The sequence below is a fragment of the Chiloscyllium plagiosum genome, unplaced genomic scaffold, assembly GCF_037043375.1.
Source record: "Chiloscyllium plagiosum isolate Xiang-an unplaced genomic scaffold, Cpla_swu_hap1 HiC_scaffold_30, whole genome shotgun sequence".
In the NCBI taxonomy this organism is placed as follows: Eukaryota; Metazoa; Chordata; class Chondrichthyes; order Orectolobiformes; family Hemiscylliidae; genus Chiloscyllium; species Chiloscyllium plagiosum.
The window spans coordinates 36,604,306-36,676,394 of record NW_028270168.1 but is presented as its reverse complement, the minus strand read 5'-3'; the positions used below and the strand labels follow the sequence as shown (position 1 = coordinate 36,676,394).

Genomic DNA, 72,089 nt, shown 5'->3' with positions numbered 1-72,089 from the left:
AAAAAGAGAAAAAAAATAAAAAAAAATAAACAGGAGTGTGACCAGCCCTTGGAGGAGAGAGACACTCCGAAAAAAAATAAAAAAAAATAAAATAAAATAAAATAAAAGAGGACATACTGGCCACCCGGGTGTTTTCCTATCTTCCTGGTGGTAAGAAGAAAATAAAAAGGCTTCATTGCCTGCCCCTCTTCCGCGGATACGTTAGGGCCCGGGTGTCCTTGAAGAAGGAGCACACGGTGTCCACCAACACCCTGGAGTTGTTCAGGGAGAGGTGGGCGCCGCAGGGAGTGGAGTGCATCATTTCTCCCTCCAACTCTATTTTGATTTAGTCCCTACCCTCCCCTTCACTGTTTTGATCACACAGCACTGCCCTTTGATGTGAAGGGCAGTGTTTGTCACTGGCCACCCGGGTGTTTTCTTATCTTCCTGGTGGTGGAAATTGAATAAAGATTCGTGCACTTTGTGTCTTTCACTGTGTCTCACACAAAAAAAAATTGAAAGGCTTCATCTGAGCAACATCACAAAACTTCCACAGTACTTGCCTTAGCCAAGATGTTACAATCCTATCTGAAGCAAGATTTAAACCCACAACTTTATATCTAAAAGGTTTCAGTGTAATCTCTGAGGGTGGCACAGTGGTTAGCACTGCTGCCTCAGCGTCAGGGACCTGGGATCGATTCCAACCTCGGGTGACTGCCTGTGTGGAGTTTGCACATTCTCCCTGTGTCTGCGGCGTTTTCTCCAGGTGCTCCAGTTTCCTCCTACAGTTCAAAGATGTGCAGGTCAGGTGAATTGGCCAGGCTAAATTGTCCATAGTGTTAGGAGCACTAGTCAGAGGGAGTTGGGTCTGGGTGGGTTATTGTTCGGAGGGTCAGTGTGGAGTTGTTGGGCCAAAGGGCCTGTTTCCACACTGTAGGAAACTAATCATTGCTAACAGAAATCACTAACACTGTGACATGCAGGGAGCCAATTTCAACTCACTGCACTATTATCCCATTATCCAATCTCATGATCAGGAGTTGAGTATGTGTGAGTGAGTTAGTGGGAGGTAACTCATCAGAAGCAGAACAGGAAATCAACTGGGGAATGGTGGCCAAGATACTTTCATAATTTGCTGGAGGGAACTGTAGCAAACTGAACCTCCAACCTCATGACCATCAGGTACAAATACCTTGCTGAATATAAAATCTCACAACATGGTGGTAGAGGGGAAATCACAATATCAAATTCACTGCACAAACCGTTATTTGTATGAAGCCAATAATCTCTTTTCAATTGGAATTGTAAAATTTCTAGAAAATGTAATGACATTTATCGGTTTCTATAAATTAAATCACTTGCACAGACTTGGTGGCTGTTTTTGTCCTGTCTTATTCTATAATTGCTTATAATATATTATCTCTAAAATACTTAGCAGAAAGGTGTTTCTTCAGGTCTTTATTGATATGAAATGCCAAAGATTTGTATTAATGAGTCGTGAGTTATGTAGAATTATTACTGGATGGTAACATTGCAGACGACATAAGAGGGGATTAAAGGGCAAAACTGGAGTTCATAATGACAACACTACTAAGATTAATTTACTATACTCCAAGCATAGACCTCTGCATATTTTCTTTATACAGCAAATTTAAGATCTCAATTTACTTCATTCATTTTCCTTAACTGGAAATGTTACAGGGTAATGTATATCACAAAATTATTGGAGGTTTACGAAATAAACAATTAAAATATGGTTAAGCAAAGCTGGAAAGTATCTTATGGTTGATGCAAGCTTACTCTGCACCAAATTAAACCAAGACTCTCTATTTTATCTCTGTATGCAAATTAAAGCTATACCATAGCACTGGAAATTATAATTTTAAATCATAGCTGTTTCTGCAAAGAGTTGTCCTTTGTGTTAAAATCTGTGGTTTGAGTTAACATATAATTTAAATCGAAAGGCATTACGTGTAAATGCCACATCTCTGCAGTGTATACTATGGTTGGTAGAAAGTGATGCTTAACTGGTGTGTCATGTTTCACAAAGGGAGCTAGTATGGAAAATTGTAAGCAGCCTTGTTCCTAATTTATGCCAATGATGTGTTGGACACCATCCTGTCTGCAATTTTCTTGCATTATGCACTGTTCTCAGTATTGAGGAAATTTTTGTCACGGCCAAAGGGCATAAACAGAAATCTCAAAGAAAACTGCTTTCCCTTATAATTTTTTTCTTTAAAATTCAGTAGCTTTTAAAAATGAATGACCTAGCTCGACTCAGTTTCTGAGGCTGATCACATGATCATATTTCCAGAAATTTCTGAATCTCTGGCATTATATAGACATCGAGCTAGACATGCACAAAGGACTTGGAGATGGGCTGTCGATATCCAGTCAGCTGTGGACAGACAGAAAACATCAGGACCCATTATACTAAACTGAACACTAATGTTTTTCCAGTTGTATCATTATCTGGTAATAGAAGCCCTGATGGGGGAGATAAAGCTGCATTGTTAGCTTAATGACCTTCCAATTAGCTCACCACGATGGGCCACAGCACCTGAAACACCTGCCTTTATCACAAATCAAAACTTGTTAAATTGTTTAAAGATACAATTCTGGGATTCCACGTCAGTTGCTGGTTGACCTCCAGAGGGAGAGTGGGATTCCAGACTGAGTTGGCAGACACTTTGTCTCTGATTTTGTCTGTCATTTGCTGCCTGCAAAAAGAAAAATAATTATTGGGCCTGGCTCACCAAGAAGACCATTATTGGTCACTGTACCTTGGCAATCTGTAAGTGACAGGAGCTGTTTTTTAATATCACTGGATTATCAAAAGCCATAGTTTGTAACTTGTCTCTGCTCCTGACCTTAATTTGCTGAATAGATAAGTGGTGGATGAAATTATGAAGTAATTCTCACATATTTTTGAATGTTTTGTAATACACCTTGTCTTTTTAAAAAAGCTTTTCGTTGTGATACTATTTCAAAAGTTGGAATCTGAAAACAAGGGTTTGAGGAAAACCTTTCAGTGAAGATGCAAGGTAAAAGGGAAAGGAGTCTGAAAAATAATATCTTGCTGTCTTGGATATAAAAGGGGAAATGGACTATAATTCCAGTGTGGTCCTGGAAAAGCACAGCAGATCAGGCAGCATCAGAGGAAAATCGAAGTTTCAGGCAAAAGCCCTTCATCAGGAATGAGGCTAGTGGACTCGGGGGTGGAGAGATAAATGGGAGGGGAGTGGGGCTGGGGGAAAGGTAGCTGAGAGGTAGATACAGTAAAGGTGATGGGGAGGGTGGAGTGGATAGATGGGAAGGAAGATGGACAGGTCATGAGGATGGTGCTGAGCTGAAAGGTTGGAACTGGAGTAAAGGGGGGGGGAAGAGGAAATGAGGAAACTGGTGAAATCCACATTAATGCCATAGGATTGGAGGGTCCTGAGGAGGAAGATGAGGTGTTCTTCCTCCAGGTGTCGGGTGGTAAAGGAGTAGCAATGGAGAAGGCCCAGGACCTGCATGTCCTTGCCAGAGTGGGAGGGGGAGTTAGTGTTTGTCCACGGGGCAGTGGGTTGATTGGTGTAAGTGTCCCAGAGATGTTCTCTGAAGCACTCTGCGAGTAGGCATCCTGTCTCCCCAATGTAGAGGAGACTGCATCGGGAGGAACTGATACAGTAAATGATACGTGTGGAAGTGCAAGTGAAACTTTGGATGTGGGAGGCTCCTTTGGGGGCCTTGGAAGGCGGTGGGGAGGGTCGGGTCGGGTGTGGGGGCAGGTTTTGCAATTCCTGCGGCAGCCAGGGTAGGTGTCAGAAGGGGAGGGTGGGTTGTTAGGGGGCATGGACAAAACGAGGTAGTTGCAGAAGGAACGGTATTTACGGAAAGCAGATAGGGGTGGGGAGGGAAATATATCCCTGGTGGTGGGGTCGGTTTGTAGGTGGCAGAAATGGCAGAGGATGATGCGATGTATACAGAGGTTGGTGGGGTGGAAGATGAGGACCAGAGGGGTTCTGTCCCTGTTGCAATTGGAGGGGTGGGGTTTGAGGGTGGAGGTCAGGGATGTGGATAAGATGCGTTGGAGGGCATCACTGACCACGTGGGAGGGGAAATTGTGGTCTTTAAAGAAGGAGGCGGCCATCTGGTGTGTTCTGTGGTGGAACTGGTCCTCCTGAGAACAGATGTGGCAAAGGTGCATATAATTTAAGGTAAGCCTATTCCCCTTTTGATCATGTCATTTGGTAGATAATGTCTGTTTCAAATGACCCTTAAACCGAATGTACTGAATCATACCATAGGGAAAAAAAAAGTAGTCCATCTCAAGGATCAAAATCTCACTCTCAGATTATTGTATAACTACAACATGGAATTGATAAACTCCAAAGGCTGCATTTTCACTCACCAGGGCTATCAAATGGAAAACAATAATAAGCTGCACTTTTTGGTATCAGGTACATTCCATGTTGTGAAAATGCAGGCTGGGACCTAATTCCAGGTCCCCCAGCCTCATTCTCAAGGTTTCCATTTTTTAAACAGTGCCATTTAAAATTGTATAAGTTGGTTTGTATCATTGGGGTCTGCACTCCCAACTTGCCTTGCTGCTTTGCCAGGATAGGCATGGTCTAGCCAACTCTCACTTCCCAGTATTCATGCGTTGGATCAGTGTTGACAGGGCTTACAATTTATGACTCCCTATGGCAACCGTCGTAGAGGCTGTTGTATTAATGTTGACAGATTATTTAGATTGACTTGAGTTTAGGCCTTGTCTGCAGCGTTATTTATTGTTGAAAAGCCCGAGGCCTAACACCAGTTGCAAGACAGGCACAAAATCCTCAGACAATAAACTTGAGTTGATGTTTAAAGCAAAGAGAGAGAGGAGCAAAGTGCGTAGATGAGACAGTAGCAGAAGAGGTGCCCATAGACACTCCGTACCATGGATTGAGATAGCAGCCAAGGTTGATCCAAAGCTCCAGGATGCAGTGTTCAGCAATCTTGTCCACACCAAACAGTCAGGATTGGCCTTTGATTTGATTTGATTTACTATTGTCACATATACCTAGGTACAGTGAAAAGTGTTGTTTTGCGTGCAATACAGGCAGATTGAGAGCACCATCAGATGCAGGTTACTCCTGAACATAGAAGGGAATGAGCCCAGGAAAGTATTGACTCTTCAAAATAACAGATTCACAGCAGTACTATGGCTCTATCATCATATAATATGTTTTGTTTAATATGCATCATCTAATGACTAGGGGTTGATGAGATTGCTTACAGATGATATTAGCCCTTTATCTTTCTCTTTTTTATTGTTCTAAACAGGAGAAAAAAAATCATATAATGACCAGAAAAGAGAGGTAGAGTACCATATTCCAGAGGGTGATGCCAATTTAATACCAAGCATTAGAAATCCTGTACAAGGAGGTGGAGAGGCTGGTTCAGCCCATCATGAAGTATCGGAGTCTGAGGGGTTACCTTATAGAAGTTTATAAGATCATGAGGGGCATTTGATAGGATAAATAGACCAGGTCTGTTCCTTGGGATGGGTTAGTCCAGAAATATAGGCATAGGGTTAAGGTGAGAGGAGAAATATTTAAGAGGGACCAATGGGGTAACTTTTTCATGTAGATGGTGCTGCGTTTATGGAATGAGTACCAGAAGGTGTGGTGGAGGTTGGTACAATTACAGCATTTAAAAGGCGTCTGGATGAGTATATGAACAGGAAGGGTTTAGCAGGATATGGGCCAAATGCTGGCAAATCGGATTAATTTAGGATATCTGTTCAGCATGGACGAGTTGGACTGAAGGGTCTGTTTCCGTGCTGTACATCTCTCTGTCTCTATGACATCAAAACAGCTTTTCTTTACATTAAATAAATCAAAGACAGTAGTGGGAGACTGTGTGTATTGAGTCGGAAGAGATAGGAGAGGTCTTGAATGAGTACTTTTCTTCAGTATTTACGAATGAGAGGAACCGTATTGTTGAAGAGGAGAGTGTGAAACAGACTGGTAAGCTAGAGGAGATACATGTTAGGAAGGAAGATGTGTTGTTCATTTTGAACAACTTGAGGATAGACAAGTCCCCCGGGCCTGATGGGATATATCCTAGGATTATGTGGGAAGCAAGAGAGGAAATTGCAGTACCGTTGGCAATGATCTTTTCGTCTTCACTGTCAACGGGGGTGGTACCAGGGGACTGGAGAGTGGCGAATGTTGTGCCCCTGTTCAAAAAAGGGAATAGGGATAACCCTGGGAATTACAGGCCAGTTAGTCTTACTTCAGTGGTAGGTAAAGTAACGGAAAGGGTACTGAGGGATAGGATTTATGAGTATCTGGAAAGACACTGCTTGATTAGGGACAGCCAGCACGGATTTGTGAAGGGTAGGTCTTGCCTTACAAGTCTGATTGAATTCTTTGAGGAGGTGACCAAGCATGTGGATGAGGGTAGAGCAGTGGATGTAGTATACATGGATTTTAGTAAGGCATTTGATAAGGTTCCCCATGGTAGGCTTATGCGGAAAGTCAGGAGGCATGGCATAGAGGGAAATTTGGCCAATTGGATAGAAAACTGGCTAACCGGTTAAAGTCAGAGAGTGGTGGTAGATGGTAAATATTCAGCCTGGAGCCCAGTTACAAGTGGAGTTCCGCAGGGATCAGTTCTGGGTCCTCTGCTGTTCGTAATTTTTATTAATGACTTGGATGAGGGAGTCGAAGGGTGGGTCAGTAAATTTGCAGATGATACAAAGATTGGTGGAGTTGTGGATAGTGAGGAGGGCTCTTGTCGGCTGCAAAGGGACTTGGATATGATGCAGAGCTGGGCTGAGGAGTAGCAGATGGAGTTCAACCCTGCCAAGTGTGAGGTTGTCCATTTTGGAAAGACAAATAAGAAAGCGGAATACAGGGTTAATGGTAGGGTTCTTAGTGAGGTGGAGGAACAGGGGGATCTTGGGGTCTATGTTCATAGGTCTTTGAAAGTTGCCACTCAGGTGGATAGAGCTTGTAAGAAGGCCTATGGTGTATTAGCGTTCATTAGCAGAGGGATTGAATTCAAGAGTCATGAAGTGATGTTGCAACTGTACAGGACTTTGGTTAGGCAACATTTGGAGTACTGTGTGCAGTTCTGGTCGCCTCACTTTAGGAAAGATGTGGAAGCTTTGGAGAGGGTGCAGAGAAGATTTACCAGGATGTTGCCTGGAATGGAGAATAGGTTGTACGAGGATAGGTTGAGAGTGCTAGGCCTTTTCTCATTGGAACGGCGAAGGATGAGGGGTGACTTGATAGAGCTTTATAAGATGATCAGAGGAATAGATAGAGTAGACAGTCAGAAACTTTTTCCCCGGGTACAACAGTGTGTTACAAGGGGACATAAATTTAAGGTGAAGGGTGGAAGGTATAGGGGAGATGTCAGGGGTAGGTTCTTTACCCAGAGAGTGGTGGGGGCATGGAATGCGCTGCCTGTGGGAATGGTAGAGTCAGAATCTTTGGTGACCTTTAAACGGCAATTGGATAGGTACATGGATGGGTGCTTAAGCTAGGACAAATGTTCGGCACAACATCGTGGGCCGAAGGGCCTGTTCTGTGCTGTATTGTTCTATGTTAAATATAGTTTAAGTAATGTATCCATGACAATGCTCAGTGAGTCTTATGCTTTGACACCTAGCAGAAACCTGGGGGACACGGTGGGTCTGTAGTTATGTGACTGAGTAATCCAGAACCTCAGGCTAATGGTCTGAGCATATGTTTAAATTACCCCATTTCTGTTAGAATTAAATTCAATGAATAATTTTGTACGAGAAAATTGTTAATGATAATCATGAAACCATTGAACCAATCTGATGGAGCTCTTGTGGCACAGAGGTAGTGTTCCTAACTTTGGGTCAGACTGCTTGGGTATGAGTCCCACCTGCTCTTATTGCTGTGCTTAAAAAGGCTGATGCACAATATAGGCCACATGTCCTTATGTGTATGTCCAAAAGCCAAAAAGACCTTAAAACTGTAGGTCTTTTCAAAAGTGGGCCCAAACAGACCTGTCGACATACTCTCCATAGAATCCCTACAGTGCGGATAGAGGCCGTTCAGCCGATCAAATCTGCACCAACCCTCCCAAGCACATCCCACCCAATCCCCATCACTCCTTATTTAACATGTTTAATCCACCTAACCTGCACATCTTTAGACTGTTGGAGGAAAGTAGAGCAACTAGCAGAAACCCGTGCAGACACCGGGAAAACATTCAAACTACACAGTTTCCCAAGCCTAGGTCCCTGTGCTGTAAGGCCATAGTGTTAACCATGGTGCCGCTTCGCTTGAGCTCTTTGGGAAAACTTTTCTTTTCTTGACCTAGAATCAAAAGTTTTATTCCAAAAGCCCCAACAGTGTGTTTACAGGTCTGTTTAGAACCATTCGGACCCTACGAAAAAGAAGTTAATTTGACCTCAACAGGCCTAAGTGATTAGTGTAGTAACAAATAGACAGAGAATAGCAACTGCAAAGATAATGGGAAAAGAAAGGTTTACAGATACCATCAACTTTCTGATAACTGTAATGTGAATTAGTTTCCCAGCAGCCTGGGGTACAATGACTTAAATTAAATGAATATTTTAGTTTTGGTTGTGAGATGACGAGTAAAAGATCTTAGAGGGCAAGGTAAGTGTATCCAAATACTGAAAATATCTTTCAGCTAAAAAATTATCGTTCCCGATGTTTTTGGGTAAAAGATTCCCAACCTGAATCAAAAACCCATCTGGTTCACTAGCATCCTTTTAGGAAAGGAAATCCATTGTCCATACCTGGTCTGGCTGATATGTGACTCCAGATCGACAGCAATTTTGCTGACTCCTAACTGGCCTCCGAAATGACCCAGCAAGCCACTCAGATCAAAGGCAATTAGGGATGGGTTTGCCTGTGATGCCCACATCCCATGAAGGAATAAATAAAACAATTAAAATAGTAAGAAGCCTCTCCCCCAATGTATACATCTGTTACAGTAGATGCACACTGCTTAAAAGTTCTGGGCATACCAAGATTGAATAATCATGGACTTTTGGAAGCTCAGATTCCTGTTTACCACAGGCAAGATTCACCAAGAGGAGTGTAAAACCAAATTTATCCTGTGTACTTACTGCACTGTCACTACCTCTTCATTGTTAAGAATACTGCCTCTGTTATTCACATTTCCAGTTTCTGGAACAGCTGGAGGTAAATAACCCAAGGCTACAGTAACAATAACAAAAAGCCAAACCTTCTGCAGCAATTTAGGAGCAGTCATTTATCTCTTTTTAAGTTATCATTACGTGTAATTCAGCATTCAGGATTTCAAATCCCTTCCAAATTGTTGACAGAATCAACAGAATTTGTTGTACTCAACTTTTCCTGTCTCTGGCAGATAGGTTTGTGTAAAGTATGGCAGAAATGGGTACTGCAGATGCTGGAGATTAGTCAAGAGTGTGGTGCTGGAAAATCACAGCAGGTCAGGCAGCATCCGAGGAGCAGGAGAGTTGGCGTTTCGGGCAAAAGTCCTTCATCAGAAATGAGTGAAGTAAGTCTGGTGGAAAAGTCCACCATTGTCTTAGTGAATGAAATAACTTTCGTGTATAATGAGTCTTTCATATTCTTAGGTTGGCCAAAGTGCTCCACAACCATGTAAAGGATTTTTGAAGGATCATCATTGTTGAAATCTGAGCCAATTTGCTGACAATGATGTCCCACACAAAGAAATGAAATTAATGACCAGATAACCTGCTTTGACTGATGTTAGTTGTTAAATTAATGCTGATCAGGACACACTGCTGATCTTCCTCAAATATGGCCATGGGACCATTTACACCCACTTAAGTAGATCAAGCTTCAAGCTAATGTCTTGTCCAAAAGAGCGTACCTAAGCATTGAAGTATCTAGTTAAATTGGCTCGAGAATCAAATCTCTAAGTAGGCCTTGAGTCTACAGGTGATTGAGTCCAGGAAGCTATTGCTGACACCAAATAAGATGAACACAATGTTTGATGGAAGCTCTAAAAGATTTCATTAAAATTCAAATATTTTGTGAAATATAAGAATTCTTTGAAAGAGTCATTCCCACACTTCTTTATTATCGAATGGATTGGTGATGGAACATACCCTCCAATATCAAAATCACTGTTCTCTAATAATACAAAACTACAACATGAAAGGAGTGTTAACTAATAGCTTTCAGAAGAAAGGTATTTGCTTGCAGGTGTCAGTGAGATGGGTACACCTGATTGTTGTGTAGAGTCTATCCACACTGTGAGATATTGTGTTATGGACTATCTTTATTAATTCACTCACCAGCTCATATTATTCATTAATATCGGGTTCCTGTTCATTCATTTATAACCCTTTGCTTATCTGTTAATTACAACAACATGGTTTCATTCATACATTCGTAAAATCGTGGTTCTGTGGTATTCAATTTTTAAAACAACCCTTTCAAAACCATTACTGCATTTCCACACCTTACCAGCCCTTGCTACAAGTAGTGTTTATCTCTGAACAAGTGCAGCATACAGAACAATACCATCCTCACCAAGTCTCCACAAAAATTTATAATATTAATCAGCCCTTGCCAACCATCTCCTGAATGGACCTGAATAGATTAAGTACCTGTTAAATATCTTTTAACTGGGTCATTATCCCTTTAAGAAACTAACTGACAAAACAGCATTTCCATGAAATTACATGAACGAATGAAACTCATACCGCCAAATAGTAAATAAATCTCTCAACCCAGCTGCAGTATTCAGTTTAATAGCCTTTACAATTTTTAATTGATTTGGAGCATATAGGCCTAGCATTTTTACTAATATTTACTAACTTAAAAGACAAAAGGACTAATACCTCCTAATTATGCAAGCAGACTTGACAGACCCAATCTGAAACGTTGATTTTCCTGCTCCTTGGATGCTGCCTGACCTGCTGTGCAATTCCAGCACCACTGTAATCTTGAATCTAATCTCCAGCACTGCAGTCCTCACTTTCACCTATCCCATCAGAAGAGGCAGCCAGCAGTGAGCACATGTCTCCTGTCTCCCAGGACAGAAGCACTTCAAACCTTTGTGTACCACAGATTTAAAAAAAAAATGTAGCACCATAGTAATGGAATTTTAATACATGTAAGAACAGTACTTTGGGATTTTATTGCCACCTCAAACTTGTGCTGTGATTGCTGAATAGAAAAGCTGAAAATGTGTTGCTGGAAAAGCGCAGCAGGTCAGGCAGAATCCAAGGAGCAGGAGAATCGACGTTTCGGGCATGAGCCCTTCTTCAGGAAATGTCATGCCTGAAACGTCGATTCTCCTGCTCCTTGGATGCTGCCTGACCTGCTGCACTTTTCCAGCAACACATTTTCAGCTCTGATCTCCAGCATCTGCAGTCCTCACTTTCTTCTTGTTGAATAGAAGAGGCTATCTTCATCATGCACTGATTTTGGTCGTTATTTGAACATGATCCCACACATACCATCCGTTATCAAAATCATTATTCTCTAATCATGCAAATGAAAGCAGTGTTAAATAATACCTTTTCAGAACGAAGGTATTTGCTTGCAGGTATCCGTGAGATGAGTACACATGATAATTGTGAAGAGTCTATCCACATACTCCCACTTTCTAGATAAGACAGCCAACCCTCTCTAGGTTCACATGAGACTTTGTTCCGGAGTTCATGCTTAGAACAAGCCTGTCTCAAGTCACAACTCATTCACTTATGCTTGATGATGGCATCTCCCAAACAGTAACGCCCTTGGCAGTCACTCACGTTACCCATCCAGAAAGCTGATCCTGCTAAGCACTCTCTCTCAATATTTTGTGTAACCTTAAATGGTTTTATAGATACTCATGTTTTGAGCCAGAGTATCATTGCTCCAATCAAACAAGGCTGTATCTCAAGCGATTTAATTCATTTCTGCAGTGTGAGTGTCACTGACAAGACCAATATTTATTGCCCTCTGTTGGGGAGGGGTGGTGAGCTGCCTTCTCAAGCAATTGCAGACCATGTAATGTAGGTGCACCCACTGTGGAATAAGGAAAGGAGTTCAATCCAAAAACAATGCAGGGTCAACAAAAGAAACCTCCAAAATCAGATGGTGTGTGATCTGGGGGGGAGGTGGGGGAGCTTGGAGGTAATGAGTTCCCAAGCAGTTGCTGTTCTTTTCCTTGTAGGTGGTAGAAGTTGTAAGTTTTTAGAGGATGGTGTCAAAGGACCCTTTGTGAGGTTGATGTACTGGTCTTGAGGAGGCACACTTCTGTCATTGTACATCCATTGTAGAAGGAGTGTGTTGAATATGTAAGTAATGCCAATCAAATGGACGGCATTGTCCTGGATGCTGGTCAGCTGCTTGGATGTTGTTGGAGTTGCACCCATCCATGCAAGTAGAAAGCATTCCATCAAGGGAGAGTCAGGAAGTGACTTACTCTTGCCTCAGAAACCCTAAAATCTGAGCTGCTTTTGGACCCACAGTACAATCCTGTTCAGTTTCTGCTTGGTTGGTGCTCTCAGGGTGTGGATAGTAGGGGATTCAGTGATGGTAATGTCATTGACTGAGAAGGAGAAATGGATAGATCCTCTTTCATTAGAAGTACTTATTGCTTGATCCTTGTGCAGTGTGACTGTCACTTCTGAAGGTGGAATTTGTGTGGTTCAGCTATACCCTTGACTCGATCCTAAATTCCAGGGATTGTCATTTAACCAACAACGGGAGACTTCTGACTGTTTGAAACTCCACACAAACTCCTGAACGTTTGCCTCCACCATCCCTCCACATTTTACTGTGACAGTCGCTTTCCTTTATTGGTCAGAGTATTGAGAATAGGAGTTGGGAGGTCATGTTACGACAATATGGGATATTGATTAGGCCACTTTTGGAACATTGCGTGCAATTCTGGTCTCCTTCCCATTGGAAGGATGTTGTGAAACTTGAAAGGGTTCAGAAAAGATTTACAAGCATGTTGCCAGGATTGGAGGATTTGAGCTAGAGGGAGAGGCTGAATAGGCTGGGGCTGTTTTCCATGGAGTGTCAGAGGCTGAGGGGTGTCTTATTAAGGTTTATTAAATCATGAGGGGTGTGAATAAAGTAAATAGACAAGGTCTTTTCCCTGGGGTGGGGGAGTCCAGAAATAGAGGGCATAGGTTTAGAATGAGACAGAAAAGATTTAAGAGACCTAAGGGGCAACGTTTTCAGAGTTTGGTGTGTGTATGGAATGAGCTGCCAGAGGAAGTGATGGAACCTAGTACAATTACAATATTTAATAGGATCTGGATGGGTATATGAATAGGAAGGGTTTACAGGGAAATGGCCAAGTGCTGGGCCATGGGATTAGATTAACATAGGGTATCTGGTCAGCATGGACGGGTTGGACCAAAGGATCTATTTCCATGCTGTACATCTCTACAACCAAGACTCTATTCCCAAGCCTTTAAGATTAACTTTGTCTGTGCTTTGTAATGTAATTTTCCTCTTCATTTGAGTTTGTATCTGGAGTTATGAATAAAATTATGCAGATGAGTTCCATTCCCAATTGATTTGCAGAGAGGCTTAAAAGCAATGTACATCAAAGGAGAATGCATAACCATGAATGGAAACTAATAGCATCTGGCCCAGTGGTTGCTGTTGCCCAAGTAGATGCAATGCCTTTCACACAGATGAAGACAATGGCTATGTAAAAAGGATCAAAACAATTGATGCCATGCAAAATTGCATGATCTGACCTGAAAGAGCTTTTCCACGCCAGTGTTCAAATTTATATGAAGAAGGTTTTTTTTTACTTTCATACTTCTTGCTGTCAACAACTATTTCGTTAAAAATCTGGATATTTAATGCAAAAAAGTTATATCAGATATTTGTTTGTCACAGATTGCACAGGTTGAAAGCCTGGGCAGGAAAGGGCTAATTTTACAAATGGATCTCCAGTACAGAGGATCCCACACTAGGGATAAAAATCCACTGGCATGGACCTTGCAAGTTTTTACCTTTAAAATTTAATGAACCTGACACTCTGGCCCATCCCCACCCTCTTTCCACCTACGTTCCCCTACTGTGAAAGCCAACCACCTCCCTCCACTATCTAGGCTTGACCGCCAGCATTCCACTCCCACTCCCTCCCCCCAACACCCCTTCACCTCACCCCCTCCCCTTCCATCCCCTACTCTGTCGCCCACTCAGCCCCACCTAATCTAAATCCACTGTCATTGACCTAGTCCACTTGTCACATTGTATTCTGGTAACCTACCCACCTTATACATTACCCAACTGTCAAACTACCACTGCCTACTTGGCACCTAGCTTGCTACTTATTTTGCACAGTATCCACTTCGCACCCTACTGATCCAGCACCCTACCCACACATCACACTAACCTCACCCTTACCTGATATACTTATCACTTCATGGCAGCTGCCAAAGGTGCTGAACCTTTAAATCCTGTATGACTCTATGACTGCTACATGAAAAGGGGCATGGTTGCCTTCTTCCAATTATTCTGTACTACAAAGGACCCTGCCAGAGTGGAAATACAATGTCAAATGTCAGAAGGAGCCTTTATCAGAATCCCCTGTCACAAATGTTGCATTCTTCTGAACAGAACAGCAACATGCTTGTGATTGCCACTCCTTGGAAAATCCAACCCCATTCTTTCTTGGAGCTGAGGTAATCTGTGTTACAAATATGTTTCAAATGCTATTAGTAAAAAAAAAACCATAAAGTTTACAATAACAAATAAACGCTGCTTATGGTATATTTTAGTTGTATTATCACTTGTACACCTTACGCGTTCCTGAACTATAAATCAGCTACTGAATAACTGGACTGTCACGTAGTTTCATGTTGGATGACAAGCCCCAAACCTGACTGCATCAAAACTGTCTACAGTAAATGGTTGATAAAGCGCAGACACCTAATACTGATGCGGGCATGGTGCTTTTTTAGAGAGAATGATTGTGATTTAATGATCAGAAAAATAATTGAGTAGCAGTGTGTTTAAAAACAAAATTTGACTACAGAACAGTGGTCATATTTTAATTCTGATCCATTTTGAAATATCCTGGAAGTGTGAAAGTTGCTAAAAGGCATTTTTAAACAGCAGACGTGCAATTAACAGATGTCCACTTTATAAGCCCTTTGTTGTCCTGGGAGAAGATTCTTAATGTATTTAGAAAAAATATGAGATTTATTTTGTGGAGACTCAACTATAGAAAGCTAAAGCATATTTTATCATATGGAACTGCATTACCTTCAATTTACCACCAATGCATAAATTGTTGAGATTTAGAGTCCAGCAGATGCATGTACATGGTGGAGCAGAGGAACAGAGGGCAAATGAACTTATTATGTTCAAATTGTGAACTTAATATCAAAGTCTACATAGCTGCTAACAGATGTAAGAAATGTCAATGAAATCTGGAGACCATGCTCTAAGCCCCAGAATCAGAAGACTGTGTTCCTACTAAAAATTTGAGCACTTGATTCCTGGTGAAAGGCTCTTGCCCGAAACGCGATTCTCCTGCTCCTGGAATGCTGCCTGACCTGTGCTTTTCCAGCACCATACTCTCGATTCAGATCAACAATCCAGTTCAATGCTGAGGGAGTGCAGCATTGTCCAAGTGCTATTTTGAAATGAGAACTTAAATGAGAATCCTGTCTGCTGTCTTCAGCTAGAAAATGTAAAAATGCTCAATGCTCATATCAAAGAAGGACAGGGTGCTCTCCAAGCATGTTGGCCAATGTTTGTTCCTCAACCATGATCACAAAAACATGATTAGACCAGTATGGCATTCCTGTTTTGGGGAATTTGCTGTGGTACACAAATAGGCTGCTGGGCTTTGTACACTACCACAGTGATTTATATTTAAAGAGCTTAATTGTGCAGATGCTGAGAATATCCTGAAGTTGTGAAAGGCACGATACAGTTTTATAAGTCTTTTGTTTAGTGATGTGCCTTTGTGAAGTATATAATACGGTGCCATGAGCTTGAGAAGAAAGAAATGTCCAGCTTGAGTTTGCAGTGAAGCGGTCACTGACAGTATGTTACATGACAGTATGTATGTTTTCTCTGTTGCTATCGGCTGAGGCCAATAGCTGCATTTCTGTTTCCAGCTAGGCAGAAAAACAATTATAGTTTCCAGATCTTGCTTAGCTGGTACTTTTAAAAAGCTTGCCTGGAAGAGAGTCAAGTGTAATTCTGGATATAGGTGTAGGCATTGCTCTTTTCCAAATAAAAATGTAAATATTTGGAAAGTAAGGAGAAAAGGAGTTCTCACTTTCTAAATATTTAAACGGAGGGTGATTTGGGTTTGCAAATGCTCCTATGCATTTACCAGATATTGAGCACTCTCCAAACCAGGCTTGGTATTGCACTATTTACAGTGCATGCAATATGTAATCAGCACGCTGTAAGATTACCACTTCAAGGAGGGTGGGGTCACAGTCTACCTTGCTCCAGAGACCCCAACATTGGACTCTCATGACTATTTGGTAAAGTTTCTTCACATTGATGTTAAAGTTTGAACATTAAGGCACCTTTTAAGTTTTGGGTAGTGTTGAAAGTGGGCAAAAGTGAGGACTGCAGCTGCTGGAGATTAGAGTCAAGAATGTGGTGCTGGAAAAGCACAGCAGGTCAGGCAGCATCCAAGGAGCAGGAGAATCGGTATTTCAGGCAAAAGCCCTTCATCAGAAATGATGAAGGCCCTCAATCCTGATGAAGGGCTTTTGCCTGAAATGTAGATTCTCCTACTCCTCAGATGCTACCTGACCTGCTATGCTTTTCCAGCACCACACTCTCAACTCCAAGTTGAAAGTGCTTAACCCTTTTTACTGATATTCAGAAATGATCCAAAACTGAATGAAAACAGCGCTCGAACTCCTAATTAAGACCCAAGAACCAAGTAAACCAAAATGGAAGCAATGAGCTCCACATGTCTCATGTAAATATCAAGCACACAAACTGAGATGTTTTAATGTCATAGCATTAGGAGAACTGAAGTGCCCACAGAGCACAGCAGTATGACTGCACAGTTAACAACAGGATTTAAAAATATATTTAACAGAATGATGGGGAATATTGTCAATTAATGGGCTTCTACCCTTGTTGAAGAAATTCACCAAAAGTACGACAGCATCTTCCCAACCCACAACCACTTCCATCTAGAAGGACATGGGCAGCAGATACATGGGAACACCAGTGTCTGCCTGTTCCCCTCCAAACCACTCTCCATTCTGACTTATAAATACATCATCGTACCTTCACTAGGTCTGGGTCAAAATTCTAGAATTCCCTCCCTAAGGACGTTGTAAGTCAATGCACATCAGGTGGACTGCAATGGTTTAAGAAGGCAGCTCACTACCACCTTCTCCAGGGCAAGTAGAGATGAGTCATAAATGCTGGCCAGCCAGCGAAGCCCTCTAGTGAATAAAAAATCATGCTCATTCAGTAAATACTTTATGAAAACAAGACTGTATGCCAAAAAGATTAAAAACATGCAGGACCTTGATAAGGAATGATGCTTTGCACTTTATCATGGTGACAAAAGGGAACAAGGTCTAGATTTTTAAAAAACTTCAAAATTGCAATTTATAGTAGATTCTAGGAAATCCAATATGTCTGTCCTATGCCATCAAAAATACCTTCACATTCAACCAGATGTATTTTTCTATTTCCTGATTCCTCATACAACATCTTTGAAGGCCCAATGCCTGAAACACAAGTATTACAAAAGTGCAGTATGGACAAGTACAGGCACGAAGATGAGTCCATTACTTCTGTTTACTTATTTGACCCACCCAAATCCCTGCCTTGAAGTTCACATAGTTACAGCATTGCTTTCCAAAGTTTGGCTTTTGTTATTATACTCTGCAGACCAGCACCCAATTCTTCTGTGACAAGTAATTGATAACTTAAATGTAATTAAACACACCCAGATGCAGAATCCTTACAGCGAAGGGACGTGATGCAAACTGAACTAGGTAACAGGGCTGTAATGTATGTTTATATTACGCTCAGCTGCTGAGACTCCACATTCTGAAACTTCCTCACTGAACTTGCATAGTTTTCTAACTATTTCACCTCCTCTGAGATGATTAATAAAACTATTTTTGACCAAGCATTTGGTCTTTATCCTAACAACTCTTTACAGAAATCAGTATGAAGTTTTGCATTGTACTGATCCTAACATCATTGCTTTTCTTTGATAGGATGTGGATGTCATTGTCCAGGCCAGCATTTGTTATCCATCTGTAATCATTCTTGAACAGAATGGTCTGATAGGCTACTTCAGATGGCAGTAAAAAGTACTATTATTGTAGGGCTGGTCACTTGTAGGTAAGGTAAAGGTCATTAGGGAACCAGATGGGTTTTTACAACAATCAGTGACAGTTTTGCAGGCAGCATTACTTACATTGTCCATCAATTTCAGATTTAAATTCCCCAGCCATTATTATAGTTTTGAACCCATGTGTCCAGAGCATTCAAGTGTACTTTTGGATTACTGGTCCAATGACATTGCCGCTATGCTGTTATCTCCTTATTATTTAGAAACATAAGAAAATAGGAGTGGGCCATTCAACCCCTCAAGTCTATTCCACCATTCCATGAGATCATGGATAGATGAGAGGTGCAGGAGTAGGCCATTCTGCCCTTCGAGCCTGCACCACCATTCAATATGATCATGGCTGATCATCCTTAATCAGTAACCCACCTGCCTTATCTCCATAACCCTTGATTCCACTATCCTTGAGAGCTCTATCCAACTCTTTCTTAAATAAATCCAGAGAGTGGGCCTCCACTGCCCTCTGGGGCAGAGCATTCCACACAGCCACCACTCTCTGGGTGGAGAAGTTTCTCCTCATCTCTGTCCTAAATAGTCTACCCCATATTTTTAAGCTGTGTCCTCTGGTTCGGCACTCACCCATCAGAGGAAACATGTTTCCTGCTGCCAAAGTATCCAATCCATTAATAATCTTATGTCTCAATCAGATCCCCTCTCAGTCTTCTAAACTCAACGGTATACGAGCCCTGTCTCTCCAGTCTTTCAGTTTAAAGTAATCCCGCCATTTCAGGAATTGAGCTCGTGAACTCAACATCCAGAATGCTGCACTCCCTCAATATCCAGAATGTCTTTCCTCAAATTTGGAGACCAGAACTGCACACAGTACTCCAGGTGTGGTCTCACCAGGGCCCTGTACAGCTGCAGAAGAACCTACTTTGCTTCTATACTCAATCCCTCTTGTCATGAAGGCCAGCATGCTATTAGCCTTCTTCACTACCTGCTGTACCTGCATGCTTACCTTCATTGATTGATGTACAAGAACACCCAGATCTCTTTGTACTGCCCCTTTACCTAAATTGATTTCATTTAGGTAGTAATCTGCCTTCCTGTTCTTGCCACCAAAGTGGATAATCATACATTTATTCACATTAAACTACATCTGCCATGCATCTGACCACTCACCTAACTTGTCCAGGTCACCCTATAATCTCCGAACATCCTCATCACATTTCACCCTGGCACCCGGCTTAGTATCATCAGCAAATTTGCTAAGGTTATTGCTAATGCCATCTTCTATATCATTAACATATATTGTAAAAAGCTGCGGTCCCGGTACTGATCCCTGCAGTACCCCACTGGTCACTGCCTGCCATTCTGAAATGGAGCCGTTTATCACTACTCTGTTTCCTATCAGCCAATCAACTTTTAATCCAAGTTAGTACTTTGCCCCCAATACCATGCACCCTAATTTTGCTCATCAACCTCCTATGTGGGACTTTATCAAAAGCTTTCTGAAAGTTCAGGTACACTACATCTACTGGATCTCTCTCATCCATCTTCAGAGTTACATCCTCAAAAATTCCAGAAGATTAGTCAAGCATGATTTCCCCTTCATAGATCCATGCTGACTCTGACCTATCCTGTTACTACTATCCAGATGTGTTGTAATTTCATCACTTATAATAGACTCCAGCATCTTTCCCACCACTGAGGTCAGACTAACTGGTCTATAATTTCCTGTTTTCTCTCTCCCACCTTTCTTAAAAAGTGGTACAACATTAGCCACCCTCCAATCCGCAGGAACTGATCCCGAATCTATCAAAGTCTGGAAAATAATCACCAACGCATCCATGATTTCTCGAGTCACCTCCTTCAGTACCCTGGGATGTAGACCATCAGGCCCTGGGAACTTATCAACCTTCAGACCTAACGGTCTCTCCAACATCAATTCCTGGCAAGTATAAATTCCCTTCAGTTCAAGTCCTTCAGCCACTGTTATCTCAGGGAGATTGCTTGTGTCTTCCCCAGTGAACACAGATCTGAAGTACCAATTCAATTCTTCTGCCATTTCTTTGTTCCCCGTAATATATTCCCCTGTTTCTGTCTTCAAGGGCCCAATTTTAGTCTTAACCATTTTTTTGCCTTTCCCATACCTTTTTTTTTAAAAAAAAAACTTTTACTATCCTCCTTTATATTATTGGCCAGTTTCCCTTTGTACCTCATTTTTTCTTTGCATATTTCCTTCTTAGTAATCCTCTGTTGTTCTTTAAAAGCTTCCCAGTCCTCCGTTTTCCCACTTATCTTTGCTATGTTATACTTATTCTCTTTTAACTTCCCCCATCAGCCACGGCCACCCATGCCGCCTCCTAGGATCGATCTTCCTTTTAGGAATGAACTGATCCTGCAACTTCTGCATTATACACAGAAATATCTGCCATTGTTCCTCCACTGTCATCCCTGTTAAGGTATTGCACCATTGAACTTTGTCCAGCTCCTCCCTCATAGCTCCATAGTTCCCTTTTATTCAATAGAAATATTGTCCCTTCCGATTTTACCCTCACCCTCTCAAATTGCAGATTGAAGCTTATTGTATTATGGTCACTACTTCCCAATGGCTCCTTCACTTCGAGGTCTCTCACCAATTCTGGTTCGTTACACAATACCAGATCCAGAATTGCCTTCTCCCTGGTCGGCTCCCGCACCAGCTGTTCTAAGAATCCATCTCGGAGGCACTCCACAAAGTCTCTTTCTTGAGGTCCAATACCATCCTGATTCTCCCAGTCTACCTGCATGTTGAAATCCCCCATAACAACTGTAGTAACATCTTTGCGACAGGCCAATTTCAGCTCCTGATTTAACTTACATCTGACATCCAGACTACTGTTTGGGGGCCTGTAGATAACTCCCAAGAGGGTCTTTTTACCCTTAGTATTTCTCAGCTCTATCCACACTGACTCTACATCCCCTGATTCTAGGTCCCCCCCCGCACAAGGGACAGAATATCATCCCTTACCAACATGGCCACTCCACCCCCTCTGCCCGTCAGTCTGTCCTTACGATAGCATGTGTAGCCTTGAATATTCATTTCCCAGGCCATGTCCACTTGAAGCCACGTCTGTTATCCCCACAATATCGTATCTGCCAATTTCCAAAAGAGCCTCAAGTTCATCCATCTTATTTCTAATGCTTCGTGCATTCATGTATAGTATTTTTAGTTTGTTACTGCCCTCACCCTTCCCATCAACTCCTATTTCACTCAACCTTATAGCATGATCCCTTTGAGTTTTCTGCCTCATTGATAGTTGTCTTTCTTGACTTCCCTTGTTCTAACTTGCCCTCCAATTTCCTTCTTAAACATCCAGTTTGTCCCCTCCCCCCTGCTACTTAGTTTAAACGTAGCTGTGTTGCAGTAGCAAACCTGCCTGCCAGAATGCTGGTCCCTAACCTATTAAGGTGCAAACCGTCTCTCTTGAAGAATTTATGCTTACCACAAAACATGCCCCAGTGGTCCAAGAATTTAAATCCTTGCTTTCTGCACCAGTTCCCCATCCACATGTTCAAGTCCATTATCTCCCTGTTTCTGGCCTCACCAGTCCGAGGAACTGGAAGCAAACCGGAGATAACCACCTTGGACGTCCTGCTTTTCAGCCTAGTTCTCCGAAGTCCCGCTGTAGTATGTTCCTCCTCTTCTTCCCGACGTCATTTGTGCCGACATGTACCACCACCTCTGGCTCTTCACCTTCGTCCTTGAGGATTTCCTGCACTCTGTCTGTGATGTCTTTAACCCTGGCACCAGGAAGGCAACACACTATCCTTAAGTCCCGTCTGCTGCCACAAAAACCCCGGTCAGTTCCTCTCACTATGGAGTCCCCTATTACCACGGCTCTGTGCGATGTCCGACTCTTCCGCTCTGTCTCCACACCAATTTTTGATTGACAGACCTGGCCGCCTCACGGACTGGCAGTGTCATCTGTTTCTACTGTTTCCAAAGATTGAACTTGTTCCTGACAGGTACTTCCCCCGGGGTCTCTTGCATCTGTCTCCTCTCTGCCTTCCTCATCGTCTGTTCTCTTCTGCTCTCTTCTGGTACGATTGGTACATTTCCCTTAATACATTTGATTTCTTTTTATTAATTAAAGGTTTAAATTTAACAACTGATCCAGCATCCACAGCCTTTTATGGAAGGGAATTCCAGACATTTATAACCCCTTGTGTAGAAGTGCTTCCTAACATCTCTCCTGAACAATCTGGTCTTATTTCTCAGACTATACTCCTTAGTTCTAGAATCCCCAACCAGTGGAAATAGTTTATCTAATATTTTGTTTCCTGTCCATATCTACATGGAATCCCTACAGTGTGGAAACAGGCCACTCCTTCAAAGAGCAACCCATCCAGACCCACTCCCTACCCTATCACCCTGCATTTCCCATGATTAATCCACCTAGCCTGCACATCCCTGGACACTATGGGCAATTTAGCACAGCCAATCCATCAAACCTGCACATCTTTGGACTGTGAAAGGAAACCAGAGCACCACACAGACACCGGGAGAATGTGTAAACTCCACACAGTCACCCGAGGATAGAATCAAACGTGGGTCCGTGGTTCTGTGAGGCATGCCACCTTGAAGACTTTGATCACATCACCCCTTTAACTCTCTATATTCTCAACAAAACAGGTTTAATTTGTATAATCTTTCTGCATAACTTAACACCTGAAGTCCAGGTCTCATTCTTGTAAATCTATGCTGTATTCCCTCCAATGCCATTACATCCTCCCTAAGGTGTAGTACCCAGATCTGCTCATAGTACTCCCAGGGAGGTGTAAGCAAGGCATTGTCTAACTGCAGCAGAACGTCTGCATCCTCATACATCAGCCCTCTAAATTTAAAGACCAGCATTCTGTTAACTTTCATAATTATTTTCTGCACCTGTCTGTGGCATTTTGAAGATCTCTGCACCTGGATTTCCAAGTGTCTTTGACTGTGTCTCTTGTATTTCACTTCACATCATCTAGAAAGTACCCTTCATCGGTCTAAAGTGGATAACTTCACACTTGCTTATTTTATTGCAACCTAACACCTAAATTCTTCAACACAAATGCAAATTTAGTGGAAACGCAAATGTTGAGAATGCTGGGAATCTCAAATTGCTGGAAATGCTCAGCAGGTCAGACAGCATCTGTGGACAGAGAAACAGGTCAAATGTTTCAGATTGATCAGTATTCTTCAGGTCTGCTGAAAGGTCATGAGACAGAATTGAGCGTAATTTTTATTGTCAATAATAGTTCAATTTCAAGAAAACTAGAAAATAAGTCCTGCAAAGCTATATTATGGCCCAGAGGTCTCCAGATAGACAGACGTCACAACACACTGGATTTCAGCCAATTGAAACATGCCACACCCCTTGTGGTCCACGACAAAGGGAGACAAGTAAGAATTTAAAACAAGGCTCCACCTGCTTTGATTTGGTTATCTCTAATGCATGCAATTTAACATTAATGTCAACAATTATTATCAGGAAAGGAGGTGTGCATTTCGCAAGTCTCCTGCTTAGTTTTCACTTGGTTTATGCCAAACAGGAAGTTCAAATTTGATCATTTCAAATTTCATGGGGTAGTCACTCTGTCACCACTGAGTTGTACACAGTTTGTCTGCTGAGCTTCCTGCATGAAAACTGTGCCTACACTTGATACATGCAGAGATTGTGAAAGGTCCCATAGGTGTAAGCTTGTTTGTTCAGTCTGTGCTAAATCCTTATCCTGATCCTGAAATTAATGAATACACTTTGTACTCTCAGTACAGTATCTGGATTTTTTCCCTTTCATTCAGTCTCTTAGGATTGAGGGTGATATATTTCCACTCCAGGTTAATAGGCTCTGCACTGACTGACCAATCCAATGTGTGAACCGTAGACTCTGCTACACGTGCGGAAAGTAATATTTTTAGGGTTCGGGTTGATTTGTGTACTCCTGTCTATTCCTGATGAAGTCTCTTGATGTGTCCAGTGCCTGCCCAAATGAATCTTTTCCATTTTCAATAACCACAATCTAGGGTCTCATATCCCCAATTTGTTTGCATTTTCTTCACATTAATCCCAAGCATTTCCACTTCTGGGAATCTCTACTGTAGCCATGTTCTGTTTAGAGCAGTTGCTGCAGGGATCTGGTTTCAGGAATATAAATAGCATGTCCTGCCCAGAGTAGCAGGTTTTGACTGATGGATGCTTGAGAGAGGATGCTGCCATTTGACAGAGTCTTCTGCTATTGAGTTTGGGGGATCTTGTGAAGGCACTGTTGGTGGTACATCTCCAGCACTTTGAGTTATTTAGGATAGGTTGACCACATCTCTGAAGCATTTATGTACATACCACCATCAAGTCTTGGCAAACCATGATCTTACCTCTTCAGTTTAAGATCCTGGCTCTCAAAACTATTTTCATCAGTCAATTAAAAACTGTTTGGAACATTGGCAGATATACACAAAGTTCATCTTCATAGTCAAGTGGAATCTCCTAAAGTGGTCCACATTTTCAAGGATTTGGATGGAAAACTAGGATGTAACAGGTATGGATGGTGCATTTGGATGTTGCCACGACACAGCCTGATTTTTTTCAGTCCATTCTAATTAGTGGGTACGGGTCTTATCTGCTACAAAACGTGTTTCATTAACACAAATTCACTACAATGCAATTGACGAATTGGGAATGCTGTTTCTAAAGTGCAAACTTTTAAGCTGTGTGTTGTCTGTAACGTAATTACATCGCCAACACTTTAAGTGCTGTTTCTAAAGTGTGATTTTTCTATAGGACAGGGATACACAAGAACACAACCATCGCGTTACAGAAGAACTGACTGTATGCTTTTAGAACATCAGAGCCATGCCGATGGAATTCATTATCAGAGAAAGTGGTCTTGAGCAAAACATTTTGTGTTTTCAAGAAAGAAAGACAGACAGACATAGCGAGAGGACAGGATTAGAGTATTGAGCTTGACGATTAACCATGATCATATTGAATGGTGAAGCAGGCTCAAAACATCAAATGGCTTACATTTGCTTCTATATTTCTATGTAACTCCACCCACACCTTCAAAATTTTAATGTGAGAAAACAATTTAACAATGCCCTGGTTACATTTTGGAAATTTTCTATTGAAAGGTAACCTGTCATTCTTCAATCTGTCCTATCTGTGACTCCACTTCCACACCAATCAGGATGATTCTTGAAGTGGCCAAGAAGCTTGTTCAGTTGCATCACACGAGGGCCGTAAGAGACACTAGCTTTGCTAGCAGTAGTCATATCCTGAGAATAAATTTTAAAAAGCAAAGGCTGTCGTCTGTTCAATTTACACATTTTGTTTCAATTGGGAGTTGCAGTACTGCAGAGACACACTTCCAATAGAGTGGCTGGTGATTCAAGAAGAGGTTGCTATTGTTCGTACTGATGCTGGTTTCTATTCGTTCACTTCAAAAGGTCAGGGTAGAGCAATGTATACAGTTGTATAAAGATCTTTTAGTGGTCATATACCAATCAAACCTTGGTGAAATGGAATCTGTTTCAGTTGATAGTCATCGAGATGTACAGCACAGAAACAGACTCTTTGGTCTAACTCGTCCATGCCAACCAAATATCCTAACTGATCTCTTCCCATTTGCCAGCACTCGGCCCGTTTCCCCCTAAACCCTTCCTATTCATACACCTATCCAAATATCTTTTAAATGTTGTAATTGTACCAACCTCCACCACATCTTATGGCAGCTCATTCCATACACGCACCACCCTCTGAATAAAAAACTTGCCACTGAGCTTCTACTTAAATCTTTTTGCTCTCACCTTAACCTGTGCACTCTAGTTTTGGACTTCCCTACTCTGGCTTTTCACCCTATCCATGCCCCTCATGATTTTATAAACCTCTGTAAGGTCACTCCTTAGTCTCCAACACTCCAAGGAGAACAGCCCCAGCCTATTCCGCCTCTTCCAATAGCTTAAACCCTGAAACCCCGGCAACATTCTGGTAAATCTTTTCTGAAGCCTTTCAAGTTGCACAACATCTTTCCTATAGCAGGGAGACCAAAATTGAATGCAGTATTCCAAAAGTGGACTAATCAAGGACCTGTACAGCTGCAACATGACCTCCCAACTCCTATATTCAATGCACTGATCAATAAAGGTAGATGTAACAAATGCCGCTTTCACTATCCTATCCACCTGCAACTCCACCTTCAAGGAACCTGCACTTCAAGGTCTCTTTGCTTGACAACACTCTCCAAGACCACTAAATGTTTAAGCCCTGCCCTGATTTGCCTTTCCAAAATGCAGCACCTCACATTTATCTAAATTAAATTCCATCTGCCACTCCTCGGCCCATTGGCCCTTCTGATCAAGATGTCGTTGTACTCTGAGGTATGATGAATACTCCTGAGTGGTTTGAATGTGGTCTGATTGCCAAACATGTGCAATCATACCTCCCTGAACCATGGGAATTCAACCAGCGGAGGAAATGTGAGGAAACTTTTATTTTCGCCTACATGAAGACATGAGTACCAGCCACTGCATAGATGGTATTTGTCAACTGGCAGATGCCTGTATGGAGAGAAGCATGAGCGATTCTATCTCACCAGCAAATCCTTGAAAGGAATCTGAAGTGAAGAACTTAATTGCCGTTGTTCCTTTGAAAGCCCACATGGGCCACTTAGAAAGAAATCTTTTTGTTTTCTGGGAGGCTGCAAAAACTAGTCTTGAAAGTCTGAGCCTCTTGAAGCACTGTGATCAGTCACGTCCAGGATGTTAATCCTGTGCCTGTAAATCCCTTGTAGGGTGTATCACCTCCTGTGAGCTGGAGCACTGTGACTGTTCCTATAGAGTGCCAGGTGATTCAATAGGTGCTGTTTCGGCTGGTGCTGGTTCCTATCCTTCCATTTCCTTGGAGTGGAGCTGTGTATATAGCTGGCATCCTGCTGTAATGCTGGAAGCTGGAAAATTCACTTCAAAGTAAAACAAAAAATGCACAGGAATAGAAATGAGTTCCAAGATATTCAAAATCACTTCCAATGCAGTAAAGGTACGCTTTCAAAACATATCCTGTAAACAAAGCCTTACATTTATTGCCAGGGAACAGCTGATCTAGCTGGTATTAAAAGCCTCTCTTGCCTGTCACTTGTTCAGCCCCAGCAATCCTCATTGTCCCCTTTTCTCATCTGGACAGGAAGCCTGGAAAATCTTTGCACCCAAAGTTAACTCGGGCTCTTTTATGACACTGTTTTCCTAACAAACATGTTTGGGTTAAATGCAAAAGTCAGTGGTTTCCTGCCAGTTTCCCAACAAGGGACAGTTTCTGGTGTGGTGGCTCAGTGGTTAGCACTGCTGCCTCACAGCACCAGGGTTCCAGGTTCTATTCCAGCCTCGGACAACTATCTGTATGGAGTTTGCACATTCTACCTGTGTCTGCGTAGGTTTCCTCTGGGTGCTCCAGTGTCCTCCCACAGTCCAAAGATGTGCAGGTTAGGTTAATTGGCCATGCTGAATTGCCCATAGTGTTAGGTGCATCAGTCAGAGGGAAATGGGACTGAGTAGGTTACTCTTCGGAAGGTCGATGTGAACTTGTTGGGCCGAAGGACATGTTTCCTCATTGTAGGGAATCTAACCTAATCTCTCGGTACAAAGCTGCCAACCCTGGCTGGCTAAACGCATCTGTTACAATTGCTTGCTTTCAATAGTACAGAACCTGACTTGTGCTTAATGTTTCCGACCTGATGAGCACCAATTATCGACAAGATTCCTGTCTAATATATATCATGTGGCCAAAAGAAATTTTTTTTTTTTACTTTTGACCTCTTTTAAATTATCTCGCACTTTTTGCTAGCCCAAAATAACCAGGGGATTGGCTATTATTGGATAGCAGCTAAGTAGTATCTTCTCTGGAAAAAGGGATTGCTGTGATTTTATTAAAGTATTTCCTCTTCAGTTTCAACTGCAGTTATAGTCATGGAATTCTAACTTTCTCCCTGCTTTTTATTACCACACGGCTGTGCTGTCATGCTCAAAGCTTGCCCCACCCAGAACTCTGAGTCAGGACAATGCAAAATAAACTGATCCCTCCTCAGAAGGAGGTATTACACACAGCCACATAAAATCGAAGTTTGACAGACTCTCAAAGTTGAACTGTTGGAGCACGACGTATGCTACTTCTTGCAGGTATGTTTTTCCTCATATGTCAAATTACATTTTAAATGTTTCAAACTAACTATGCAAGAGTCCGCAAAGCAAATGCTGAAATATGAGATTTCACAACTCCAGATTTGTGAATTAGTCTTTTGCTAAAAAGCTGAAGCAGTTTGCGGTTATACTGTTCTTAATCAAAAATAGTACAGTCTATCTAAATTTAATTATTTGTTTAAATGAGGGTACATGATTGATATGTTGATTCAGCACTCAGCATTTAAATCTTAAAAATGTAGTAGTCTGTGAACAGAGCATGTTGCAACAGCAGGGTTTGCTTCTGTACTTGTTCCTTTCCAAATAATCATATCAAATGCATTTGAAAGATCATATATGTAAGTAAGAAAAGCTAAAGCATATTTGGTTGTGTATGATACTTGTGCAATAAGAACTAGAGAATTTAAATCATTAGCCCCATTAGAAAATGAATGTAGTTTGCATGTATGGAGACCACCTCTCATTTATAAAACTAATTCATTGACAATAATTCAATCCATGTTCTTCTGATTGAACCTGGAATCCTGTTAAATGCCTTACCCTCGCAATTGTATAAAAGTTTTGTTCTATCTTAATAATTGATCCCTATTCAGAGATCAACAATGACTGGTTGAAGAGATTTCTCAGCTGAGTAACCCTAGTGTCATCATGTGCCAACACATTTTATGGTCTTTCCTTTTATTCCGCCTGCAGCGCTGACTAATGTTTTCTACAGGCACAACAGGAACTGATTTTGGTTAGATTTTGCCAAAGGCAGTCAGATGTGTTTTTAAAAAATGTACTTCAAGTGAATCTTGCTTTGCTGTTTGCAGAGGGTACAGCAAACTGTGAGGCAGACTGGGGAGACTGTCAGAAGGCATGCATGACCTCAGGAATAGATCAGATATGTGGCAAATACAATTCAATACAAGAGCATCTACTCTGTGAAAAAGAAGTAGGATTAAAAATGTGCATTAAATGGTCGTTTGTGATGACACAAAAATAGGTTACAGTGTAGGCAATGGTAACATGAAATTACAAAAGGATATTGATAGACTAAGTGAATGGGCAAACTATGGACTTCAATGCAAGCAAGTGTGAGGTTACACATTTTGGACTGATAAAGAGTAGATCATGATGCTTTCTAGATGGTATGAATTTAAATAGAGTGGATGTCCAAAGACACTTGGTGTTTCACGTGCATAGATGTTTAAAATGTCACAAATAGGCACAGAAAATAATTGTGAAAGTAAATGAATGTTAGCCTTTGTATTTAGGAGGATTGGAGTACAAGGATGCAGAAGTGATGCAGCAGTTATACAAAACCCTTGGAATTTATGAGCAGGTCTGGGCTCCACACTTTAAGAAGGATATTTGGCCTGAGAGGAAGTACAATGTATGTTCAAAGAATGACACCTGGATGTCAGGGATTAAGTTATTAGGAAAGATTATACAAATTAGGCCTGTTTTCTCTAGAATGTAAAAGGTTGAGGTGATCTGATCTGATTGAGTTTTTCAACATAAAAACAGGAAGAGACCAGGTAGATAAGGATAAATTATTTCCACTGGCTAGGGATTTAAAACCAGTGGGCATAGTCTGAGATTTAGGACCAGACTGTTTGGAAGAGATGTTAGGATGCACTGATGTTAAGCGAGATGTTAGAATCAACATTTTTGGCCCCATGACCATTCTTCAGATCTGAAGAAGGGTAACTGGATCCCAAATGTTCACTTTGCTTCTCTCACCACAGATGCTGCCAGACCTGCTGAGTTTCTCCAGCAATTTCAATTTTTGTTCATATTTCCAGCATCTACAGTGCTTTGTTTTTGTCTTTGCCGAACAAAAATGTATCTATTAAAGGGATATTGGTCAAGGGTGGATATAGGGAGGCCGCGGGGCAGTCATGATTTATTGAATGGTGGAACAGGCTTGCGGGGCTGAATGGCCTACTCCTGTTCTTTTGTAATAGAGAAGAGAAATGTAAGGGTAGAAACATCAGAGGCAGAATTTTCTCAATCCCTCAGCAATGTGGACTATGGCAAGAAATCTGGGCGAATTGTGTGAGATGTCCAGCCTTTCCCAACATCTGGAAGATGAAATTGCATTTTCCAACAGACTTCCCAACGGTGGGATGAGTTTCTCGCTTGTGGGCTATGAACAAGGCTTATTGCTCGTTATCATCTTTCCAGCCATCGAAATTCACCTCATTAACATGCAGGTTGCTATTCTACCAGATGTTGGATAGAAACTAAATACCAAGAATTCCAAACATGAAAGTCAGTGTGAGTACCTGGTGACTCCAGCTCAGTATTTGATCCTCCAGACCATCACCTTGGACGCCAACATCTCAGGGGGTGCTCCATGTGGAGTGACCTTAAGTTTATGCCATGCCCACAGACATTAGTATTGGATATGTACAAACCTCACCTTTATCCTTATGACACATCTCGGACCTACAGATAGTTGCACTTTGGAGTGTACCAACATTTTTCATTGCAATGTGCATGCATGACAGGCACTCCGCTCATGGATTGGACCAGGTTGCATCTCAGGACTAAACAAAACAAAGAACTGCATAGGCTGGAAAATTGAAAGAAGAACAGAAATTGTTGCAGAAACTCAGCAGGTCTGGCATCATCTGTGGAGGGAAAATGCAGTTAAAACTATGAATCCGGTGACCCTTTTTCAGACGCTTCAAGCCAAATCCAAATGTGCCAAATTTCAAACAATCACAACAATTTAATCATGTCAGAAACAATGCTGATTTATTTTCAAATTGACTCTGATTCACTGAGATATTGTAAGGGGGGGAGAAAAGCAATGGGGAATTTGAGGTCCCCAAGCTCCAGGGCAATTCGGAAACTAGTCCTCGTTTGCAGAGAATGAATCCCTGCACACGAATGCACACTGTTCGTCATATGTTTAAAAAAACTTGAGATGCTTAACCTACAGAACAAATTGCAGTGATTGTAATGACATCACCAGGTGGACCTCATAGAATATGAAATCCCTGATTGGGAACTCATCAGGGATCCCCCACTGACAGATATAAACAAGATTGTCAGACACACACTGAGTTGTCTTTGAGGAAGCTGGATCAGTGTTGAGGACTTCCCATGTGTAAATAAACAATGACTTGGTGTCAGGACTCTGGCCTTTGTGGAGTTGTTTCACTATGGACCAACTAAGAGCTGGAAAGTGATTAGGCTAGATAATAGTCGGTTCTGCTACAATATGTGTTTCTTCAATAAAATTGGCTTTAATGCGATGAGAGAATTTAAACTATTATTCACAGAATGTGAACTTTTCTTACCTTTATTGGCCATAATGCAATTCTGGCCCCATTTGATTAACTGGCATGGCTATTGTGCGACTTTCTCATAACACGAGATCACACAACAACTGAACTTTTATGTTATATCAGAACTGACTATATTTTCATAAGACCATTAGATAAGGGAGCAGAATCAGGCCACTTGAATCAAGTCTTTCTGTCATTTGATCACAGCTAATATGCTTCTCAACACCATTCTTCTGCCTTTTCCCATTGTCCTTGATGCCCTTATCAATCCAGAACCTATCTGCCTTTCTCCTAAGTATACTCATTGCTGCAGAAGGCTGTGGAGGCCAAGTCAATGATTAACCACCTTTAGCTGAAGAAATTCTTCCTCATTTCAGTTCTAAAATGTCACCCCTTCACTTTGAGGCTATACCCTCGGGTCCTAGTCTCTCCTTCTCTTGGAAACATCTTCTCCATCTCCACTCTATCCAGGCTTCTCCATATTCTGTAAGTTTCAGTGAGATCCCCCTTGATCTTTCTGAACTCCATTGAGTACAGACCCAGAATTCTCAACTGCTCCTCATGAAAAGCCCCTCAGCCCTGGGATCATTCTGGTAAACCACTTCTGGACCCCATCCAATGCCAGCGCCTCCTTCTTTAGATACTGGTTCAACAAACTCACAATGCGGTCTGGCCAGAGCCTTACACAGCTACAGCAGTATATCCTTGGTCTTGTATTCTGGGGTTTTCAAGTGGCTCAACTACAATGGCCAATGGCGTCACTCTGTACCATAAATGTATCTATTCTGTTCACCTTAACCACATTTGTGTTATAGTCTGTTCCACAATCTAAACATCTAGATTAATAAATTTATTGCTTTGGAATTGCTGATTGGATTTATTAGTGATTACCTTAAATTTATGCCCCAAAGAGAAAATGATTCCTCTGTCTGCATAATCAAACTTCTTTATGACCCTAAAGATTCCAAGCAACTGACTCCATTGCCTTCTCTTTTCTAAACCAAAATAAAATGCTAAATGGAGGATTTAAAAAATGAAATCCTGAATCTGAGGGTAAAATGGATTGAGACAAGGGTTACAATCATCTGGTCTCTCTGGTGGTGAGCTTTGAGGTGGAAAGGGCATGTAATTAGACAGGATGATGGGGTATCCACACAATACCGCCTCTCATCACCAATAATTTAACACAAGTGGGGAACAGCCATGCACCATCTCTCCTGCATGCACACACACTTGCAAGTCTACTGGGTGAATTTGTATTTGCAGATACATTCTTTTTTGCTCAAAAGTGCACCATCTGCACACTGTCATTGATGCTAGTCAATACATGTAATACTTTGTAAATTCAACTTTAGAAATAGAACCAGTCTGACTCAAGATTGGGATACAGACAGGTCTGACCTCACACCTTCAATGTATTGTCTGAGCTGAGATGTCGCCTTTTGTTATAAAACCTTAACTTATCTCAGGAAGGTGACTAAAAAGAAGTTCTGGGATTTACATATTAATGAACCAAAACCTGCATTCTAAAAGATGAAAGACTTAACAATCCCTGTTTGCTGAAATATCACTGTATGACACTGTAATCTTTTGCTATAAATTCAGTGTCTTATAATCTTATAGTCCACAACCACCTGATGAAGGAGCAGTGCTCTGAAAGCTAGTGCTTCTAAATAAACCTTTTGGGCTATAACTTGGTGTTGTGTGATTTTTATCTTTGTCCATCCCAGTCCAACATTGGCTCCTCCACCTCATTGCACCATTGGTTAAATTCCCATCCCACTACCAATTGAGGCATTTAAGTGGCCAGTTACTGAATTGATGAAGGGTCCCATTCCTCAGCTCTGGTATTCACCTGATGTGTGCATTCTTGTTAAAACTGTGGCACCAACTTGTCACTCCCAGTGCTGGTGGTGATGAGAGTCTGCGGGAGGGAATCTCAGCTGAGATACTTGACACTGGATTGAGAGGACCCTTGAAAGCCACTGCTATTGCTGTTGAATCCCATCCATCCCTTTTTCCTGTGAACCACACAGCTTCCCCACCATCCCATCTCACCAAACCTCACCTCTACCATCACATTTTTTAGCTGTGGCCTAGATAATGCTGCAATCTTAGGAGTCTAGTACCTATCTTTCCAGCAGCAATATTGCCAGTCAACAACAGGCTTCAATTGGTAGGCAAGACCTTTGCCCCCAGGGTCTTGATTCCAGGTAAAGCCTGGAAGTGACCTCTTCACTGCCTAATTGTCATGTAGTTCCCTGGGCCTTGCTAAAAAGAGGTAGCCTGAGTCTCACTGGCTCTCCACCTAGACCCCACCCCACCCTCATACTTCAACAAGATTCCACCCCAAGGTTCATAGGCATTGTGGGGCAAGTCTAACAGCACGTCAGACCTTATTGATACTGTGTTAACTATTGCTTACATTTTGATTTTAAAAAATCAATATTAATGTAGGAGTCAAAGCCACACCAGAAGCAAATTGCAAGTCATTCTGATGATTATATTTCCTCTTAAGTAATATTTTCCAAGTGCTTTTGTTCTTTATCCAACTCAGCACAATCTCCTCATAAACTCCATTAATCGGTGCTTTCAGCCAGAGATTTTTACTTTTTTTTTGAACAGGCCTTTCTGCTTCCTGTGGTAAAGTCAATTTTGAAAAGAAATAAAATGCCATTAATTCCAAGAGGAGTTATCTTTATTTTAAATAATTACATTTAGAACTTTAAGTAATTCCTGAAATTCCAAATATATTCCTATTACTGGACAGACTCCCTAAAAATGTAATTACTCCTTAAACAATTCCAGCAGATTAATGAGGTAGACCATACTATCTCAGTCCAAGATGACTTCAAAGTCTTTTGCTGGTGTTCAGTGAAATGCCTTTCAGCATTTATTGTGACTATACTGTTACCCCATGTGCAAATCAAGATATATGTCTTACTCATTAAGGTAAGCCTGGACTCTGAAGCCAATGGAATTCAAAATCCGAAGAGATGGAACTTGGATTACTGATTTACCATTGCTTGTTTTACATTATTAGAGGTCAAAATCCAGCTACAGCTATTGATGGAGATGCTACAGTACTAACCATAGTGCCACTTCATTCATCATTTAGTTCCTGGAAATCATATCCAATTTGACCAAAGTACTTTGTGGCATTTAAGACAGGATTCTGTAATCAAATGCTCCCAACAGGAAGAAGCAGTCCCGGGAAATCCACTTTGGGAAATGTCAGGAAAGCAGGCATTAATTTTCTGTGTATTGAACTTAATGGAGAGGAAATCATTGGTCACACACCAACAATTCCACGCAATATTCCTGCTCCAAAATTGCTTTTGCACTTTGGTAATTCTGCATTGTTAAATCATCACTCATTCCTTTGCATTTCTTCATGGAAAATAATGTATTCTGTAGTATACTATCTTAAACTTGTGAAAGTCTAAACATTATAGCTGCAATTTGTTTACCAAACTCATCCCTCAAAAAGACTAATTTGGTCTTTATTATGCTGTGTGTAAATAACATTAACAACAGTGCTTTGGTCTATTTACTTGCTCCTCCACATGTCTCTAAAATGTATGAGTCTATTTAACCTTTGGATCTGTTCATTAGTCATGTCACAAATATAAGTACAGACATAACTTTGAAAATTTTCTTCCGGATCCCACCTGGGCAATAATCATAGATTCCTTACAGTTTGGAAACAGGCCATTTGGCCCAGCAAGTTAACACTAACCTTCCAAAGAGCATCCCATCTAAATCCAACCCATACCCTGCATTTCCCATTGCTTATCCATCTTAGCCTACAAATAGACCTTGGACAACTTAGCACAGCCAATCCTCCAAAATGTGGGAGGAAACCCATGCAGACACAGGGAGAATGTGCAAACTCCACACAGGCTGGAATCAAATCTGGGTCCCTGGCTTTGAGAGACAGTAGTGCTAACCACTGTGCCAACCCACATTACAATTGGAATGAAATGTCAGTTTAAAAAAAAGTCTTTGCGTTATCAGAGACCTTGTAAATCCCAGTACAACCAAATGTTGCACTCTATAGCTGCCTTGTCATATTTTTAGTCATGGTTTATCCATCAAGACACAAAGCTTTTATGTGTGAATATATCATAAACAACTTCTATTTGCAATGTTCCCACCCTTCTGTGGCGAGTTCTGAGCTGAATTTAAAGGCAGTATATTTATAGGAACTTAGGGACTCTTATGGTGCAGTGTAGTATCCCTGTTTCTGAGCCAGAAGCCCTGAGCTCATGTCCCACTAGCTCCAAATGTGTGTCATAATGCATCTAAACAAGTTGATTTTAAATATCTATTTCTGGGCACTTACAGTCATAGAGCCATTGAGATGTACAGCACGGAAACAGACCCTTCAGTCCAACTCGTCCAGGCCAACCAGGTATCCCAAATCAATCTAGTCCCACCTGCCAGCATCCGGCCCATATCCCTCCCAACCCTTCCTTTTCATATACCCATCCAACTGCCTCTTAAATGTTGCAATTGTACCAGCCTCCACCACTTCCTCTGGCAGCTCATTCCATACACGTACCACCCTCTGCATGAAAAAGTTGCCCCTTAGGTCTCTTTTATATCTTTCCTGTCTCACCCTAAACCTATGCCGTCTAGTACTGGACTGCTCCACCTCAGGGAAAAGACTTTGTCTATTCATCCTATCATGATTTTATAAACCTCTATAAGATCACTCCTCAGCCCTTGGGATAGGTTTTTTTTCTTTGACATGTCAAAACCAGGATGGTGTGTTTAATAGGTTTCAAAATGTGTGGTGCTAGAAAAGCACAACCAGTCAGGCAGCATCCGAGGAACAGGACAGTTGACGTTTTCAGCATAAGCTCTTCATCAGGAATGTGGGGCATATCTAACAATATGTTTAACATCTTCCTGATGAAGAGCTTATGCTTGAAATGTCGACTCTCCCGCTCCTCGGTGCTTTTCCAATACCACATTTTTTGACTCTGATCTCCAGCATCTGCAGTCCTCACTTTCTCCCAAATGTTTATTGGGTGGCCAGTCACTATGTCAGTCTTCTGAGAGTTCCTTTTGTACATCTTTATCTAATTACAAACTTCAATTTGATTTTGATTGAATCGGTCTCCCAATTAATGTCAGAAATTAGGAGTCTCGTGCTGTAATAAAACACCAATGTAATGGCTGTCTCTGAAAAGCACCAAACCATTGGAAACATTAGTCACATACAAAAACAGGAACCTTTCCATGTGTACCCCTTCAAAAGGAGAGATAAAGAGTGAAGAAAAGCTTTTTAAAATTCAAGTTAATACTACTATGTTGCTCTAAGAGATTTGTCAATCACATTCTTATCAGGGCAACACTGGGAAGACAACTGCCTTATAATTGCTTTCCCTTCGCATACATGAATTAGCACGCTCCATGGGAAAGAGTAAATAGATTAGTCTTCTACAGAATGCAACTTTGCTGAAGCATTACCACGTTTTAAAATTAACTAATTTGCTGTCTTTCCATCTGCGATGGTTTTAAAGCTGGTATGTATCCATTAATATTTGATTATGCTTTGCTTCCTTTCAGGTATAAAATTGCGAACTTTCTGACACAATGAATTGGGCTTTCCTTCAAGGCATACTCAGTGGGGTGAATAAATATTCCACAGGATTTGGTCGGATATGGTTGTCCGTCCTCTTCCTCTTCCGAGTCTTGGTTTATGTGGTGGCGGCAGAAAGAGTTTGGGGAGACGACCAAAAAGACTTTGAATGCAACGTCAAGCAACCTGGTTGTGAAAATGTCTGCTTCGATTACTACTTCCCCGTCTCCCACATCCGACTGTGGGCTCTGCAGCTCATCTTTGTCTCCACTCCATCCCTGCTGGTGGTCATGCATGTCGCTTACAGAGAAGAAAGGGAGAGGAAGAACAAGCTGAAAAATGGGGAGACTTGTCACACTCTTTACAGTGACACAGGGAAAAAGATAGGAGGACTGTGGTGGACTTATGTTATCAGCCTTGTGTTTAAAGCAGGGATTGATAGTGGGTTTCTGTACATTCTTTACAGCATCTATAAAGATTTTGAATTGCCTCGCCTTGTTAAATGCGAACTAGCCCCTTGCCCGAACACTGTGGATTGCTTCATAGCCAGACCGACTGAGAAAACCATCTTCACTATTTTTATGGTTGTTACTGCAGCCTTGTGTGTTCTTATAAATGTCTGTGAGTTTACATACCTTGTAAGTAAGAGAATTGTGTCCAGTTGCTGTTCCTCAGGCAGACAAAAGCGCACAAGTCAATCCACAAGGGCCTCAACTGCTTTATTTGAAAAGCCATCCAGTGCAAATTTCATTCCAGAAGATAAGTCATTTGCTGGAAATCAAAGTCCAAATGTTGTCATTCATTTGAAGTCCTGAAATTTCCAAGTCAAAAGTTATTTCCATTTGAATGTACTGAACTAATTATGTACAGAACTTCTTGCAAAGTATTTTTCTCCATCTAATGAATACTTAGCCTCAACAAGCAATCCTTGAGCTGGCCCCATTTTGTATGATGATAAAGCTTCTCCAGTAAGCTTTAAGTCACTTATAGAAGGTCTTCACATTATCCAGTCTATCTCCAGTCTCTGGTTCAAGGACTTCCTGTATCTAGTTTGCAGGTACAGTGATATTACTTGACGTCAGATTAAATTCAATCTGGCCTTATTTTGGTTTCATCAGTCGATCCATGCTAGCTGTTAAGGATTCCAATAAAAAGATTCATAAATAAAACTATAGAATGTTAAGGAGAGTAAGACTGAAGATCATGCAAAATCTTTTCAATTAAGTGTAAAGTTTACGGGACAGAGTTAGCAGTGGAGACCGTTGAAGCAATTACATCATCAAAGTAAGAGAGAAATACAAGGCAATGACCACCTCCACCAAGGAAGTATCTAAGAATCTAACCAACATGCCCATGGCACCCAAAATCACCACTGATCTCTCCATTAACATCCTTGGGGAGGCGGCATGGACTAGAAACTCGCCTGGACCAGTCACATAAATGACATGGCTACACAAGCAGGTCAGACACTTGGAGTTCACAAACACAATCTGTCTCTTTCATGATAGCATGCTATAACAGTACTGTGCAATGTATCCACTAATGAGTAATTATTCCTGTCAAAATAGGCACCAAAAAGGACTTGCAGTCAATGCTTTTTGTGATTTTTAATGCCATAATGCTACAGCTCATGTCTGATAGGCTTCCCCAACATCTGTCGACAGTGAGTTGCACTGATGGCAAGCTCTTTGACATTAATAACTAAAGTCAAAGCTGAGATACCACATCGGTAATAGAATTACAATATACTGTTGATGTCCAAGTTAGTTCTCACCCTGAAGGATAACTTCAACAGCTTGTTTATGTATTCGCCAAAATCTACAACAGCATGAAACTACTGGAAGACCAAAGTCCACTATCAATACTCATCATATTCAACAACTTCAAATAAGATTGTTGGGGATGTGCAGGAAAATCTATCCTCACTTCCCATATCTTGGAAACTTTCTATCTCAAAAAGCAAATGGTGTTGAAGAGGCACAACACCAAATCCACAGGCTCGATGAACCTTTTCCATATTGTGATATCAGTCATGATATTAAACTCAGAATCTGTCACACAGTAATTCTTCAGTGCTTCTTCATAATGCCACACCTTGGAAAGTCATAGATGCCATATCAAGACCAAGAACAGCATTGTTAACACAACTTTCACAACATAATTCTGTAAAACTGAGATTACACAAGCTTTTAGCAGCACTCCTGGTTGTTAGAAGCACTCCCTGAACATTTCACTGCTACAAGTTCTTTCATTGATGTTTTAATATGTTAACATGGACAGAATACTAACTCCACCTACCCCATTCCAGCATCCTAAAGCTTTGCGAGGTAGCCCCTCAGCAGCTGGTTGTGTTACTGTTTAAGTCTGAATCCAATGGCAAATTTTACATTTCTTTTACTGTGCCAAATGGTTTCCAGCACTTGGTGTCATTTGACGCTGCAAATTGAAAGCATGTGATGCTACTTATAAATCAAAAACAGTTGTATTTTTCTTGATCTAGGTTTGCAACTGATTTACCACCTGAGCAATTACTCACTCCTTTTCATAGGACTTTGGAGTGAAACATTGCATTAAAGTCAATTGTTGTATCTCACCCTGTCTCCTGTCAGTAAACACCTTCCATTAAGATTAAACAAGTCAGTACTGAACAGAATGTTTAGCACTAGTTAGACAGCTGGCCATATTTATTTACTGAAACTTTACAACAGTGTGGTGCTATAACAGCGATACTTTGTGTCATGAATGCATGGAGAAAGAGAGAATCAGACTATTTGCAGTAATTATGGGCTCAAGAATGTGGGACCATAGACACAGGATAAAATTCAAGTGGTTTGGAACAGAAAACAGGAGAAATTCTTAAGTAGTGAGTGCTTGGAGTTAATATCCAAGATTTTTGTTCATGCCAAAATTAAAGATTAACTTAAGTAGGTGGATGATGGAAAAAGAATTCAGAAATATGGAAACAGGGTGAACAAACTAATATATAGCATTCAGTAAATAGAACTACTTACTTGTGTGGAGGGTAATTGCTGACATGGACTTGCTTCCATGCTGTAATTTTTTTTAACTACTTCAATGCTTTATATTTGTATTTATGCATTCAAAATGCTTGGGATTCTTCAGCATTACTTTCAAATATTCATACAAGTAATGAAATAACGCATTGTAAATAGTATAGATCAGTAATACTTGGTTTTACATTTTATTCCATCAGTTATTGAATGCAATATCACATAACTCAGTCAGAACTTTTGAATAAATTTAATGCATTAAACATTCCATTGATTACAGATTCTCAATAGTGCTTTATTGACTGTGATGACCCATAATGGTTAACTACGTGGCACAAAAAATTGGAAATTTGTATCTTGTACCTTTAACATCCAGATGTTATAATATATGCATAACATGTGCCAAAGGTAGTAATGTAGTCCCTTTTAGCAAAGATATTCATTGTATTGAGGGGAATAAATCAGCTTGAATCTAGTGTCTTATATTCCAGTATGAAGTGGATTGTCTGAAGAATACGGCAAAGACTTCCGAAGTTACAATAAACCAACTCCATTGAATATTATTCTGGTGCCAGCTTCCTGATTTTTGAGCTTTTATTGAGATCTGTCCTTTAGAAAAAATGATTAACTTTTTACTGAAGCGAAGTCATTGCAGTGTGAATAGGAATGCTCTATTCTTCTTCACATTGCCCACAACAAATACTGGCCGTATATTCTTTGGGCAACTAGTTTCCTCATATGAACGGCATCAACCAAAAATAGTGGTATTTTTGCACATTAAAAGGGGCACTCTCTCGGGGAATTAGCATGCAAACTTACTGTAGTCAACTGAGCAAAATAATAAGAGCATAATGATTGATAAAGTTTTCATTTCAGAGGGTTATTTCACTGAAATATGATGGCTTGCAGGGAAAGGCTGCAAACAGGCTTGTTCCTACCTGTAACAGGAACTGAATCTGAGCTAAAATAAATCCCTTTCAATGGTGCATTCTTCCTTTGTTTACTGTACTCGAAAATGATTTAATTTATTAAAGATGCCAATCTTTTTCAAAGCTTTGTGTTGCAATATTTTATGTATGCTGCATTAAAGAGCAAGATATATATATTATATATATCTTGGTTATTATAACTATATAATGAACCAGCCAGTATTTTAAACTGGGCTACTATTAAAGTTATGAGTAAACTGGGGTCAGTATTTCAAGGTTTTGTAAATTATGTTAACATAGACAAAAGCTAGTGTCACAAAATCATTGCACAGCTAACAACTTTAAAAAGCCATTCACTACATTGCAGTTTACTAGTGTTTGTATTCCAGTGGCAAGTTGAAGGACAAATTTTGAAATTAATCATTGATTTTCTTTTCCATTAAGAGACAACTGCTAGTAATTACACAGCACAGTCCTATCATAGATCAATATAATTCAGTCCTTTTCCTGATTTTCTGGATTTGCATATCAGTTGCCAAGAATAAGAAGGCAGCTGAAGGATAAAGGCAATGGTCAGTCAGTTGGGAAAATATAGTGAGATTAGGAAATCAAAGTTAAAAATGACATGACACCAGATGAAGGAGCAGTGCTCCGAAAGCTAGTGCTGCCAAATAAACCTGTTGGACTCTAACCTGGTGTTGTGTGATTTTTAACTTTGTACACCCCAGTCCAAACACCAGTGTCTCCAAGTCATCAGAAAATCAAGATTCTTGACATTGGGAAAAATAACATCTGATTTTGGATATGAGGTTCAAACAGGATGACCAGAATCCCACCATGGAGTAACAAGAAATCAATTTGCCCATATTAGTTTATCATTACTATCTATTCTTGCCTCATTTGTAATTCTCCCAAGCAATGGAGAAAAACTAGACAATGACAATTTTCAATATCAAAGCAGACTGCAGTTGACTAGCAGTCCCAGCTCTCAATTTGCTTCTTCATCTTGGGCAGCAATCCCCGGCATAGAATGAAAGAATCCCTACAGTGTGGAAGCAGATTATTCGGCCCATCGAGTCCACACCAACCCTCTGAAGAACATCACACCCAAACCCACCCCATCTCTGTAACCCTGCCTTTCCCACGGCCAATCCACCTAACCTGCACATCTTTGAACTGTGGGAGGAAACCCACACATGCGCAGGGAGAATGTGCAAACTCTACATAAACAGTCACCCGAGAGTGGAATCGAGCCCAGGTCTCTCGTGCTGTGAAGCAGCAGCGCCACCATGCTGCCCTACATCTCAGGGCATATTCCAGGCAGCAACACTTGTACCCCCATCAATGGAGGATACCATCAGAGATGCACAGGCCTCATCACATCAAGGCATTAGTTTGACTCACTTTGAATACAGTTTTCCACTTCAATGCTGTGCCTTGAAAGGAACTGACACCTTGCTTTGCGAAGGTTGCTGCCAGTCCACTTTGTGCACAGGAACAGGGATCTATCTGAGAGATGGGAGCAGGATCCATCTCAAGTCTCCTTGCTTTCACTTATGGCATTCATTCACTCTCTCCTAGTTGGATACTTGCAGCAACTCTGACTTGCCTTGCCCTCTTTTTTGCACATTATTGTTTCATTCAGAACATATAGCCTCATAGTCTTTCTGTCTTGGTCTGCTTCTTAGAGCAGACACAAAGCCCAGCAGCTTTCATGGCTGTCAGCAGTGATTAATCAAGGACATGTGCTGTGCAGCACTGTGCTGTGTCAATGTCACACTGATAGCCTGAGCCAGAAGATTACATGGCAAACACACTGTATGTTTCAACTAAGTGACCATGTCTCAAACTCTAAGGGGAATAAGCCTCAGGCAACTCAAATGGAATTGTAATTCAGGTTAAATCTGCACAGTAGATAATATCATTCCAACAGCTAAATGGGCACTTGAGACAGATAGGATTGGGGTTTTTATTTCATTACAGTCTGGGGAATGGGCCACGGTCAGTCCTGCATGACAAGCGCAGCTAGACAGGGGATTCATGGTAAGTCAGTCAGGAGTGCACCGAGATTAGTCAGGAGTCTAATCACTCACCATTTCGGACTGACTTTCCAAGTTGGTCACACATATGAGCCTGGTCAGTCCTGAGCAATGACAAGATCTCAAGGGCAATTAAGGATGGGCAGTAAGTGTGGGCCCAAGCAATGTCACCCATGTACTTGAATTGGTAATATTTTAAAATGTTGTGCTATGCTGTGTGTTAGGGGAGGAGTAGTGTTCCCTCAGACATAGGAAGTTCCAACACATTATGGTGCTAAGAACATGAAGCCTGTGTGTCTTGGCTCTTGTAACTGCAGTAACTGGGACAATCAGACAGATGGGTGGTAAGAACATGAGAATCGGGAACAGGAGTAGGCCATTCAGCCCCTCAAGCCTCCTCCGCCAATCAATACAATCATGGCTGATCTCACCTTTGCCTCAACTCCATTTTCCTGCCTGCTCCCCATAATCCTTCAACCCATTATTATTTAAAAATCTGTCTATTGTCTCCTTAAATTTACTCAGTGTCCCAGCACACTCTTGGGAACCAAATTTCACAGAGTCACAACTCTTTGAGAGAAGTAATTTTTCAACTTTATTTTAAATTGCTATCCTTTATCTGAAACCTATGACCTCTCATTTTAGATTGCCCAAAAGAGGACACATCCTTTCTCCAATTGCTTTCATCTACTGTTAATCCCCTTTAGCATCTTCCTTAGCACAATTAGATCATCCCTCATTCTGCTAGACTCTGTTGAGCACAGGTCTAAACTGCTCAATCTCTCTTTATAAGACAAACCATTCACTTCTGGAATCAATCAAATGAATCTCTAACGATGATGTAAAATGGCAATACATTTATGAGTGTGAGTTTCTATTCACAATACAATGTCGTCAATGTCATCTCTGTGCCATCAGAAGTTTCTCCTTCTCATTTCCCTCCCTCTACATATAAATAGTTGGCAACAGGTGACTGGCAACTATTGGGGACTGAGTTGGATGATCAGCCATGACCATATTAAAGAGCAGAGCAGGCTCAAAGGGCTCAAAGGTTTAATCTTGCTCTTGTTTTTTATGATTGAACTGATGGGTGCATAGATGTATTTTAAATATGATGACAGTGCCTGAAAGCCCCGAAGATCCCAGTGTAGTGATTACTTCTACCCCCAGCCAGTACAAAATAACGGGTAAATATTGGCCAGATACCAAGAGGGCTCCTCTATTCTTTGTCAATATAGAGTAATAAGATTTCTGTCTTTCTTACAGGTAGGGCAATGCCTCAAACCTATGTCCAATTATGAAGACAACACCTTGGGTGAGAAAATACTGACACTGAATCACGGTGACCATATTCAATAGCTGGACTTGGCAGAATTATTAATTATTTATTAATTCTTTTTTTCCCCTGCCAGAGTGAAGAAAACTGCAAGATCGATTCTTCAGTGGTCTATTTCTGGAAACCTCTATGATGCATTATGTTTTGTGAGAACACTAATCTAATCTGATATTGCAATTGCTGTTCTTTGACATAACTTCTGTTGTATCTTTCTCATTGTTCCGATGATGTGAAAAATGTCACAGTGTCACAGATACATGGTGCATACATAATGAGGCCAGCAGTGTAAAATTGCAAGGGATATCTCACTCGACCTCACAGGAAAGAAACCTTCATGAAACATCCCGAAATTGACACTTCTGGTAAAATTCAGCCCAATATTTCTTGGCCAATGTGCTAATGACAAATCCAGCCATGCTGGCAGGAAACTTTCTACATTTTTTAAATCAACAGAACAATGAAAAAGATACAATACACGTTACATCAAAGACAGCAATTACAATATCAGATTAGATTAGTCTTTTCACAAGATGTCAATAATCACAGAGCTTTCCTGAAATGGACCAATGAGGGATGGATCTTGCAGTTTGCTTCACTCTAATGGTGGGGTGGTGGTGGTAGTTGTGGTAGTGATGGTGGAGGGGTAGGGGGTGTGGAAAGAGTTAATAAATAATTATCAATTCTGCTAAGTCCAGCTACGCACTTGAAAGTTGAATACAGTGATCAACATGATTCAGCGTCAGTATTTTCTCACCCAAAGTGTTGCCTCCCTGGTAGGACATAGGTTTGAGGCATTGTCTGATCTGTCAGAGAAAAGAAATCTTATTACTTGATATTAACAAAGAATGGGGGAGCCCTCCTCGTATCTGGCCAATATTTGCCTCCAGCCAAAATCACTAAAATAGATTCTGCTAAAATTTTGTTTGTGCCTATTTTAGAATGCAGGAGTTATGATTTGTGAACTACCTGGTCCAGTTCCCATTTTTTCTCCTTTTTTTTGTGTGGGATGTGGGCACTGCTGGCTGGCCATTATTTATAGCCCATTCCTAGTTGCCCTTGAGAAGGTGGTGGTGAGCTGCTTTCTTGAACCGCTGTAGTCTTGACCCGCAATGCCCTGAAGAAGGGAATTGCAGGATTTTGGCCCAGCGACAGTGAAGGAATGGTAATATATTTCCAGGTGAGGATGGTGAGTGGCTTAGAGAGGAACTTGAAGGTCGCGGTTTTCCCATGTATCCACTGCTTTTGTCCTTCTAGATGGAAGTGGGCGTTGATTTGGAAGGTGCAGTCTGAGGGTCTTTGGTGATTTTTCTGCAGTGCATCTTGTAGATGGTATTCACTGCTGCTACTGAATGTCAGTGGTGAGGGGACGGATGTGATGCCAATCAAGTGGGCTGCTTTTTCCTAGATGGTGTCAAGATTCTTGAATTTGTTTGAAGCTGTACCCATTCAGACAAGTGGAGAATATTCCATCACACTCCTGACCTGAGCTTTGAGAGTGATTACTGGCTTTGGGGAGTGGAAGGTAAGTTACTCACCGCAGTATTCCTAGCCTCTAACCTACTCTGGTAACCACAGTGTTGTTGTGGCAAATTCAGCTGACTTTCAAGTCAATGGTAATCCCCAGAATGTTGATAATGGGGGAATTCAGTGATGGTAATACCATTGAAAGTTAAGCAGCAGTGATTAGGTTGTCTCTTATTGGTGATGGTCATAGCCTGGCATTTGTATGGCATGAATGATAACTGTCACTTGTCGGCTGAAGCCTGGATATTGTCCAGATCTTGTTGCATCTGAACATGGACTGCTTCAGTATCCAAGGAAACACAAACAGTGCTGAACAATCATTAGCAAACATCCCCATTTCTGATCTTTATGATGTGGGAAAGGTCATTGCTGAAGCAGTTGAACATGGTAGAAAATGATCCTGCAGAGATGTTCTGGAGCTGAAATGACTGACCTCTAACAACCACACCCACGTTCCTATGTGCCACGTATGACTTCAACCAACAAAGAGTTTGGTCTCTGATACCCATTGATTCCAGTATTTTTTAGGGCTCCTTGATGTCACAATAGGTTGAATGCAGCCTTGATGTCAAATGCTTTCACTCTCACCTCATCACTGGAATTCAGATCTGATGTCAATGTTTGAGAGAAGGCTGTAGTGAGGTCAGGAGCTGAGTGATCCTGGTGGAACCTAAGCTGAGCATCACTGAGCAGGTTTTTGCTGAGCAGGTGCTGCTTGATAGGACTGTTGATGACACTTTCCATCACTTCACTGATGATCAAGAATAGGCTAATGAGGTGGTAATTGGCTGGGTTGGTTTTGTTGCCCTTTGTGTACAGGACATGACTGGACAATTTTCCACATTCTTGAATGCATGTCTGTGTTGTAACTGCACTGGAAGAGCTTGGCTAGGAGATCGGAACGTTTCGGAGAACAATTCTATAATGCTATTGCCAGAAGGTTGTCAGGGCCCATACCCGTTGCAATATCCAATGCCTCCAACCAGTTCTTGATATCACATGGAATGAATCAAATTGGCTGAAGACACTGGTATCTATAATGCTGGGGACCATTGGAGGAGGCCAAGATAGATCATCTACTTGGCTCTTCTGGCTGAAGATTGTTACAAATGCTTTGGCTTTAGCTTTTGCACTGATGTGCTGGGCTTTTCCATCATTGAGGATAAGAATATTTGTGGAGCCTCTTTCTCCAGTGAGCTGTTTCATTGTCAACCAGCATTCACAACTGGATGTGGCAAGACTGCAGAGTTTAGCCGTGATAGATTGGTTGTGGGAACACTTAGTTCTATCACTTGCTGCTTATGCTGTTTGGCATGCAAGTAATCTTGTTCGGTAGCTCCACCAGGTTGGCATCTCATCTTCAGGTATGGCAGATACTGTTCCTGGCATGCCCTCCTGCACTTTCCACTGAACCAGGGTTGATTTCTGGGCTTGATGGTAATGATTGATTGAGGGACAGGCTGGGCCATGAGGTTGCAGATTGGAGTACAATTCTGCTGTTGATGGCCCACAGCACCTCATGGATGCCAAATCCTGAGTTGTTAGATCTGTTCTAAGTCTATCTCATTTAGCACAGTGTAGTGGCACACAATACGATGGAGGTTATTCTCAATGTGAATGTGGGACATAAAGGTTTACTCCACAGAAAGAGATCCTTCAGCCACTGAATCTGTGCCAGTCAAAAACATGCACCTAACTACAGGAGTACTGAACATTGATGTCTTGCTGCAACTATACAGGGTGTTGGTGAAACCACACCTGGAGTATTAGGTGCAGTTTTGGTCTCCTTAACTGAGGAAAGATGCTACATTAGTGAGGGAGTGCAAAGGTTTACCAGACTGATTCCTGAGGTGGTCAAACTGACTTGTGGGGAGACATTGGATTAGTTAGGACTATATCCGTTAGGGTTTAGGAGAATTGACAGGGAGCTATCTCACAGAAAACTACAAAATTCAAGACTGGACAGAAGGATACGGGAAGGATATTCTCTAGAGAGTTCAGAGCCACATCCAACTATCCATAGATAAGGGAAAGCCTTTTCAGACAGGAATGAAGAGAAATTTCTTTAACCAGAGAGTAGAGAGTCTATGCAATTCTGTGCCACAGGAAACTGGTGAGGGCACGCATTGAAGATTTTCCAGAAAGAAATAGTTCTTAGGACTAAATGGATAAAAATGATGTGAGTGGGAACAGGGTACTGAGTTAGATATTTAGCCATTACCATATTGAAAAGCGAAGAAGGCTTGAAGGGACAAATGGTCTTCTCATGCTTATTTTCAATGTTTTTATGTTTCTAACTATTTTAATTCCACTTTCCAACACTTGGTCCATTGCTCTGTATGCCTTCAGATTGCAAGTGCATAGCAAAGTACCACTTTAACAAAAGGTTACTACAGTCAAAACAAAAGCCTACAGAAATAAATTCAGCTGCTGTCAATTGGCAAGACCACTCCCTTTTTACACTCCCTTTACCAGCAACACACAGTAATGACAGTGTACATCATCTACAAGTTAGACCACGGTAATCGCCAAGGCTCCTTTGAAAGCACCTTCCAAATCCATGACCTCTATCATCTAGATGGTCAGGGGCTGCAGACACTCAGGTAACCCATCACTTGCAAGTTCCCTTCCAAGCCATATACCTTCCTGACTTGAAGTATGTCACCATTTCTTTACTGTTCCAAGAGTCAACGATGAACGCCAAAAGGTTGCTATGATCACCAGATAAATCTAGGCTACCCACATAGAATCATAGAGATACAAAGATGGAAACAGGCCCTTTAGCCCAACTTGTCCACGTCAACCAGGTGTCCTAAACTGAAGTAGTCCCATTTGTCTGTGTTTGGCCCCTATTTCTCTGAACCTTTCTTATCCATATACCTGTTCAAATATAAAATGTAAAAATTATACCCATCTCTACCACTTCTTCTGGCAGCTCCTCCCATTTATGCACCACTAGGTGTGAAAAGGTTGCCCCTCAGGTTCCTTTTTAATCTTTCCCATCTCACCTTAAACCTATGCCCTCTAGTTTTGGACTCTTCTGACGAAAATACACTGGCTATTCACCTTATCCATGTCCCTCATGAAATGTAAGTAATCAGAATTATTTATCAAGAGGCATTTAAGAAATGAAATGATTATGTGATTTGAAATTGTGGGAAATTGATGATGCAAAACATATAGAGGAGTGGAAATTGGAGGCAAAATGAATGCATTTTTCAAGCTGTTGGCAGGATCATGAAGCAACATTGAAACAGTTGTTGATGTACCAAAAACCCCACTTGACTAGAGGCCGGGTGACAATTAATGAAATTAAAACATAAAATAACTTTTGTTTTTTTTCAAACTGTTCACAACTGTGCTCATAGTTACTAAATAACTCCTGCTCCTGTAACATCTAAAGTTTTGCCAATTATCTGCTAAGGATGAACTAAGCCTCCAAGACCTGACGAGCACATGATGTCCTTTTTTGCCATGATTCATTACAAATACTCGGCACATCTCCCATTGATCCAATATACCAGAATTGGATCAGATAGATACCCCTGGCCTCACTGGCTTAAAATAATTGCTGCTATTTGCAACAAATGGAAGTGCTCAGTTTGCGAGTAATTGAGAGTAGCTTTTGAATGTTGAAACAAGGAATCACCAGGCCTTTGCCAAAATTCTCAAGAAGGTTTCCAAATACATGTCAACAGGTGTCTGGGATGGTTGCCAACTCTGACTGGATGTATTCCCGAATGTTTCATCATATTCTTTCCAAATTCAACCTAAACACAACTTCCCAATTCCAAATGGTTTGCCCCACTCCCCCATTGATCCTCTGACATATCCATCTTATTGAGGCGTTGTCAGCCTGCTGTTGGATGATTTTCTTACTATCAGGCAATATATTATTTCAATACTACCTCCAACAATTTTAAAAGTACTGAATGAATACAAGAGCTCAAGGAAATGCAACCTTTTGGTGTCACTATGAATTTGATTCTTCAATTGTTTCCACCTGTATTCTAGAGGTTAGTCTCAAGACATTCAGGAAGGATGGCAACATAAGAGTATCAATGATAATTTGCTGTGCCTCAGAAAGAATCACCTCAGAGTAATTCTATCCTCCTTATGCTATTTGCAATGCACTATATTTCCTCAATTTATTGATTCTTTGATCTTTTGTATTTCATCACTGCCAGTATGCATTTTACCCTTTGTTTCACCCTCTGCAACGTTAATTTGTACTTTTTCCTGATAGGACTATCTTGAGACTAACATTGTTCAGGGCATATCCTCTATGAAGAAAACAATACAGTCATTGGCAAATGAAGCAATAACATCTTTCAGTGCACCACACATCAGGTTGAATTGGTCCAAATGGATTGTAATCAGATTACCTTATCCATTACTCATGGCAAATTTTCTCAATTCATTGCAATTAACTATAAAACAAAGCCAGTGCACCTGTATGTTTATCAGAAGTCTCCTAAGTTCCTCTATCCCTTATCTGATGCAAAGAAAGTTGTACAAACTCAGTATTTCATATAGCAATAATCCAAACCTTGATCAGGCTTTCATAATACTTAGCTGCTTGTTAAACAGATACAATGGTGTCACAGTGGCTCAATAGTTAGCACTGCTGCCTCACAGTGCCAGGGACCTGGGTTCGATTCCAACCTCGGGCAACTGTGTGTGGAGTTTGCACGTTCTCCCGTGTCTGTGTGGGTTTCCTCTGGGTGCTCCAGTTTCCTTCCACAGTCCAAAGGTGTGCAGGTCAGGTGAATTGGCTACGTTAAGTTGCCCATAGCATTAGGTAAATTAGTCCGGGGAATGGGTCTGAGTGGGTTACTCTTTAGCGGGTTGGTGTGCACTTGTTGAGTTAAAGGGCTTGTTTCCATGCTATAGGAAATCTAACCTAATCTAACACACAACAGGTATTGTTTGTGCAATTTGCAAAGAGTAAAATAATGAGCAGAGATACAAAAGGTAGCAAGTAACAGCTCTGCATCCATAATTGTTGGGTCACATGACACATTGTTAACAAAATGAATAAAGACATAATGGCCAGAGGGACATGAGCTCTGTGAAGTTAATCACACAGCCTAAGCAGCAGACCACACTTTCAGGTATTGGGGAAATTGACTTTACAGATAGGAACATTTTAAAAGCTGTATCAGTAACCGCCACATACAACTGATAGGAACAGAGGAACAAGAGTAAGTCATTCAGTCCATTGAGCTGAAACTTCCATTCAATAAGACCATGGCTGACCTGTGGCCTGACTCCATAAACCTGCTGTTACAGGGTGTTCTGCTATAACATGTATTTCATCGAATTCACTGTAACGCGATTGACAAATTGGGGACGTTGTTTCTAAAGCACGTAAATTTAAAATGAGTGTTGGCTATAATGCGATTACAGTGCCAACACTTTAAGTGCTGTTTCTAAACAGCAATTTTCCTATAAGGCGAGGTTGCACAAGAACACAACCATCATGTTACAGAAGAACTGACTGTACCCCTTAATACCTTTGTTTTATGAAAATATATCTACCTCAGATTTATAACTCCATACAATTGATCTGGCAAGTCCAGATTATATGCAGTGATACCTAGCTCCTTCAAACTAATGTAAAATAGTAGCAGGCTTATACACAAATGAATGAGTAAAAATGTGACTTATGATTTGTGTTCCAAGCTAAACTCTGAGTAAACTAAAGCAATCATCGTGCCCCGGATTGGGTTTGCACCAGAGGCTGCAAATTCCAGGCTGATGAAGAAATACTATCCAGAGGTCTATTGGCCTTCCTCGCATGCATTAATCTTTTTAATGTTAGTATCAACTCCCACTCTTCCAGCTTCATTCAGCCACACATGAAATGCAGTTCTGGGCATATATCCAAATGTACACGCAAAAGTGAATGCAAAACAAAAGACTTCCATATCGTCGTTCACAATCTACAACCAATGAAGCACTTTTGAAGTCTGTTTACTAATGAATCATTAAATCCCTACTGCGTAAAAACAGGCCATTTGGCCCACCGAGTCTATACTGACCCTCCAAAGAACATCCCACTCAGACCCACCTCTGTGCCCTATCCCTGCATTTCCCATGACTAATGCACCTAGCTCAGACATCCCTGGTCACTATGGACAGTTTAGCATGGCCAAACCACCTAACCTGCATATTCTTGGACTGTGGGAGGAAACCAGAGCAACCTCACATAGACGTGAGGAGAATGTGCAAACTCCACACAGGTAGTCGCCTAAGGGTGGAATCAAACCCAGGCCCCTGGCACTGTGGGACAGCATTGCTAACCACTGAGCCACCATGCCAGATGTAACTCTACACAATTAGGTCCCTAAACGATATACAATAATGAGCAGGCAATCCTTTGATGTGATGGCAGTTGTGTGGTAAATATTGGTCAGAATAAAAAAAGATGCTGTTTTTCTTTCAAATATTTTATGTTCACTTGAGACAACAGACAGAAACTTGGCTTAATATCTGATTTGAGAAGTTCTGCAACAACTCAAGTCCCTTTGGACTCTGTATGTACTTGTCTAATTCAGTTTTAAGAGTATTGACTTTACATCAATGGAATGTTAATTTGTATCCGGACATCCCAATATTTACAATGGGATTTTTGTTTTGGGAGCTTGATAACCATCCTCACCTGATTCAACAGCACAGAAATTAGTCACGCAACCTTCGCTACTTAATCAGGGAGTGATCTTTTCTTTATGTAAATCAGAGGTGATCCAGAACCAACCTTCTGATGAAAACTGAAAGAACTGTCGAAGCTGTAAATCAGAAACAAAAATAGAAATTGTTGGAAAAGCTCAACAGATCAGGCAGCATCTGTGGAGACAAATCAGAATTAACATTTTGGGTCGAGTGACACTTCCTAAGAACAATTTTCTGAAGTCTTTCCTCTTGATTGAATAGCAAGAACAAATTGAGACAAAAATAGAAGTTGCTGGTGAAACTCAGCAGGCTTGGCAACATCTAACGAGAAAAGGAAAAGTTAACATTTTGATGTTGATGAAGAGTCACTGGACTCAAAACATTAATGCTATTTTCATCCCTGCTGAATTCTGACAGCAATTTCTCTTTCTTTTTACGATCTCCAACATTCGCAGTTCTTTGATTCATTTAAGAAAAATCAAGACTGCTCTTAATCCCGCTCTTGTATCTTCATAAATGCACCCTAAAACAAGCTGCTTGATGACAGGACTGCACTACCTTGGATAGTATTTAGATAGATTTTTCACATTTTGCTTTATGCATGTTGGTCCGTTGGTGTTATTTTAAATCACTAAGTATATTTTATGGTGTAACTAACATACCCAAATGAGCATCTTCCCTTCCCAGTCAGGAAAATACAATGAACAGAGGCAATCACTTTAACTTTCACACAAAAAAGACTATTAGCATTATTTTATTGCTAATTAAAATGTCTGGTTTATTACCATGCTAGTGCGTGTTGACAAAGAAAGCATTGTTACATCTGAGACTTTAACATCCCCTATGCTATTATTGAAGATACAAATGTGACTCAAATTCACTTATATAATAGAAATAATTATTTCAGTGGCGGTCTGGTTGCAATTCCCCACAAATAGGAGAGACAATGGCATGTGGTATTATCACTAAGCTATGAGTCTAGCTAATGACCTGGGTTCCAATCCTGCTCTGGTAGAATTTGAATTCAATTTTTAAAAAAGTCTATAATATAGAAACCGTGATGACCATGAACCAATGTTGATTGTTGAAAAAAAAGCCATCATGTTCTTTAGAGAAGGAAACTGCCAACTTTACTGAGTCTGACCTATATGTGACTCCAGACCAGCAGCAATGTGGTTGACTCTTAAACAAGCCTCTGGGCAATGAAGGACAGGCAATAAATGCTGGCCTATCCAACAAAACTCTCATCCTGTAAATAAATATCTCAGCACCTGTAGAATAGATGAAGAAGGTATCTTTGCCAAAGTTCCCTTTTCTGATTGATATTAGTATATCCAGCAAATAATTTTAAACAGTTAGAACTTGGATGAAGACACTATCAGACTGGGCTATGGGGATTTAATTGTATTCACTGCAATTCCTGCCTACATGAATAATAATCGGCTCAGTAAGCTGGTAACGGAACAACATCTCATTATGGAAATACTTCAACAGTGGAAAATGTTTAGCCTAGAAAGAGAAGAAACTTGCAAACAGTTTGCACTGAGGATGGCATGGTCAGCACTGCCGCCTCACAGTGCCAGGGACCTGGGTATGATTCCAGCCTTAGGTGACAGTCTGTGTGGAGTTTGCATGTTCTCCCTGTGTCTGCATGGTGCTCGGGTTTCCCCTTGGTGCTCAGTAGTAGGTTAGGTGGATTGGCCATGCTAAATTATCCATGGTGTCTCGGGATGATGCAGACTAGGTGGATTGGTCATGGTAAATGTGGGGCTATGGAGACAGAGTGGGGCATTGTGTCTGGATGGGTTGCTCTTCCGAGAGTCAGTACAGACTTGATGGGTTGAATAGCCTCTTTCTGCACTGTAGTGACTCAGTGAATAAGGACAGAGTACATCCTGCATTAGTTGATAGGGTGCTGTGAAGTGACAGGATTGGTTAAGATTCTGCAGTTCAGAACCTTATTTTCATTGATTTCTTTGTGCTGCTAAAGAATATTTATAGAGTCGGATGAGATAGACAAAACCTAACTTTATTTAAAAAACATCTTACTGCTGCTTCATCCTCCCACAAACATGAATAGGAGCAAGATCACATGACATTACATCACTTCTAATGATGATGATTACATAACCTCATTAGCATATCGCTTTATAACCGATGAATCTCACTTAGAACATCAAAGGGCCATGTGGTTAGATTAGGTTAGATGTCCTACAGTGTGGAAACAGGCCCTTAGGCCCAACAAGTCCACACGGACCCTCCGAAGACTAACCCACCCAGACCCATCTCTCTCTGACCAATGCACCCAACACTGGGCAATTTAGCATGGCCAATTCACCTGACCTATGGGCTTCTAAAATCTTGCATATCAGATTTATTTTTATTCTATTTAACTATTAGTGCATTGATTATAATGAGTGATTCAAGATAAAACAGAAGTGGAGAACTTGAACTGATTCCGTTACTGAGCTGCATCTGGAGTACTTTAATCAACTCTTTGTCCTTTATTCTAGCAGAACACATTTGTTACAATCACAGTTTTGTTTTGCAAGCAATACAGGCAGATCACAGAGTTAAGTAGCATAGATAGTAAATAATGGATAAATAGCTGCAAAAACAAAAACACAGGTACAGGCAAATGTTAAGAACTTACGAGTTCATTGAGTATCTAACAATAGTAGGATAGAAACTGTTACGAAGCCGGCTGGTGTGTGTTCAGGCTTCTGTACCATCTCCCAAGTGGTAGAGGTTGTAGAAAAACATTGCCAGGGTGGGATAGATCTTTGAGAATGCTGGCGGCCTTTCCTTGACAGCGGGCTTGGGAGATGGATTCTACAGATGGGAAGTTGGCCTCTGTGATTGTCCGAGCCAAGTTCACCACTCTCTGTAACCATCTCCAATCTTGAATGGTACAGTTGCCATACCTAGTCACCAAGATCTTCTTACACCTCCACTTTTCACCTTTAAACAACCACCAAACCTTAAACAGACCATTGTTCGCAGCAAACTGCTCAGCCTTGAGGACAACATCAACCACTGCACCATACGATCCTGTCATGGCAACTGCTGCAAGGCGTAAAAGAATGTTGACATGGATACTGCCATTACACGTGGGGACTGAACCCACCATGTGTGCAGCAGGTACTCATGCAACTCGGCCAACGTTGTCTATCACATACACTGCAGACAGGAATGCCCCAAGGCATAGTATGTTGGCAGAAGCTATGACAACGGATGAATGGACACCATGCAACATTCCCCAGACAGGAAAGTTCCCTCCCTGTCGGGGGACCACTTCAGTGGTCAGGGACATTTGGCCTTGGATCTTCAGGTGAACATCCTGGCCGAGCAAAGGCTGATAACCAAGTTCAATACCCGTGAGGATAGCCTTAACTGGGATCTTGGGTTCATGTCACACTACGCTACATACTCTCACACACATGCTCACACACAAGTACATATGGACACACACTCTTACATACTCCCACACTCACACAGACATTCTCTCATAAACACACTCTCTCTCAGACAAACACAGCTCCCCCCCCCAACTCACGGGCACACCCTCTCACAGGCATATACTCTGTCTCACACACACTCACACACACAAGTGCACACACATACACGCACACTCTCTCACTCTCTCTATCTCTGACATGCATGCACACACAAACATAAGTCTATGGGGTGAGTTTGCATCTGCAGATTTGTATTTACAGATACATTCCATTTTGTTCAAAAAGCACACAATTTGTAGGCAGTCAGTCCATGTGACATATTATAAATTCCTACTTTGGAAGTAGATCCTGTCTGACTCAAGGTTGGGATACAGACATACTCTGACCTCACACCTTTAATGCATTGTCTGAGCTGCGATGTCACCATTTTTTATAAAACATTAAGTTATCTCAGGAATGTGACTTGAAAGATGATCTGAGATTTACATATTAATTAATCAAACCTGTAACCTATTCAAAGTGATCAAAGACTTAACAGCAATCTGGGTTTGCTCAGTACATCACATCAGTTGTAATACACTTTGATCTTTTTCTGTAAATTCTGTGTCCTATAATCCTGCTACCTGATGAATGAGCATTGCTCCAAAAGCTTGAATTGGACAATAACCCATTGTTTTTTTGTGATTTTTAACATCAAGTGTAGGCATTATCAGCATTGAGAAAAAGTCCTTGAAGAAACATTACTTTTCTTCTTTTAAATTCAACGCTCAACTCTGAAAAGGCCCATTCCCAGACAATTAACCTAATGGCAATTATAAGCACTGAACCACGGTGCAAAATGCAAAAAATGTTCCTGCAATTCCCTGCATCATTTACTTACATTGAAAACTCTATGTAAACATCGGTTGCTGTTCTAATTGGTTTTAACCAGAACAGAAGTGGAAAGGTGAATTCCAAAACAAATTAGTGGATTTACAAAGAACAAAAAACAATACAGCACAGGAACAGGCCTGTCACCCCTCAAGCCTTTTTTGCCTTTCTGTTCTAAAACAGTCTTCCCTTATAGTATCTGTATCCCTCCACCCGTACTCCCTTTCTATTCATGTGGTTCACCCGGGTGCTTCCTGAATGCGACTATTGGGTCTGTTTCCACCACCTCCTCAGGCAGCACGTTCCAGACACTCACCACCTTTTGTATGAAAAACACTTCTCGCACATCATTTTTAAGCCTCCCACGTCCTGCACCTTGAATCTGTGTTCCCTTTCAATTGACCCCTCCACCCTGGGAAAAAACCTCAAACTTTTCACTGTATCCATACCATTCACAATCTTAGAAACTACTTACAGAATTTCTTTCAAAAAGATGAAAGAGCTTGTGTTGAGATTATGTTTTCCACTTTGTCAGAAACTTAATTTAAAATCACTTCTGTAACATTGTAATTGAACTTTGTTTTAAATTAGGTAAAGCGAGGAATATTTTTAGAAAAGGCTATGAGATTTGGAGAAATGACAGTAATTGAAGTTGAAGAACAAATCATCTATAAGTGACTTGAAATACCATCCTTGTTGTAAAAGAGAAGATGGAGAGGAGATATGTTAGAAAAGTTAGAAAACTTAAAAGGTTTGGACAAATTGAATTTCAGTATGATTTTTTGCTTCATACAAAATTTACAAATTAAGCAAAATAAAAATGAAGTAAAAAAGAAATGCAAAAGGATGGTCGGTATGTGACACAGATCGACAAATAGATCATGGAACAAGAATACCTTAATGGGTTTTAAGAAGCTACCAGGTAGGTCCCTGTCAACAAAATGGAATTCGCTTTGTTATGAACCAGGGTGATCTACCACCCTGGATTTTCCAGAATTGCCACATAACTTGGTCTTTCATGTTCTGGGTCAGGTTTTCCTGGGACACACTTTTTCCCAGATTTCTGCATTATTGTTCGGCCGTGGGAGCTGCATGTTATTACAATCAGCCTGTGGGTTAACAGGACAGCTCAGGGCTGTCATACACCAATATCAGAAGTGGCCTGGGCCACATGGCTGCCCCTGGACTTGATGCTCCACTGGCAATCCCCACATCCATCAATTAACTCCATACTCCATTTTGCCAGTTCTGCCAAAATGGTCCACTCCAACTTCCATCAGTTCTTGTAAGCCTGAAAGAATCCCCTGTCCCACCCCCAATACACTCTTTAAGCTCTTGTAAACTCATGGGAACATTGAGCACAAAAGGAGGTCATTCCTGTCCATTGTACTCAAACCAGACAACATGCTAAAAGCATTTTCCAGCTTTCAACCTGTATCCCCAGAGCCAAGGCAACATAAGTAAATATCTAAATACAGCTTAAACGTGATGAGGATATCTGACTTAATCACCTGTTCATCATTGAGTTTTAGACATCCACCACCCTAAGTGAAAAATCCTCTCATCAACTCTCCTCTTAGTCTTCTACTTCTTACCTTAAATGTTCAGTTATTGGTCCCTCCACAATAGAAAAAGTGCCTTCCTATCTACCCTATCCATGCTGCTCATAATCACATGCACCTCTACCAGTATTCTTTCAACCTTTACTCTCCGAGGAATGCAACACTGTCCTCTCCAAACGTTCCTCATAGCTCAGACCCACCAGTCCAGGCAGCATTCTGATAAATCTAGTCTACACCCTCGATAGTGCAAACACATCCTTTCTATAATATAGTGATCTGCACTGCATTTAATGCTTCAACTGAGACTTATTGTAAAGGACGTGTCTTTTTATTTCTGTGCTTAGTGGGCTGAAGTGAGAAGAAATTTCAAAACCAAGGATTATTGCAGTTTTTGAAAAGCAAGTAATCTGATACTCATGGCACACATTATTTAAATAGCCATTTGAACCCCAAGCAATAATTGAAGATTGCGTTGCTGATGGACTGGAGCTGAAGAGTTCTGTTTCAGATGGTGTTCTGGTTGGCAACAAGTAGTTGATCAGTCTATCGACTAGTGACCAATTATCGATGACAAAAATGCTTTGCCTGCCAACAACCATTTGATTAGTTTTCTGGTAACTAAACACTCTTGGGCTGGAAATGCAATTTAGAGAAGTGATCAAATCTCCACCAGCTCAGAAACTGTCTCTCTGTTCTCTGCAGTCAAAGCCCATTTTAAACCTGAAGAAAACCAGCTTATTTTTCCTTAATGGCATCATGAATTTACCTGTAGGATTCTGATTTCAACGGTTCAGACAAGCAGCTCACCACCGCCTTCTCAGGAGCATTTGGGGATGAGCAATAAATGCTGACAAGCTAGCAATGCTCATATCCCATAAAGGATTTTTAAAAATGATGTTTCCCTCTCAGTAATGTGTGTACTCAAATCTCCAGCAGTATGATTCACCAGGACAGTGGTTTTACCTGTCCCAATGAAAGATTTCTCTTTTTTCTCAGCTTTAATGAGAATATGATAAAGCAATGGTGCTTTATATAGTGATGTAACAGTGATAACAGCAGTGATGTACAAGTCTGTGAAGAAAAGATGGCACAAGTGAGAGGTGCATTTGCAGGCAAGAGTGTTACAAATCTTCCTGATATTTATTAATTATCTGGATCTTTGTTTTCAGGGAACAATGTCCAAGTTTGCAGTTGACAATAAATTTGTAAGAATTGTACATGAATTGTGATGAGGATGGTGTCAAGCTTAGGGCGGCTCAGTGGTTAACGCTGCTGCCTCACAGTGCGCCAGAGACCCAGGTTCGATTCAAACTCGGGTGACTATCTGTGTGGAGTTTGCACATTCTCCCCGTGTCTGCGTGGGTTTCCTCCGGGTGCTCCGGTTTCCTCCCAAAGATGTGCAGTTTAGGTGAATTGGCCATGCTAAATTGTCCATAGTGCTCAGGGATGTGTAGGTTGGGTGCAATAGTCAGGAGTTAAATGTTGGAATGGGTCTGGGTGGGTTACTCTTCGGAGAGTCAGAGTGGACTTGTTGGGCTGAAGGGCCTGTTTCCACACTGTAAGGATTCTAAGATCTTTTATGATCTAAGCTTCAAAAGGTATTGATAAGTTAGTGAAGTAGACGGCAGATGAGGCTCAACACAAAGAAGTGTGAGGTGATGAGCTTCGGTCTGAAGAACATTGAAAGACAATTTAAATAGGAGTTCAAATCTTAAGAAAGTGCAGGAAGAGAGGGAACTGAGTATACATGTGTGCAGATCATTGAGATTGATAGGATATTGGAGAGAGCAGTCAATAAATCTTACAGAGTTTGTGGCTTTACTAATAGGCACATAGAGTCTAACAGCAAGGAGGTGATCTTGAACTAGAGCAGGATATTTGTTAGACCACAACAGGAGTATTGAGTTACGAGTGCCACATTATAAGAAAGATGTGAATGAATTGAAGAGAGTGTAGAAACAATTTGTTATGGTGGCTCCATGTATGAAAACCTTCAGCTGTGAGGATAACTTGGAGAAGTTGGCACTGTTCTCCCTTGAGAGTAGAGTGCTGAGAGAAAGTCTGATTGAGGTTTTCAAAATCACGAGTAGGCTAAACAATTGAACAGAATGGTATATCTTTTATTGTCACGTGTAGTCCAGTACAGAAGTACAGTGTAAACTTTTTACAATGGCTGCATCTAATGGCACATTCTTAGGTACAAGTACCCAGGTACAACCTTGGATATAAAAGGAAAAGTAGTAGCATTACTTACAGAGCCAAAATATTAGTTAGAAATAAGATAGTTAGAACATAGTTAAAGGATTGACATTCCAGACCAGTAAAGAATTTCAAATAGGTGCAGCTCAGCACATGGTCTGATTGCCCACGCAGGACCCACTCCAACAATAGTCCCACTCCACTCCAGCCTCCAGTCCCCTCAGCACTGGCATTCAGCTGCAACAAGGTTTATTGCCCTGCATTGGGACATGCTTCCCCCACACTGTTCCAACTATCATTCCCCTCACTGCTCCAGGTCTCATTCCCCTCACACTGTTCTGGGTCTCATTCCCCTCGCACTGCTGCGGGTTTCATTCCCCTCACACTGCTCCAGGTCTCATTCCCCTCACACTGTTCTGGGTCTCATTCCCCTCGCACTGCTGCAGGTTTCATTCCCCTCACACTGCTCCGGGTCTCATTCCCGCACACTGCTCCAGGTCTCATTCCCCTCACACTGCTCTGGGTCTCATTCCCCTCGCACTGCTCTGGGTCTCATTCCCCTCACACTGCTCTGGGTCTCATTCCCCTCACACTGCTCTGGGTCTCATTCCCCTCACACTGCTCTGGGTCTCATTCCTCTCACACTGCTCTGGGTCTCATTCCCCTCACACTGCTCTGGGTCTCATTCCCCTCACACTGCTCTGGGTCTCATTCCCCTCACACTGCTCCAGGTCTCATTCCCCTCACACTGCTCTGGGTCTCATTCCCCTCACACTGCTCCAGGTCTCATTCCCCTCACACTGCTCTGGGTCTCATTCCCCGCACACTGCTCCAGGTCTCATTCCACTCACGCTGCTCTGGGTCTCATTCCCCTCACACTGCTCCTGCTTTCATTCCTCTCACACTGGTCACGGTCTCATTCACCTCACACTGTTCCAACTATGATTCCCCTCACACTGCTCCAGGTCTCATTCCCCTCACACTGCTCCAGGTCTCATTCTCCTCACACAGCTCTGCGTCTCATTCACCTCACACTGTTCCAACTCTAAATTCCCATCACACTGCTCCTGGTTTCATTCCCCTCACACTGCTCTGCGTCTCATTCCCCTCACACTGCTCTGCGTCTCATTCCTCTCACGCTGCTCTGGGTCTCATTCTCCTCACACAGCTCTGGGTCTCATTCCCCTCACACTGTTCCAACTATGATTCCCCTCACACTGCTCCAGATCTCATTCCACTCACACTGTTCCTGGCTTCATTCCTCTCACACTGTTCTGGGTCTCATTCCCCTCCCACTGCTCTGGGTCTCATTCCCCTCACACTTTTCCAACTCTCATTCCCCTCACACTGCTCTGGGTCTCATTCCCCCCACACTGCTATGGGTCTCATTCCCCTCACACTGCTCCTGCTTTCATTCCTCTCACACTGCTCTGGGTCTCATTCCCCTCACACTGCTCCTGGTTTCATTCCTCTCACACTGCTCTGGGTCTCATTCCCCTCACACTGCTCCAGGTCTCATTCCCCTCACACTGCTCCTGGTTTCATTCCTCTCACACTGCTCTGGGTCTCATTCCACTCACACTGCTCCTGGTTTCATTCCTCTCACACTGCTCCAGGTCTCATCCCCTCACACTGCTCTGGGTCTCATTCCCCTCACACTGCTCTGGGTCTCATTCCCCTCACACTGCTCTTGGTCTCATTCCCCTCACACTGCTCTGGGTCTCATTCCCCTCACACTGCTCTGGGTCTCATTCTCCTCACACTGCTCCAGGTCTCAATCCCCTCACACTGCTCTGGGTCTCATTCCCCTCACACTGCTCTGGGTCTCATTCCCCTCACACTGCTCTGGGTCTCATTCCCCTCACACTGCTCGGGTCTCATTCCCCTCACACTGCTCTGGGTCTCATTCCCCTCACACTGCTCTGGGTCTCATTCCCCTCACACTGCTCTGGGTCTCATTCCCTTCACACTGCTCTGGGTCTCATTATCCTCACACTGCTCTGGGTCTCATTCCCCTCACACTGCTCTGGGTCTCATTCCCCTCACACTGCTCTGGGTCTCATTCCACTCACACTGCTCCTGGTTTCATTCCTCTCACACTGCTCCAGGTCTCATTCCCCTCACACTGCTCTGGGTCTCATTCCACTCACACTGCTCCTGGTTTCATTCCTCTCACACTGCTCCAGGTCTCATTCCCCTCACACAACTCTGGCTCTTATTCCCCTCACACTGCTCCAGGTTACATTCCCCTCACACTGTTCCAACTCTCATTCCCCTCACACTTTTCCAACTCTCATTCCCCTCACACTGCTCGGGGTCTCATTCCCCTCACACTGCTCCGGCTCTGATTCCCCTCACACTGCTCTAGGTTTCATTCCCCTCACACTGCACTAGGTCTCATTCCCCTCACATTGCACTAGGTCTCATTCCCCTCACACTGCTCCGGGTCTCATTCCCCTCACACTGCTCTAAGTCTCATTCCTCTCACACTGCTCTAGGTCTCATTCCCCTCACACTGCACTAGGTCTCATTCCCCTCACACTGCTCTGGGTCTCATTCCCCTCACACTGCTCCTGGTTTCATTCCCCTCACAATGTTCCAACTCTCATTCCCCTCACACTGCTCCAGGTTACAATCCCCTCACACTGCTCCGGGTCTCATTCCCCTCACACTGTTCCGGGTTTCATTCCCCTCACACTGCTCTGGATCTCATTCCCCTCACACTGCTGCAGGTCTCGTTTCCGTTCCACTGTTCCAGGTCTCATTCCGCTCATACTACTCCAGGTCTCATTCCCCTCACACTTCTCCGGGTCTCGTACATATCGCATTGCTCCTGGTCCTGTTCCCCTCATGTTGTCCCAGGACTCGTTTCTCCTCGCACTGCTCAGGATCTGCTTAAAAAGAAAGAGAACAGGTAGAGCAGAGGAGCTCTGGTTGGAGTGTCCTACACTGCTGCTGACTTGCCAGAATAGGTAGATAGAGTGAAGTTGTTCTTGCTTGGAAAATTAAAGTGAGGTGCAAGCGAAGCAATGGTGATGGAAATAAAGAATAATTTGCACGGTGAGTTATTATGAATGTGATGCATTGCCTGGAAATGTGGTAGAGATAGGTTCAATTGAAGTATTCAAGAGGACATTGGATCATTTATTGGATGAAGGGATATAAGGGATATAAAGAATATGAAGGGATATAAGGAAAAGTTATGAGATTGGCACTAGATAATGCAGCCAGTATGGAGGCCTCTGTCTGAAATATAATTAATCTCTGATTCTGTGATAAATAAGAGTTTTCAGAAATCCACCAGTCAGACAACAGTCACTCATAGTTAAGGCAAAAACATTCCGGACCACAAGTTGCCTAAAGAGACAGACATAGCCACTCTCCTCAATGTATAGATTGGTAGATGTGCAGGTGAAACTTTGATGGATGTGGAAGGCTCCTTTGGGGCCTTGAATGGAGGTGAGGGAGGAGATGTGGGCGCAGGTTTTACAATTCCTGCAGTAGCAGGGGAAGGTGTCAGGAGGGGAGGATGAGTTGTTGGGGGACAGGAACCTGACCAGGTATGACAATAGACAATAGACAATAGGTGCTGAAAATGTGTTGCTGGAAAAGCGCAGCAGGTCAGGCAGCATCCAAGGAGCAGGAGAATTGATGTTTCGGGCATAAGCCCTTCTTCAGGAATTCCTGCATTCCTGCATTTCTTCAGCATTCCTGAAGAAGGGCTTATGCCCGAAACGTCAATTCTCCTGCTCCTTGGATGCTGCCTGACCTGCTGCGCTTTTCCGGCAACACATTTTCAGCTCTGATCTCCAGCATCTGCAGTCCTCACTTTCTCCTCCAATAGACAATAGGTGCAGAAGTAGGCCATTCTGCCCTTCGAGCCAGCATCACCATTCATTTTGATCATCCTCAATCAGTATCCTGTTCCTGCCTTATCCCCATAACCCAACTCTTTCTTGAAAGTATTCAGAGACTTGGCCTCCACAGAGCATTCCATACACCCAGCACGCTCTGGGTGAAGAAGTTTCTCTTCAACTCTGTTCTAAGTGGCCTACCCCTTATTTTTAAACTGTGTCCTCTGGTTCGGGACTCACCCATCAGCGGAAACATGCTTCCTGCCTCTAGAGTGTCCAATCTTTTATAATCTTATACGTCTCAATCAGATTCCCTCTCAGCCTTCTAAACTCAAGCATATACAAGCCCAGTCACTACAATCTTTCAACGTAAGATAGTCCCGCCATTCCGGGAATTGACCTCGTGAACCTACGCTGCACTCCCTCAATAGCCAGAATGTCTTTCCTCAAATAAGAAGTAGTCACGGATGGAACGGTCTTTGCGGAAAGCACAAAGGGGTGGGGAGGGAAATATATCCCTGGTGGTGGGGTCCGTTTGGAGGTGGCGGAAATGTCGGCAGATGATGTGGTTTATGCGAAAGTTCATAGGGTGGATGGTGAGGACCGAGGCGTTCTGCCCTTGTTACGGTTGGAGGGTTAGGGTTTGAGGGCGGAGGTGTGGGAGGTGAATGAGATGCATTGGAGGGCATCTTCAACCACGTGGGAAGGGAAATTGCTGTCTTTAAAGAAGGAGGCCATCTGGTGTGTTCTGTAGTGGAACTGGTCCTCCTGGGAGCAGATACAATGGAGGCGAAGGAATTGGGAATATGGAATAGCATTTTTGCAGGAGGTATGGAGGGAAGAGGTGTAATCTAGGTAGCTGTGGGAGTCAGTGGGTTTGTAAAAAATCTCAGTGTCAAGTTGGTCATCATATCTGGTCGGCATGGACGAGTTGGACCGAAGGGTCTGTTTCCATGCTGTACATCTCTATGACTCTATGACTCTATTTATATAAATAATGAAAAGTAGTGGACCCAGCACTGATCCTTGTGGCACTCCACTGATCACAGGCCTCCAGCCTGAATAACAACCCTCCACCACTGCCCACTGTCTTCTGTATCCAAATGATTAGTTCTTCCTGTATTGCATGAGATCTAACCTTGCTAACCAGACTCCCATGGGGAACCTTGTCGAACACTTTACTGAAGCTCATATAGATCACATCTACCACTCTGCCCTCATCAATCCTCTTTATTACTTCTTCAAAAAACTCAATCAAGTTTGTGAGACATTATTTCCCACACACAAAACCATGTTAACTATCCCTGATTAGTCTTTGCCTTTCCAAATATACATATACATTCTGTCCCTCAGGATTCCCTCCAACAACTTGCCCACCACCGAGGTCAGGTTCACCGGCGTATAGTTCCCTGGCTTGTTCTTACCACCTTTCTTAAATAGTGGTACCACGTTTGCCAACCTCCAGTCTTTCGGCACCTCACCTGTGACTATCAATGATACAATTATCTCAGCAAAGGGCCCAGCAATCACTTCTCTAGATTTCCACAGAGTTCTAGGGTACACCTGATCAGATCCTGGGGATTTATCCACTTTTTTGTGTTTCAAGACATCCAGCACTTCCTCCTCTCTGTTTCTGTGCTGTTTGTTGTCTGATATAGGTACAAACATGTCAGCACCAAATGTTGCCCCAGTTTAAACTTGAGATGAAATAATCTTTCTGCTTCTTTCATACAAAAGAACACCAGCATGCTCCAACTAACTGGATATGGTTCTGTTTTTCTGAGCCATCTGTGCAGCCTGTATAGTTGACTTGTCAGGGGAGCATTTAGGCACATCTGCACCCATTTGTCAAACGCATTCTTTCATCATCAAAACCTGGTTAATTACTTTTCATCACAGCCTGTATGTTGCTGCTGGGCTCAGACATGTTGCTGCATGTTTGTCTGACATACCATCCATTCCTGTAACATTACAACTAAACATCACACAACCTGCAAGCTACAAATAAAACATGCGTCCATTTTCTGGCTGTGATAGGGTTTGCAGATTAATCCATGGCTGGGCAATTAATTTAGAACTTAGGTTGTATTTTACACACTATAATACTCCTCCCCTTCACTTCAAACATACTGGTGGGACAGGTTAAAATCCAGCTTGCTGACTTTTTCACTGATATCATGGAATATGCAGATGTTCCCTCACTGTTTTACACAGATTAATTATCTGTGTAAAACAGTGAGGGAACATCTGTATCGAGTCATAGAGCCATAGAGAAGTACAGCATGGAAACAGATTAGATTAGATTATTTTACATTACAGCGTGGAAACAGGCCCTTCGACCCAACAAGTCCACACCGACACGCAACCCACCCATGCCCCTACATTTACCCCTTACATAACACTATGGGCAATTTAGCATGGTCAATTCACCTGACCTGCACATCTTTGGACTGTGGGAGGAAACCGGAGCACCTGGAGGAAACCCACGCAGACACGGGATCCTTCGGTCCAACCCGTCCACGCCGACCAGATATCCCAACCCAATCTAGTCCCACCTGCCAGTGCCCGGCCCATATCCCTCCAAACCCTTCCTCTTCATATACCCTTCGAAATACCTCTTAAATGTTGCAACTGTACCGGCCTCCACCACTTCCTCTGGCAGCTCATTCCATACACGTACCACCCTCTGTGTGAAAAAGTTGCCCCTTAGGTCTCTTTTATATCTTTCCCCTCTCACCCTAAACCTATGCCCTCTAGTTCTGGACTTCCTGACCCCAGGGAAAATACTTTGTCTATTTACCCTATCCATGCCCCTCATAATTTTGTAAACCTCTATAAGGTCATCCCTCAACTTCCGACACTCCAGGGAAAACAGCCCCAGCCTGTCCAGCCTCTCCCTGTAGCTCAAATCCTCTAACCCTGGCAACATCCTTGTAAATCTTTTCTGAACCCTTTCAAGTTTGACAACATCTTTCCAATAGGAAGGAGACCAGAATTGCACGCAATATCCCAACAGTGACCTAACCAATGTCCTGTACAGCCGCAGCATGACCTCCCAACTCCTGTATTCAATAGGAGATAAAAGAAAGCATACTAAACACCTTCTTCACTATCCTATCTACCTGTGACTGCACTTTCAAGGAGCTATGAACCTGCACTCCAAGGTCTCTTTGTTCAACAACACTCTCTAGGACCTTACCATTAAGTGTATAAGTCCTGCTAAGATTTGCTTTCCCAAAATGCAGCACCTCACATTTATCTAAATTAAACCCCATCTGCCACTTCTCAGCCCATTGGACATTTAGTCAAGATCCTGTTGCAATCTGAGGTAACCTTCTTCACTGCCCACTACATCTCCAATTTTGGTGTCGTCTGCAAACTTACTAACTGTAACTCTTATGCTCACATCCAAATCACTTACATAAATGACGAAAAGTAGTTAGATCCAGCACTGATTTTTGTGGCACACCACTGGTCACAGGCCTCCAGTCTGAAAAACAACCCTCCACCACCACCCTCTGTCTTCTACCTTTGAGCCAGGACTGTATCCAAATGGCTAGTTCTCCCTGTATTCTGTGAGATCTAATCTTGCTAACCAGTGTCCCACGGGGAACCTTGTCGAACACCTTACTGAAGTCCATATAGATCACACACATTTTTGAGATGATATCATTTGCTGTCACAACTATCACCAAAGACCCTCCAACAAATAGGTGGACATTATTGGCAGGTTCAGGTAATCCGCCTAAAACATAAACTTCAGTTTTAAACAAAAGAGTAACTTGGTTTATAACAAAATACTGCAGATGCTGGAAATCTGGAGTTCGAAATAGAAAATGGTGGAAGTATTCAGCAGGTTAGAGGGCTTCAGAGGACAGAAGCAGTGTTAACAGGCAAAATCTTGTGGTGGTAGTGAGGATATCTTCGGCCAGCTGGAGAACTGGTGACAGACTCGTAGTGCCTCTACCATAGAAGGCCCATCAGGTCAAGTAGTGGCGAGGCTCTCCATAGGACATTGCCTGGAATGGAGGAGCTCAGGCTGGAGCGAGAGCTGCCAGTCAATCAGCACATCCAGAATGATGGAGGAGCCACAAGTAAGGTCAGTAATTTATGGAAGGTAGTCATGGGATTTCTAGAATTGAATGTTACAGGAAAAGAGGCAGCAGGATCAGAAGCAAGGACAGGAAAGTGGCTCTCAATAGTCAACTTCCTGTCCTACCCATAATCCCTTGATCAGGCACTGATTGTCATTGATCAAACAACCTTTCTCCTCAACTCCACCACACCCAGATGACAAACTGCTGGGTCAGGGTGATCTATCAGCTGCCTCATCATGACAGGTGTAGGTTCCTATCAGTAGCAGGTTGATGTCCTTATGTTGCCCTTATCTGACTATTCAAGAGATTCAATGGCAGAAAGGTTGTAATTCGACATTTCCACACCAAACTTAACTTCAAAACAAACATGAAGGGGGCAAGGTTTGGGTACATCACTACACAACCTGATTGGTTGTGCTTCCAGCCTCCACATTCAGCACATCCATGAGCAAACATGCTGTGCAAAGTTTCAGGTCACTGACTCTTCATCACAATAGTACTGACCTAAACCAATAACTCTACTCCTCTCCTCAGATGCTGCCAGACCTGTTGAGTATGGGGAATGGTGGTGGTCATTTGGTATTGTATTTAAATGAGTAATTCAGAGACCTCGGAAATGCTCTTGTGACGTGGTGTTGAATCCTATCATGGTAGATGACTAAAATACGATTATTTTTAAAAATCTAGAACTTTACAGTTTTGTGGTGACCATGAAACCATTGTCAATTGTCCTGAAAATCGAAATAAAAGCTGAAAGAACCGAAACATTAACTTTGATTTCTCTTCGTAGATGCTGCCAGACCTGCTGAGCTTTTCCAGCAACATCTGTTTTGATTCACCTAATGTCCTTTAAGGAAGCAAATCTGCCAACCTCACTCAGTCGGCCTACATGTGACTCCAGACTCACTGAAATGTGGTTGATTCTTAACCACCCTCTAAAATAGCTGAATAAGTTAATGGGATGTATCAAACCAGTAACTTCGATTTCTCTTCACAGATGCTGCCAGACCTGCTGAGCTTTTCCAGCCACTTCTGTTTTGGTCATGAAAAACTATCTGGTTCACGTGATGTCCTCTAGGGAAGGAAAAAAGGAATGAAACCAAATTGACCACAGGGTTCCAAAGACTGCCCCGTCAACCCTGCAAAGTCCTCCTCATCTCACATCGTGGTCAATCATAGCTCCACAAAATCTCTCAGGGTAGTGTCCTAGCCCAGCCATCTTCAGCTACTTCTTTAATGACCTTCCTTCCATCATATGGTCAGGTAGGGGAGGTGAGAGCCTTGTCATATTATTGTTAGACTATTAATCCAGAAACTCAGTTAATGTTCTATGGACCTGACTCGAATCCTGCCAATGGCAGATGGTGGAATTTGAATGTGAGAAAAAATATCTGGAACTAAGAATCTATTGATGACCATGAAACCATTGTTGATCATCTGGTTCACTAATATCTTTCAGCAAGGAAATCTGCCATCCTTACTTGGTTTGGTCTACATGTGATTCTAAACCCTCAGCAATGTGGTTGACCCTCAATTGCTCTTTGAAATGGCCTAGCAAGTCACTTTGTTGTATCGATTGCTACAAAGATTCAACAAAGAAATGGAACTGGGTGGACCACCCAGCATCATTCTAGGCACCGGAAAAGACAATGGCAAAAACAGCCCTCTCGACCCTGAAATGGTATCCTTATTAACATTTGGTTCTAGTGCCAAAATTCAGAGAGCTGTCTCACAGACTAGTCAAACAATAGCCTGACACAGTCATACACATGGAATCACACCTTGCAGACAATGTCCTGGACACCATCATGATCATCTCTGGATATGTCGCAGTGGCAGGACAGACACAGCAGAGATGGTGACACAGTGGTACTGAATACAGTTGGGAGGGAGTTGCCCAGGGAGTCATCAACATTAACTCCACATCTTATGACTTCTCACCTTCACAGTGAGAATACCTTCTATCATGTTCTGTGGCACTGCCACCATACTAACTGGGACTGACTTTGAACAGATCTGGCAACACAAGACTGGGCATCCACGAGGCACTGTGAGCCATCAACAGTAGCTGAATTGTACTCCAGCAAAGTCTGTAACCTCATGGCCTGGCATATCCTCATTCTTCTTAACAACACTGAGCATAGAGCCAGAGTCCTCAACCGCTCTTCACGTGACAAGTCCTTCATCCCTAGGACCATTCTTGTAAACCTCCTCCAGACCTTTACCAACACTATTCGTCCTTAAATACTGGGCCCAAAACTGCTCACAATATTCCAAATGCAGCCTGACCAGAGCCTGTTTGCTCAGGGTACATCCATGCTCTTGTATTCTTGACCTCTTGAAATGAATGCTAGCATTGCATTTGCTTTCCTCGATGCCAACTGAACCTGCATATTAACCTTAAGAGAATCCTAAACTAGGAATCCTAAGTTCCTTTGTACTTTAAATTTCCCAAGCCTTTCCATATTTAGAAAGTAGTCTATGACTCTATTCTTCCTAGCAAAGTGCATAATCACCATCTGCCACTTCTTTTCCCACTCCTCTGGCCTTTCCAAGTCCTTCTGCATCCTCCCACCTCCTTAATACTCTGTGTACACATATTTGTGTTATCTGTAAACTTAGCAACAATGCCCTCAATTCCTTCATCCAGAGGTTGTAGCTTGATGAGTCTGTGAGACAGCACTCCCAATTTTGACACTAGCCCTCAGCTGTTAGTCAGTAGGACATTGCAGGGTCAACAGGGAAATTTATTGTCATTGTCATTTCCAACGCCAAGGTGAATGCCAAGTGTTCCATCTGACTTCATTTATTTGTTGAGACTTCACATCTTTGTAATAGTACAACTGAGTGGTTTGCTGGGCCATTTAAGAGTCAACCTCATTACTGTGGCTGTGGTGTCATATGCCATTGCAGAATTTGAACCTGGATCCCCAAAACATTTGCTGAGTTTCTGGATTAATAACCTAACAGTAATGCCACTAGGCCATCACTACTCTTAAATGTCAGGGTTCCTTCAGTGGGTCAAAATCTTGGAACTCCATCTCTCGCTGCATTGTAGTTGTATCTCCACCAAATAGACAACACGAATGTCTCTGCATTTGGAATGCTGTGATGGTCTGTAAACAATCTAAGGGGTATGATAATTTGAGTTGGTTGGGCTGATTTTAATTATAAATGAGATTTTGATTAAAAGTTGCAGTACATTTCCAAA

The 72,089-nt window shown here is 42.0% G+C and overlaps 1 protein-coding gene across 1 annotated transcript; it reads left to right on the top strand.

Annotated features, from left to right (window-relative positions):
• The first annotated feature begins 28,292 nt into the window (after positions 1–28,292).
• Positions 28,293–41,381, top strand: LOC122563723 (gap junction beta-4 protein-like). Its single transcript, XM_043717863.2, has 2 exons — positions 28,293–28,432; positions 37,312–41,381. Exon 2 carries the CDS (start codon positions 37,339–37,341, stop codon positions 38,137–38,139), a length of 801 nt encoding a protein of 266 aa, XP_043573798.2. The 5' UTR covers positions 28,293–28,432; positions 37,312–37,338; the 3' UTR covers positions 38,140–41,381.
• The last annotated feature ends 30,708 nt before the right edge of the window (positions 41,382–72,089 follow it).

What these genes read in the sequence shown, in the direction of transcription:
- LOC122563723 (XM_043717863.2), top strand. Translation starts at nt 37,339, where the DNA reads ATGAATTGGGCTTTCCTTCAAGGCATACTCAGTGGGGTGAATAAATAT.